Genomic DNA, 72,089 nt, shown 5'->3' on the forward strand with positions numbered 1-72,089 from the left:
TCGGTGATTTTCTCTCATACTCCCTGTCTAGTATTCAGCAGATAGATGACCCTTAAGCGTGTGACCCTATAGGTTCGGTGAAGTATAGACATGACCCGGAACCCCTTCCGATCAATGATCAACATCGGAGCCGTGGACACCCATATTGACCCCTATACCCATACGAATGAATATTCGAGTGAACCTCCAGTTGTAGTGAGCTATTCCTATTGCTTCACGATATGTCACAAACACCCGAGGTGAGATTTATTGCATCCCCGTGGACGAACAATTTGTCCACCATGCAAGTTACCTCGTTACCGGTTCTGTTCTCTTTTCTCGTTTCCGTGTTCCGGCATCCCAGTGATCAAATCACAAGGTGTTTGGCCAGACGATTATGGATACCGTAACACCGAGAGGGCCCGAGAATATCTCTCCATCGTCGGAGGAGCAAATCCCAATCTTGAGCTATCTCGTTACTTGCCATACTTTTCCGTGAACCCGTAAGCCGCCGTAATAGCCACCCAGTTACGGATGACGTTTAACAAACCCCAAAGTTCACAAAGCAAGTACGAAGGAACTCGATACTCTCATGGTCTAAGGAATTATGCAAACATTAACTATCTCTATGTTATTAACCATAAACTTGTGACGAAAAGAATCTCATAGCATAACATCAATTTGGGTCGATTCAACACAAGTGTTCTACCAACATCGCGCCCTCAGAATTGCCAGCATAGACATGCCCATGATCAGGAAAACAGGATCATCATGCAATACATGAGCCAGTCTTAGAGGCAAGACTAGGAATACATTTTACCGTTTAGTATACCACACGTGCACATGAGTTTCCCTCCGAGCCTCGTGGATATTGCAGACTCGGGAATCATTGCAGTTATAGCATGGAAACTAAACATTCATTACAAACTTTGGAGATACAAAATAACTGTTATTACTGCCTCTAGGGCATATCTCCTACAGTTGGTATCAGGTCCAGTGTTTAATCATTGAAAGGTTAAAATATTTAAACTTAGAAGTTAGCACAGGTAAAGTAATTAATACTAAGGAAAATCTAAATATAAGGTGTAGAGTAAATCCCTCTGAAGAGCATATCTGGCATACATCTCATAGCCAGTTAAATACAGTCGTTGATTTGATATATAATTTTTACATATCTTGGGGAAAAAGACAAGATAATTTAGACCAAAAATTTGAAAGTTTATTCAAAGAATACCAAAAGCTTGATGATAAGTATTTCAGGGTTGAATAATAAAATTGATCTAGCTTTACATCAGCTAGAGGAAGCAAAAGCAAGACAGAATACAGTTTGCAAGAATAACGATTATATTAAAGAGGAAGTGCTATCAATAGGCCGCTACCTAAGTAAAGGCAAAGAGTCACTCCCACGCACTGAATCAAGACAAGATATACTTGAAATAAAAAAGTTGGTGCAAGAGGTTAAAACTTTGATTATCTCATAATTATATGACTGGATATACTCAAGCATTAAACGAAGTAGCAAAATACCTGTCACCTCCTGTCGGGTTCTCCGATCACGACTCCCCAAAAGAAGATTCCAAAGTAATAATAAGACAAAATAACACAATCATCCAACTATTAATTCAAGTATTAGATAAGCTAAAAAGTGTACAAAGCAACAAAGAAATTGTGCTATCATCATCTGGAATAGTTTCCTCTACTAGAAATATTAATTCAGAAAAATGGATGTATCTAAAGGCTTCCTTAGAAGAAACACAACTCACCAATTAGTAAGGCAAGATTCAAGACCTCTAGCCATGAAGCATAGATTATCATGCAAAGCTGATGATATTGATAGTATTGAAGAAGTTATAGATATACAAAGAGATCTAGAAAGATATCAAAAAGATACCCTAAGAAAAATAAAGCCGCAACAAGTATATCATATGGGTAAGTTTGAAAGTAAGAGTGGTCTATACAGAATATCTCGAGAAGTAGAATTAAGTGTGTTAACACATCCAGTAGATTTAAGAATTGTAAGCAAAAATATTGAAAATGAATTAAAATATTGTGGTTACAAATATATTCATCAAGGCATGTATATCATAGGAGTCAAAGGTATGACAAGGAAGAAATTAGGTGCGAAGGTTTTGATAACTTTATTAGACAGAAGATGGGAATCTGTAGACAAACAGCATTAGGATTTTTGGAAGGAGACATGAATGAAAATAGATTAATAACCTATATAGCTCCAGACCTAATGATGCCTGTAAAAGAATTTATTGAAAAAATGAGTTTTGGTTTCCAAACTAAAGGTTATGAAGATTTTAAAGAAACAAATTTGTTAGTAAGTATAGAATTTATAGGAAGGCTCACTAATAGAAGTAGCTCCAGATATAGAGTAAATGTGAATGACGTAATTGATACTATGCAGTCAAAAGGTATAAAGTTTATGAATCCTCTTAAAATTGGTTCTGAAGAAAGAGCTGGAGAAGAATGGAAGATAGGTGAATTAATGGAGAAAAAAGAATTAAAGCAACCTGAAAACTACATAAGCTATCAAAATTGTGAAGGAAATAGTAGTATTCGATTTATGAACTATAAAGCTGCATCAATAGAAGACTCTGAATCTTTTATGTCAGAATCAGAAATTAATGATGATAAAAATAAAGGTATATCTGAATGCATGGAAAAGGCTGATTTAGAAGATGAAATAATTCGTTGGGAAAAGAAGCTAAAACATATTGAATGGGAATATATTCATTCTATGACAAAGGATTGGCCTAAAATTAGAGAAAGAGAACTATTTATCCTTAGAGAAATTGCAAGGTTAAAGAAACTAAAAATTGATAAAAAAGTTTTTCACTAGTAGTTCAACCATGGAAGATAAAATTATAGAATCTGCAGAAAGAAAAGCAAATGCTATCATTAATAATAATAATAATAATAAAGATAAGAATATTGTTCAAAAAGAAGAAGTTGTTAGTGAAGAAGAGCAATGGGATATCAGTAATAAGTTATTATTAGAAAGTTATGAGGAGGAGGAAGAATTAATAAAAGAAATGTGGTTAGAAGATGAAAGATACGATGATTCAGAACAAAATAGTGATTTCTATAACTCACTAGATGATGTGGGACTGCATAATTTAGACAATGCAATGGAAGCCATGGAAGTAGAAAATAGTGGAAAAAGAAGAAGGGGATATGGAGAATCATCTGTAAAAAGAGAAGGAGAAAGAGAGAGACCTACCAGATCAGCTGGACAATGGCCTCCAGAAAAAGATGATTATCAACCTACATATATCCCAGGACAATATAGATATATGGGTACTAAAAGAAGAGATTTTGAAAAACCAGTGCAATTTCAGAATTATAAGAATGATGGCGCTATATTAAACCTAGCAGCTCATGATCCAATAGATTGGCCGAATATAATCAGCATATGGAAAGGTTTAATAGTACAAAAATATACAAAATCAGTATAATATAGGCACTAAGGTAGAAGATATGTTAACATATCTTGAAACATTTTTAGGAGAATCTGTAAAAGTTCTATGGGAACAATGGGTAGAGTCATACCCTAGTCAATATGAAGAATTAAAAAGGCAGGAAGTAACCCTAATAACTTTGCGAATGTTATCTCAAATATGATGATAGCAGAAGATCCAGAATTAGGACATACCTCATTACAAAATGAAAGGTTAAGAGAAATAGAAAAATTAACATTAACTAGCTGGAAAGGTATAAAAGAATTTTCCCAGCATTATTTGTATAATGCTACTACTGTTAAACAAGGTTTTAATGTAGGTGTAGTAGAAAGATATTTTAATAAGTTGCCTGATCTTCTAGGTTCCATAATATTTGAGGAGTATAAAAAAGAAATAGGAGGAAATGTGGTATATATATCCCAAGCCATAACTATGTTTTCAAGCAATTAAGAAAGGTGTGTACTAGCATTCAAGCCCAAAGATCTATGAAGAAATCAGATTACAATTTTTGCAATAACATTGTCCAAATACCACTAACATATGGAAAAGAAAGGCATAGGAAAAACAAATATTATAAGCCACAAAGGAGAGATAATAGAAATTTTAGCACAAAGAAAATATATTTCTGAAGAAGGTCAGACAATAGAGCCCCATTCTTGCATAAAAGAAATGTAAGAAGGTATAATCCTAAGAAAAATATGATAAAACATGCTGGTGTTTCATATGTAACTCTCCTGATCACTTAAGTAGAACTTGTCCTAATAAAGACCAGAAAAGATACTCTAGCAAATATGAAGAACAAGAGAGAGTATTAATTATAGATAGCGTTAATGAGAATATATTAGTATGTGATGATGAAATAAAAGACGATGAGTCAATATATTCAACTATAGAGACAGATGAAGTGGAAAATGAGGCTCCAGAATATGAATCAAGTGAAGATGAAATAGACCTAATAGATGAATTAGCCGGTTTAAAAATTGAAATGATGAACCAAGTAGATTGTGAACATGATTGGATTAGAGGAAAAGGTGATTATAACATAAAATGTGCTTTCTGTATATATTACCCAAGCCAAGATAATAGGTTCACATGTAGCTTGTGTTTAAAACAAGCATGTGCCTCATGTCTAAGAGCCAATAATCAAAAGTGGAGACAAGAAATAGAATTAGAACCAGAAGAACGGATATTATCCAGTAGGGTTAGAAAGTTAGAAAATAGAATAAATAAGCTAGAAGCAGAGTTAGAAAAACTTAAAGATGAGTTAGAAAATGGTAAGAAGGAAGACAGTAATGTTGCTAAAATCACGAAAATGATAGAGCAAATGGTAACAGTAAGGGATAAAAAAGGAGACAAACTAATACAATTGAAAGATGCAATTACTAGTTTTGGGAATAAATATATTGTTCGATTACCATTCAAAGAAGTGTTAGGAATAAGGATTCCAGTTAGGATTGTTCTTAAGCCAAATATTTCATATAAAATATTGTCACTATTAGATACTGGTTGCACTAAGAATATCATCCATGATAAATATTTTATGAGATGTCCCGAAATAGTTGAAACTATAGATGATAATAAAGCTGAAGTATCTACCGATATGTCAGGAATAAAGAAGATACATAATCAGCTAGTATATAATATTGAAGCTTACATAAATGGCACAAAATATATAATAGATGAAATTACAATAAGAGATTTGTCAGTAATAAATGATGACATGATAATAGGGTTAAGATTTTTACAATAATCTTTACAAACCACAATCATACATGAAGAAGGGGTAACATTTATCCCTTATCAAGATAATGTTCCATACATATCTGAAGTAAGAAAACAAAGAAAGTCCTTACAAAATGTAGAAATATCTAATTTAGATGATGAATATGGCACAAGTCCAGATCCCCTTGAATTTTGTAAAGACGAAGAACTTAGTGAGACCATAGAAGAATATCATATAGAAAATACATGTACAGAATGCATTGGGTTACAATCACTCTCTCCAAATTGGTATAGAGATATAAAATCTAAAAAGGATATAGATAAGATTGTGCAAAGACTAGAAAGCATACAAATTATTGGAGAAATACCAATGAAACATTGGCATAAGAACTCTATAGTTTGCAAAATAAATATCATAAATCCAGATTATATAATTAATTCAGGACCAATAGAAGCTACTCCAAAAGATATTGAAGAGTTCAAAATGCATATTGAAGAGTTATTAAAGTTAAAAGCTATAAGAGAAAGTAGAAGTCCTCATCGATCTGCTGCTTTTATAGTAAGAAATCATGCTGAAGAAGTTAGAGGTAAATCTAGAATGGTAATTAATTTTAAAAGGCTTAATGATAATACAGTTGATGATGCATATAATATACCTAATAAGAAGGAATGGATTAACAGAATACAAGGAAGTAAATATTTCTCTAAATTCGACTTAAAGGCAGGATTTTGGCAAGTAAAAATGGCTGAAGAATCCATTCCCTGGACAACATTTACTTGTCCACAGGCCATTATGAATGGCTAGTAATGCCATTAGGTCTAAAGAATGCACCTGCACTATTTCAAAGAAAAATGCAAAATATATTTAATGAGAATCAAGCATTTATATTGGTATATGTAGATGATTTGTTAGTGTTCTCAAAATCATACAAAGAGCATATAGCCCATCTTGAAGTGTTCTTTCGAAAGGTAGAACAAAATGGACTCATACTATCCAAAAAGAAGATGGAAATTTGCAAAGAAAAAATAAATTTCCTTGGTCATGAAATAGGAGAAGGAAAGATATATCTACAAGAACATATTGCAAAGAAAATATTAGAGTTTCCTGATAATATGAGTGATAAAAAGGTTTTACAGCAGTTCTTAGGAATTGTAAACTATGCGCGAAACTATATAGACAACTTAGCAAAGTTAGCAGGACCTTTATATGCTAAATTAAGGAAAAATGGTCAAAAATACTTCAATTCTGAAGATATAAAATTAGTAAAGGCCATCAAGGAAAAGGTCAAGAATTTAAAACCCCTAGAATTGCCTCTAGAAGACAATTATTTTATAATTGAGACAGATGCATCTAAGGTAGGATGGGGTGCGATACTAAAACAAAAAACCCAATAAATACTCCCCAAAAGCAGATAAAAATGATGCAGATATGCTTCGGGAAGTTACAAATTAAAGATGGTAAATAATATTGATAGGGAAATCCTTGCAGTTGTAAATGCAATAAATGCATTTAGGCTATATATAGGATTTAAAGAATTTACAGTGCGAACAGACTATGAAGCTATATGTCGATATTACAATAAAATTAATTGTAAGAAAAGCTCAACCAGAAGATGGGTCTTATTTGAAGACACCATAGCTGGGAATGGTTATAAAGTTATTTTTGAGCATATTAAGGGGAAGGATAATACCTTACCTGACATATTTTCTCGTGCATCAAATTTGCAGAAATGAGGAAAGGATTATTCGCCAACAAGGATGAATATCTCTTCTTTGGAGAAGAAAATAGGCTGAAAATGTTTCAGCCAAATACATTCAATTTCAAGCCAAAATCCCATATTAAGCTTGATGAAGCTCAAAGATGCATATTGGATAACTTTTGGTTCCAATATACTGTCAAGAGAGAGGAAAAAGGATATTTTTTATCAATTCTCAATAGTTTGGCAGAATATTTTAATGAATTAAACAAAAAATTGCCAAAGCCAGAAAAGATTGAAATACCAAAAGGAGAAACACTATATCTTATATTTGATGGAAATAAACCTGGCATAAATTTGGAATGGGAAAAATATAATGATTGAAAAATTAGATGCAAAAAGAAAAGGACAAGATTTAACATTCAAAAGATATTATAATATAGATGATGCCTTACTTTGGGCAAGAAAGGTATTAGGACCAGATTATTATATTGACCCAAAGGCTAAAGACTATATCCAAATGAAAAGAGGCATACCTGCTTCACCAACTCCCGAGGAGGCATCAAGCTCAAAAAATATAATGAAAGAAGAGTCTCCAAAATATAAGACATATTAAGAATGCCTTCTAAAGGGGCTTGACCCTTTAGACAGTGAATACATAGATCAAGAAATGGATAAAAGATTTGACCAATTTTCAAAAATAATAAAGAAAGAATTGAAAGAAGAAATATTAAAAGAATTAAGGCATGAAATGGACAATTTTTTTGAAGAAATAAAGAAAGAATGCGATAAAAAAATATGATTTCAATCTGTTAAACGATCATGATAATCATATGGACATAGCAGGGCATGGGCAGCGACCTGAATAAAGCCCAAATTGCCTATATTGATATTACTATCAATTATTTGGGCGCGGAGGACTATACCCAACCCGAATATTCATTGAAATCCCAAGAATAGATATTCTATTGATAAGGTATTATCAATCATATGGGCAGGGAAGACCCCCTGTAAAAAAATGAATAAGCAATGTTGAATATTTAAGCAAGTTAAATTAAAAATAAATGAAGCAATGCTGAAGCAGCCTTGGCATGTATGTACGCATACACTGGCACAAGGATTCTTGAAGGCCGAAGAATCTCTGAAGGCTAATCGCATGAAGATCTGTATGGACGAAGAGCGAACACTGGTACACAGAGGCCAGTCAATTATTCACCGAGAGACAATGCCACGTGAAGAAAGCAAAGATTCCTGAAGATTGAAGCTTGTCGGCACTCTCTCTCGCACTTTTCTATATTATTAGAAGGACACGCTTGTACCCTAGTAGGATTTTTCTATATTATTAGAAGGACACGCATGTACCCTAGTAGGACACGCGTGCATACTACCGTGTGTAAAATAAGTGAAGGAAGACTCCTGAAGGCCTCCCTGGCAGCCACCCCTCGCGGCCATAAAAGGAGACGCTGGGCTCAAGAACACAACACAAGAGGGGAGAGCACGAAGCACTCAGAGCATCAAGACTCTCCACCAGAGCACCGTTTCCTTCGTAGTTTAGCCACCACCACTGCTAGTACAATAGCCAAGAAGGCGCTTCGATCGCCAAGAGTTTGAAGGTAATTTCCTAGTTGTGTGTAATCCCTTCGGGGCCTCCCGAAAGGGAAAACCATATGTAAATTATGTTGTGGGAATGATGTAGTTTCTTGGTCTCACTTAGTATTTTTATTTATGAATTTATGGGACGAGTTCTTATGCTAGGGATCCTATAGGAGAAACCTCTGCGTGTGTAGTTCTCTGTGTAGCCCAGAGTGGCGTTTGAATGAGAACCTTGTGGCAATAGAGAAGTGTTCCCTTCGGGTGGAACTGCCTGGGAAGACGATAGGAATTTACCCCATAAATTTGCAATTAAAACTGCTAAGTGAACGTAACTAGCTACATCTGATACAACATAATGATAAATATGGTGAGTACTGAGTAGGATTTTACACCTCTGCGCACACCGTCGGACGAATTGTTGGCCTCGCCAGCCAGAATAGATTCTGTATCAAATAAATAATGAAGTTAGAACGTGAAGGTAATCATATTGAATTAAATATTACTGTGAATAGTGAAGCACTATTCCAAATAGTGTACTAAATAGTAAATAGTATTGTGAATAGTGCCCTACCTAGTGAACAGTAAATACTATTCAAGATAAAAAGCATACCTGTCTATCACTTTCACCTAATCCCATATTTACCTAATCAAAATCTAATCACATATCAATCTAATTAACATAAAATTTTATTTTCCTATATTGTTATATATATATATATATATACCAACAATATAGGGAATAATAAATTAAATAACTTTATTTAGCTTAATATGAGATTAGATTTTGATTAGGCTAATATGGGATTAGGTGAAAGTGGTAGACATATATGCTTTTTATCTTGAATAGTATTTACTGTTCACTAGGTAGGGCACTATTCATAATAGTATTTACTATTTAGTACACTATTTGGAATAGTGCTTCACTATTCAGAGTAATATTTAATTCAATATGATTACCTTCACGTTCTAACTTGATTATTTATTTGATACAGGATCTATTCTGGGCTGGCGAGGCCAACAATTCGTCCGACGGTGTGCGCAGAGGTGTAAAATCCTACTCAGTACTCACCATATTTATCATTATGTTGTATCAGATGTAGCTAGTTACGTCCCCTTAGCAGTTTTAATTGCAAATTAATGGGGTAAATTCCTATCATCTTCCCAGGCAGTTCCACCCGAAGAGAACACTTCTCTACGGCCACAAGGTTCTTATTCAAACGCCACTCTGGGCTACACAGAGAACTACGCACACAGAGGTTTTTCCTATAGGATCCCTAGCATAAGAACTCGTCCCATAAATTCATAAATAAAAATACCAAGTGAACCAAGAAACTACATCATTTCCACAACATAATTTACATATGGTTTTCCCTTTCGGGAGGCCCCGAAGGGATTACACACAACTAGGAAATTACCTTCAAACTCTTGGCGATCGAAGTGCCTTCTTGGCTATTCTACTAGCAGTGGTGGTGGCTAAACTATGAAGGAAACGGTGCTCTGGTGGAGAGTCTTGATGCTCTGAGTGCTTCGTGCTCTCCCGTCTTGTGTTGTGTTCTTGAGCCCAGCGTCTCCTTTTATAGCCGCGAGGGGTGGCTGCCAGGGAGGCCTTCAGGAGTCTTCCTTCACTTATTTTACACACGGTAGTATGCACGTGTGTCCTACTAGGGTACATGCGTGTCCTTCTAATAATATAGAAAAATCCTACTAGGGTACAAGCGTGTCCTTCTAATAATATAGAAAAGTGCGAGAGAGAGTGCCGACAAGCTTCAATCTTCAGGAATCTTTGCTTTCTTCACGTGGCATTGTCTCTCGGTGAATAATTGACTGGCCTCTGTGTACCAGTCTTCGCTCTTCGGCCATACAGATCTTCATGCGATTAGCCTTCAGAGCTTCTTCTACCTTCAAGAATCCTTGTGCCAGTGTATGCGTACATACATGCCAAGGCTGCTTCATCATTGCTTCATTTATTTTTAATTTAAGTTGCTTATTTAATTTATTATTATTATTATTATTTTACAGGGGGTCTTCCCTGCCCATATGATTGATAATACCTTATCAATAGAATATCAATTCTTGGGATTTCTATCAATATTATATATAGATATATATATATATTGATATTGCTATCAATTATTCGGGCGCGGAGGACCTATACCCGACCCGAATTCTGATAGAAATCCCAAAAATAGCTATTCTAAATATTGATAAGGTATTATCAATCATATGGGCAGGGAAGACCCCCTGTAAAAAAATAAAAAAAATGAATAAGCAATGTTGAATATTTAAGCAAGTTAAATTAAAAATAAATGAAACAATGTTGAATATTTAAGCAGCCTTGGCATGTATGTACGCATACACTGGCACAAGGATTTTTGAAGGCAGAAGAAGCTTTGAAGGCTAATCGCATGAAGATCTGTATGGCCGAAGAGCAAAGACTGGTACACAGAGGTCAGCCAATTATTCACGGAGAGACAATGCCCACGTGAACAAAGCAAAGATTTTATAGATTCCTGAAGATTGAAGTTTGTCGGGGCACTATCTCTCGCTCTTATCCATCGCCTAGAGGGACACACATTCTTCCCTACTACATATAAAATAAAGAGGTGCATTCTCCCGGAAGCCATCCAGAGAGCTGCTCTCTCACCTATAAAAGGAGACATTTGCTGCGAAGAGAGACACAACACCTGACGGAGAAGAACCACTAGCCACTGATAGAGCAAAGAGCTGCAACCCAGCTAGCAAGCTCGTTGCTCAGTAGTACTACTAGTAGTAGTTTCTCATCGTGCAATAAGAGCCACAATATCCAGAGCATTGTAAGGCTCAAGAAGGTAGTTAGAAGGTAATTTTCTTTAGCTTGTGTAATCCCTTCGGGCCTCTCGAAAGGGAAAGCCATATGCAAATTATGTTGTGGAAATGATGTAGTTTCTTTGTTTCACTTTGTATTTTTATTTATGAATTTATGGGACGAGTTCTTATACTACAGATCATATAGGAGAACCTCTGCGTGTGTGGTTCTCTTTGTAGCCCAGAGTGGCATTTGCATGAGAATCTTGTGGCCGTAGAGAAGTATTCCCTTCGGGTGGAACTGCCTGGGAAGACGATAGGAATTTACACTGTAAATTTGCAATTAAAAATGCTAAGTGAACGTAACTAGCTACATCTGATACAACATAATGAAAAATATGGTGAGTACCGAGTAGAGTTTTACACCACTGCGCACACCGTCGGTCGAATTGTTGGCCTCGCCAGCCCAGAATAGATCCTGTATCGAATAAATAATAAAGTTAGAACGTGAAGGTAATCATATTGAATTAAATATTATTGTGAATAGTGAAGTGCTATTCCAAATAGTGTACTGAATAGTAACACTATTGTGAATAGTGCCCTACCTAGTGAATAGTACATACTATTCAAGATAAAAAGCATACATGTCTACCACTTTCACCTAATCCCATATTAACCTAATCAAAATCTGATCGAATATTTATGAAGAAAATTTCATTTCGTATATTGTTAGTGTCAGGTCCAGGGGTTTAATCATTGAAAGGTTAAAATATTTGAACTTGGAAGTTAGCGGAGGTAAAGTAATAAATAATAAGGAAAATTTAAATATAAGGTGTAGCGTAAATCCTTCTGAAGAGCATATCTGGCATTCATCTCATCGCCAGTTAAATATAGTCGTTGATTTGATATATAACTTTTACATATCTTTGGGAAAAAGACAAGATAATTTAGACCAAAAATTTGAAAGTTTATTTAAATAATACCAAAAACTTGCTGATAAGTATTGAGGGTTGAATAATAAAATTGATCTAGCTTTACATAAGCTAGAGGAAGCAAAAACTAGACAGAATATAGTTTGCAAGAATAACGATTATATTAAATAGGAAGTGTTATCAATAGGCCGTTACCTAAGTAAAGGCAAAGAGTCACTCCCACGCACTGAATCAAGACAAGATATACTTGAAATAAAAAAGTTGGTGCAAGAGGTTAAAACTTTGATTATCTCATAATTATATGACTGAATATACTCAAGCATCAAACAAAGTAGCTAAATACCTGTCACCTCTTGTCGGATTCGCCGATCACGACTCCCAAAAGAAGATTCCAAAGTAATAATAAAACAAAATAACACCATCCTCCATCTATTAATCCAGATTTTAGATAAACTAAATAGTGTTCAAAGCAACAAAGAAATTGTGCTTTCATCATCTGAAATAGTTGTCTTTGCTACAAATATTAATTCAAAAAATGGAAATATCTAAAGGCTTCCTTAGAAGAGACAAAACCCTCCAATTAGTAAGGCAAGATTCAAGACCTCTAGCCATGAAACATAGATTATCATGCAAAGCTGATGATATTGACAGCACTGAAGAAGTTATAGATATACAAAGAGATCTATAAAGATTTCAGAAAGATGCCCTAAGAAAAATAAAGCCGCAACAAGTATATCATATGTGTATGTTTGAGAGTAAAAGTGGTCTATACATAATATCAAGAGAAGTAGAATTAAGTGTGTTAACACACCCAGTAGATTTAAGAATTGTAAACAAAAATATTGAAAATGAGCTAAAATATTATGCTTATAAATATATTCATCAAGGTATGTATATCATAGGAGTCAAAGGTATGACAAGGAAGAAATTAGGTGCAAAGGTTCTAATAACGCTATTAGATAGAAGATGGGAATCAGTAGACAAAGCAGCATTAGGATTTTTGAAGGAGACATGAATGAAAATAGATTAATAACCTATATAGCTCCAGACCTAATGATGCCTGTAAAAGAATTTATTGAAAAAATGAGTTTTGGTTTCCAAACTAAAGGGTACGAAGATTTTAAAGGAACAAATTTGTTAGTAAGCATAGAATTTATAGGAAGGCTCACTAATAGAAGTAGCTCCAGATATAGAGTGAATGTGAATGTCGTAATTGATAGTAGGCAATCAAAAGGTATTAAATTTATGAATCCTCTCAAAATTGGCTCTGAAGAAAGAGCGGGAGAAGAATGGAAGATAGGAGAACTAATAGAGAAAAAAGAATTAAGGCAACCTGAAAACTACATAAGCTATCAAAAGTGTGAAGGAAGTAGTAATATTCGATTTATGAACTATAAATCTGCATCAATAGAAGACTCTGAATCTTTTATGTCAGAATCAGAAATTAATGATGATAAGAATAAAGGTGTATCTGACTGCATTGAAAAGGCTAATTTAGATGATGAAATAAATCATTGGGAAAAGAAGCTAAAAGATATTGAATGGGAATATAGTTAGTCTATGACAAATGATTGGCCTAACATAAGAGAAAGAGAACTATTTATTATTCGAGAAATTGCAAGGTTAAAGAAACTAAAAAATGATAAAAAGTTTGCCACTAGAAGTTCAACCATGGAAGATAAAATTATAGCATCCGTAGAAAGAAAAGCAAATGCTATTATTAATAAAAATGCTATCATTAATAATAATAATAATAATAATATTAAAGATAAGAATATTGTTCAAAACGAAGAAGTTGTTAGTGAATAAGAGCAATGGGATATCAATAATAAGTTATTACTAGAAAGTTATGAGGAGGAACAAGAATTAATAAAAGAAATGTGGTTAGAAGATGAAAGATATGATGATTCAGAACAAAATAGTGATTTCTATAACTCACTAGATGATGTGGGACTACATAATTTAGAGAATGCAATGGAAGCCATGGAAGTAGGAAATAGTGATAAAAGAAGAAGGGGATATGGGGAATCATCTGTAAAAAGAGAAGGAGAGAGAGAGAGACCTACTAGGTCAGCTGGACAATGGCCTCCCTAAAAATATGACTACCAACCTACGTATATCCCAGGACAATATTGATATAAGGGTACTAAAAGAAGAGATTTTGAAAAACCAGTGCAATTTCAAATTTATAAGAATGATGGTGCTATATTAAACCTATCAGCTCATGATCCAATAGATTGGCCGAATATAATCAACATATGGAAAGGTTTAATAGTACAAAAATATATAAAAAATCAGTATAATATAGGCACTAAGGTAGAAGATATGTTAACATATCTTGAAACATTTTTAGGAGAATCTGTAAAAGTTCCGTGGGTACAATGGGTAGAGTCATACCCTAGTCAATATGAAGAATTAAAAAGGGCAGGAAGTAACCCTAATAACTTTGCGAATGTTATCTCAAATATGATCATAGCAGAAGATCCAGAATTAGGACATACCTCATTAGAAAATGAAAGGTTAAGAGAAATAGAAAAATTAACATTAACTAGCTGGAATGGTATTAAAGAATTTTCCTAGTATTATTTGTATAATGCTACCACTGCTAAACAAGGTTTTAATGTAGGTGTAGTAGAAAGATATTTTAATAAGTTACATGATCCTCTAGGTTCCATAATATTTGAGGAGTATCAAAAAGAAACAGGAGGAAATGTGGTAAATATATCCCAAGCCATAACATTTGTTTTCAAACAATTAAGAAAGGTGTGTACTAGCATTCAAGCCCAAAGATCTATGAAGAAATCAGATTACAATTTTTGCAATAACATTGTCCAAATACCACTAACATATGGAGAAGAAAGGCATAGGAAAAACAAATATTATAAAACACAAAGGAGAGATACTAGAAATTTTAGAACAAATAAAAGATATTTCTTAAGAAGGTCAGACAATAGAGCGCCATTGTTGCATAAAAGAAATGTAAGAAGATATAATCCTAAGAAAACCTATGATAAAACATGCAGGTGTTTCATATGTAACTCTCCTGATCATCTAAGCACTACAAGAAAACTGTTAATTCATGACAGATTTTTGATGACATTCTAAGAAACCGTCATGATCGATGATGGATTTCTCCGCTTCCTCACGGAAGCCGTCACGATTCAATGAGATCGGAAGAAGCCCAACAATAATGGCGCCCATATGATAGACCGTCACAGATACCGTCATGATTCGAGCAGCTGTACGCCATGAAGACCGTCACGGATGGATCGTGCTGACATGCCATGTCTGACCCACCCAGACATATTAGGTTTAGTTTTTTTAATGTTGTTTGAACCACCATGACCTTCTTCTGCTTAGTTTTTCGTATATTTTCTAGGGAAATGTGTTGCTGCTGTGTTGTTGGACGTTGAACCAGCACAAGTTTTTTTACAGAAACTGTATGTTTTTGTAATAAAAAAGCTTAGTGGTAGAGGGGGATCAAACTATGGACATGCCGCTCATATGCCTAGGAGGCCGCCACTGCGCCATTCCCATATCTTTGTGTCACCTGGCCATCGCTTCATTTTCTCAGATACATGCATCGCAGATTTTAGCGAAAAAAATATCCAAAGAAGAATCGCACACAGATCATGCGTGAGTGTAACTGTTTTAGTAAAAAAATTACGGGGTAGTTGTTTTAGTAATTTGCACGCGTAGACAACTATATTCCTTTTTTTGCGAAAGGACAACAATAGTTTTTTTAGCTTAGGAAAACAATAGTTAAGTATACTACTTAATGTCAATGTATATCAAACATTTGTGAAATATCCTAAAAGATTTTGGCCAATCTTATGAATCAATAATATTGTTCCACGCCCAATTATAAGAATCTTTCCATACTCTTATATTATTAAAATATCAAAAATAATAATGTTCAATGCATATAAAAAAATGTTATGTCTCTATGAAAATTTAGAACATCTACTGGATATAGTTGACATGTATTTGAAAAGAAACAAACTGAAAATGAAGAATGTCTTTTGGATAAAATTGAACATGGAAAAGCCAAAAAAAAGGTTTGTGACATTTAAAAAAGAGTCAAATACACCGGTGGTGCTAAAACTTGAAGCAAACTATCACTTTAGTGCCAGAACTTGCAGCATACATTAAAGTGATACAAAAACTTGGTTTGGACGTGCAAATCTCGTTTGTATACGACTGCGACGGTGACAAGGCATGACAGCGTGGCATAGGGCTCGCTGTGAGTGACTGCAAAAAAACCTCGGTTTTTAATTATTATTTTCTCACGAAAAGGCCCCCTGTGAGGTGTGGCATCCGGTGGTTCCACTTGTCAGTGAAACGTCACAAATTATATTAGAATGAAAAAAATATGCCGCCGAGGGATTCATAACGGTGACCTCGGTCTAAACAGCGTGTGCAACTAGCCATCAGCCAAGAGCTCACGTCACCATGTAGAAGCATACACATGTTTTATATCTTTGAATTAATTAACATGACTAAAGAGTTTTAATCATAAAAAGGTCACACCCATGGGGTTTCAAGCCAGCTACCCAAGTAAAACAATTTTTTTAGTAACAAGTAAAACAATTAGGAGGGCGTGCCACTCCAACTATGTACTCTCATGTGTAAATATAATTGTTACAGTTTATGTCTATAACAGAACGTGCTCCTGGGCTACAATTTATGTTTTTTTTCACTTTTTGAAAGTTGTAAAGAAATGTAAATTTTAATTATAAATAATATACATATAAATAAAATATATTCAACTAAAACAATGCTCATATATGTAATCCCTTCGGGGCCTCCCGAAAGGGAAAGCCATATGTAAATCATGTTGTGGAAATGATGTAGTTTCTTGGTTTCACTTGGTATTTTTATTTATGAATTTATGGGATGAGTTCTTATGCTAGGGATCCTATAGGAGAAACCTCTGCATGTGTAGTTCTCTGTGTAGCCTAGAGTGGCATTTGAATGAGAACCTTGTGGCCGTAGAGAAGTGTTCCCTTCGGGTGGGTACTGAGTAGGTATTTACCCCGTAAATTCTCAATTAAAACTGCTAAGTGAACATAACTAGCTACATCTGATACAACATAATGAAAAATATGGTGAGTACTGAGTAGGATTTTACACCACTGCGCACACCGTCGGTCGAATTGTTGGCCTCGCCAGCCCAGAATAGATCATGTTTCAAATAAATAATCAAGTTAGAACGTGAAGGTAATCATATTAAATTAAATATTACTATGAATAGTGAACTACTATTCCAAATAGTGTACTAAATAGTAAACACTATTGTGAATCGTGCCCTACCTAGTGAATAGTGCCCTACCTAGTGAATAGTGCCCTACCTAGTGAATAGTAAATACTATTCAAGATAAAAAGCATACCTGTCTACCACTTTCACCTAACCCCATATTAACCTAATCAAAATCTGATCTAATATTTATTAAGAAATTTTTCCCAAAAATGCTCTTTGGAGGCCGAGCACCATGGCGCTCTTTATCCTCCACGTCAATCTTTCTGGTGATCAGACGCAGCCCTGTATTACTGTCGTGTATTTCATCCTCCAGCTATTTACAAGCCACCGTATTCTCCCTTCCGCAAAAGAGCTATCCCATGTCACACGTCCTACGACCTGTGGTAAAGGCTGTCCCCTCTTCCACTTAGCCCACACCCAATTAAAGTCCACGGGCAGGTAAGTAATTTAATTAGGAGATCAATCCAGCCAATACAACTGCCACCCCACTCACAACAGCTCAACGCAACCTTTGCAAACACATATAATGATTAATTACACATCCATTATTTTTCGAGTTCAATTTTATCTGTGCAAACTGGAGTTTCTCTCCACCGTTTACCCTTGGTGGCTTTTCCCATTTTACTTAATGGATAAGACCCCATGCTGATGTTTTGCCTGCATAACGATCATGTAAAAATCGTTTGGAAAATGACATGGATCAAATGTGCGCCAGACTAGCAAAATTTTATGTGGACAATATAAGCACTGTTCTGAATTCGACACACAATCCGCTTATCCGAAAATGTCCCACAAAACACCTACAAACCTCTCTCCTGACCACCACTCTCCCACCGGCATCTACTCCAACACTCAATGGATGCAACAATAAAAAGAACAAACCTCAAACCACATACATATCACATTTTCAAAGCATCTCCTTTATTTATATTTAAGCAGTTTAAAAGAAAAACACTTGCTTAATATCATGAGAACCGTATTAAAACATTGGCACCATCAAATTCAGTATTCTAAAGACCGCTATGCACGGCTTTGTAGATGGTACGACATGACAAGGATGCCGCTCCGTGCTTTGCAACATACCTATATAAAGACAAACATCAAATCACCGACAAATCTTATTTTCAATTTTTTTGTTTTATCTTCGATATTTTTCTTTAAGAAAAACAAACCTAAAATTAATCCATTGCACCATATTAAAATTCTGGCTCACCGTAATTGAGTATTCTAAGGCATGATTCGCACAACTCCTAATGTAGACGCCATTCATGCCATTACAAAGCATACCGACTGTCGCTTGTAAATTTTCAAACACCAAGCAAAATCTCAACACCAAAGGCCTTTTTGTATAAAAAGTCATAGTAACCATATAATGGTGACGTGCACGCAGTGCCATACATACAACATTATTTGATCTCAGCAGCACCTTGACCAAAATTTTCATCGATCAACTAACCATGCACCAAAAATATCGTATGAATTGACTTATTTTAATTTTCTCAACACTCACACCCCTAGCAAGCTAGGAGACATTGCAAACCTTTTGGCAATTTCCTCGTTTCGATCGTCCAATGGTTAGGGAATTAATCCATTTTCTCACTATAGCATGACGACACATCATATCGAGTAGCGACTACATTTTCAAACCCGTTGGCCATTTCCTCCTTCCGATCGTTCCATAGTTGGAGAATTTAATCCACTTTCTCACAATAGCATGACAGTAAATCATCGAGTATGTGACTACATTTTTAGATATTAAAAAATAATAACTCGCCATGTGTCTCAGCCTTTTTTATGTCTTACTGTTTGTGGCTTTAGTTCATCTTTTTGTTCTATGATTTTCTCTAAAATTAAAAATGACATCTTTTGTTCTCAGAATATATTGTTGGTATCCCCGAATATTGATAGAAATCCCAAAAATAGCTATTCTAAATATTGATAAGGTATTATCAATCATATGGGCTGGGAAGACCCCCTGTAAAAAAACATTAAAAAATTAAAAAAATGAATAAGCAATGTTGAATATTTAAGCAAGTTAAATTAAAAATAAACGAAGCAATGTTGAATATTTAAGCAGCCATGGCATGTATGTATGCATACACTGGCAAAAGGATTCTTGAAGGCAGGAGAAGCTCTGAAGGCTAATCGCATGAAGATCCGTATGGCTGAAGAGCAAAGACTGGTACACAAAGGCCAGCCAATTATTCACGGAGAGACAATGCCCACGTGAACAAAGCAAAGATTTGATAGATTGCAGAAGATTGAATTTTGTTGGGGCACTATCTCTCGCTCTTATCCATCGCCTAGAGGGACACGCATGCATCCCTACTACATATAAGATAAAGAGCTGCATTCTCCCGGAAGCCATCCAGAGAGCTGCTCTCTTGCCTATAAAAGGAGACATTTGCTGCGAAAAGAGACACAACACCAGACGGAGAAGAACCACCAGCCACTAATAGAGCAAAGAGCTGCAATCCAGCTAGCAAGCTCGTTGCTCAATAGTAGTAGTAGTAGTTTCTCATTGTGCAATAAGAGCCACATATCCAGAGCATTGTAAGGCTCAAGAAGGTAGTTAGAAGGTAATTTTATTTAGCTTGTGTAATCCCTTCGGGGCCTCCCGAAATGGAAAGCCATATGTAAATTATGCTGTGGAAATGATGTAGTTTCTTGGTTTCACTTGGTATATTTATTTATGAATTTATGAGACGAGTTCTTTTGCTAGGGATCCTATAGGAGAAACCTCTACGTGTGTAGTTCTCTGTGTAGCCCAGAGTGGCATTTGAATGAGAACCTTGTGGCCGTAGAGAAGTGTTCCCCTCGGTTGGAACTGCCTGAGAAAACGATAGGAATTTACCCCATAAATTTGCAATTAAAACTGCTAAGTGAACGTAACTTGCTACATCTGATACAACATAATGAAAAATATGGTAAGTACTGAGTAGGATTTTATACCACTGCGCACACCATCGGTCGAATTGTTGGCCTCGCCAGCCCATAATAGATCCTGTATCAAATAAGTAATCAAGTTAGAACGTGAAGGTAATCATATTGAGTTAAATATTACTGTGAATAGTGAAGTACTATTCCAAATAATGTACTGAATAGTAAACACTATTGTAAATAGTGTCCTACCTAGTGAATAGTAAATACTGTTCAAGATAAAAAGCATACCTGTCTACCACTTTCACCTAATCCCATATTAACCTAATCAAAATCTGATTTAATATTTATTAAGAAAATTTTATAACCGACCCGAATATTGACAGAAATCCCAAAAATAGCTATTCTAAATATTGATAAGGTATTATCAATCATATGGCAGGGAAGACCCCTGTAAAAAAATATTAAAAAATTAAAAAAAATGAATAAGCAATGTTGAATATTTAAGCAAGTTAAATTAAAAATAAATAAAGAAATGTTGAATATTTAAGCATCCTTGGCATGTATGTACGCATACACTGCCAAAAGGATTTTTGAAGGTAGAAGAAGCTTTGAAGGCTAATCGCATGAAGATCTGTATGGCCGAAGAGCAAAGACTGGTACACTGAGGCCAGCCAATTATTCACGGAGAGACAATGCCCTTGTGAACAAACAAAGATTTGATTGATTCCAGAATATTGAAGTTTGTTGGGTCACTATCTCTCGCTCTTATCCATCGCCTAGAGGGACACGCATGTATCCCTACTACATATAAAAGAAAGAGGTGCATTCTCCCGAAAGCCATCCAGAGAGCTGCTCTCTCGCCTATAAAAGGAGACATTTAATGTGAAGAGAGACACACCACCAGACGGAGAAGAACCACCAGCCCCTGATAGAACGAAGAGCCGCAACCCAACTAGCAAGCTCGTTGCTCAGTAGTAGTAGTAGTAGTTTCTCATCATGCAATAAGAGCCATAATATCCAGAACATTGACAAGCTCAAGAAGATAGTTAGAAGGTAATTTTCTTTAGCTTGTGTAATCCCTTTGGGGCCTCCCGAAATGGAAAGCCATATGTAAATTATGTTGTGGAAATGATGTAGTTTCTTCGTTTCACTTGGTATTTTTATTTATGAATTTATGAGACGAGTTCTTATGCTAGGGATCCTATAGGAGAAACCTCTGCGTGTGTAGTTCACTGTGTAGCCTAGTGTCATTTGAATGATAACGTTGGGGTCGTAGAGAAGTGTTCTCTTCGGGTGGGACTGCCTGGGAAGACGATAGGAATTTCCCCATAAATTTGCAATTAAAACTGCTAAGTGAACGTAACTAGCGACATCTGAAACAACATAATGAAAAATATGGTGAGTACTGAGTAGGATTTTACACCACTGCGCACACCGTCGGTCGAATTGTTGGCCTCGCCAGCCCAGAATAGATCCTGTATCAAATAAATAATCAAGTTAGAACGTGAAGATAATCATATTGAATTAAATATTACTGTGAATAGTGAAGTACTATTCCAAATAGTGTACTAAATATTAACACTATTGTGAATAGTGCCCTACCTAGTGAATAGTAAATACTATCACTACAGGAAACAGCTACTTTGCCGTCTGCCATGGCGGACGGCAAAGGCTCGAAAGGCGGACGGCAAAGACCTTTGCCGTCAGCCGCGGACGGCAAAAGGCTCCGGCAAAGAAGGCTACGGTAAACAGCTTCTTTGCCGTCTGCTTCCTGGCGGCGGACGGCAAAGGCTCTTTGCCGTCCGCGGCGGACGGCAAAGAGGGCGGACGGCAATATTTGCGCTGTCAGTCCGTTAAGTGGCTAACGGCAGACCTTTGCCGTCCGCCGCAGACGGCAAAGAGCCTTTGGTCTCTGCCGTCCGCCTTATGATGTCATCTACACGTCACTAGATGCCAAGTTCTTTGCCGTCTGCCACTGATGGCAAAGTGCAGGTTCTTTGCCGTCTGCCACTGACGGCAAAGTCTTTGCCGTCTGCCACTGTAGGCAAACTGACCAAATGGGTCAGCTCCCAGGAAGCACAGTTGGCTGCCACGTGGCTTCTTTGCCGTCCGCGGCAGACGGCAAAGAGCTCTTTGCCGTCGGTGGCAGACGGCAAAGAGCCTGCATATTGTCTGTTTTTTCTGTTTTTTATTAAATCCCACAATTTGCAGCACATATCACATATATAAGTTTCATATCCAGCACATATCCAACACATATCTAGCACATAAGTTTCATATCACATATCACATCAGTTTCATCCATACACATTGTTCATACATAAGGAAGTTCCATCCATACACATTGTTCCATCCATATATATATTACAATGCAAAGTGTCATGAAGATAGCAAGCTAGATACAATGCAAAGTTTCATCAAAGGAAAAGCAAGCAGTCCATCATAGCAAGCTAGCTTCCATCAAGTGAATGAAATCTGCAAAATGGTAAATAAGAAAGTTAGAAATAGGTGACTAGAACAAGAAGAAGACTAGAACAAGAAGAAGACTAGAACAAGAAGTATATGTCATTTATGAGCTAACTTAGGTGAAATGGATCATATATGAGCTAACTAAGTTGAAATGGGTTGTTTATGAGCTAACTTAGTTGAAATGGATCATTTATGAGCTAACTTAGTTGAAATGGGTCGTTTATGAGCTAACTAAGGTGAAGGGCATCGTTTTTGAGCTAAGTAAGGTGAAATGGGTCATTTTGGAGCTAACCTAGTTGAAATGGATCGTTTTTGAGCTAACTTAGTTGAAAAGGATCGTTTTTGAGGTAACTAAGGTGAAATGGGTCGTTTTTTAGCTCACTTAGGTCAAAAGGATCGTTTTTGAGCTAACTTAGTTGAAATGGATCGTTTATGAGCTAACTTTGTTGAAATGGATCATTTTTTAGCTAATTTAGTTGAAATGGATCGTTTTTTAGCTAACTTAGGTGAAATGGATCATTTAAGAGCTAATTTAGGTGAAATGGATCGTTTTTTTTTGCTCACTTAGGTCAAATGGATCGTTTATGAGCTAAATTAGTTGAAATGGATCGTTTATGAGATAACCTAGGTAAGATGGGTCATTTTGGAGTTAACGTAGGTGAAATGGGCCATTTTAAAGCTAACGTAGGTAAAATGGATCATTTAGGAGCTAATCTAGGTGAAATGGGTCATTTTTGAGCTAACTTGGATGAACTGCATCATTTATAAGCTAACCTAGGTAAAATGGGTCATTTTGGAGGAAAATAAGCTAACTCTAGGTCATTATGGTAAGCATATTGGAGGAAATAAAGCTAAGTCTAGGTCTTTATGCATTTGTTAAGCAAAACACTAGAGAAACTTACCGTGATCAGGGAGGTGTAGGACCGGGGTGGCTAGTGCCGCTACCTGGAGAAGGATCGTGCGATGCGTTTCTGGAGTTAAGCTGCACCAAAGTTCATTTCCAATGTCTCGTTAGCATTACGACACTCAAATGTTAAGACTACCAAGTAATGTCCATTCAAACTAAACTCACCGTGCTCCCAGGAGCAATCACTGGCATCGGCGGAGCGGGCTGACCGAACTTCTCGCACACAGACTGCACATTTGGTTTTCAGAACAGAGTCATACTAGTTAGTAATGAGACTCAAATGTTAAGACTAGCAAGTAATCTGCAGAAGAAACTTACCACAAGGAGCTCGTACATGGCCCTTGCCTGCATGTCATTCCGTGCCCTCTCCTCCTCCATCATCTTTCTCGTCCTCTCCTCCATCTCCCGCTGCCTCTCCACCGCCTCCGCCAGAAGTTTCTCCGTTCTATCTCTCTCAGTCTGTATAGCAGCCTGCAACACCACTCACATGACCATTTGTAATCATTGATGGAAGCGCACACAATGTAATGGAGACAGATAACTGAGTACGTATCACTAACCTTGATGGCGAGTTGCACTGGCCGTTCACGAGGCCTTATCTCAGGAGCGGAGCTCGACTGGCGCGCCTTGATCTCCGGGAGAGTGCTAGGACAACGGATAAGTCCATCTCCAATGGCTATGGAGCCATGGGACCTCCCGCCACCAGATATCATCACCAGCTCTGGATCAATGGGACCCTGGCTCGGGTTAAAGTCCTCCCCTTTCCTCGCCTTCCCCTCATCTCTATATCTCACGAGCTTGTTGTGGGAGGAGATGTTGGTGAAGTTGTTTGCATCATCGAGGTCAGACTGAGAGAAAGCCTTGACTTTCTTGTAAGAGCCAGTGTGGGCCATGGCATACAGGTCGTACACCTCTGGCACCTTATTCGCCTTATTGTGGCGTGCCTGAAAGAGAGAAACAATAAAAATTAGTAATTAAAGGGCTCAAGCTAGCATGATGAATGAATTGCATGAATCATGAAGCAAACCACATACCCAGTTGCGCCCGAACTGATATAAGTTGGAGCTGCCTTGATGGTGTGGCACACCTTCCATTTGGGCACGTTTGTCCTTGGCCTGGTTGTGGAGGGCTAGCCATTCTTGTGAGCACCACTCATCGACCAACACCTCCCAACAATCCATCCGATCCGCACACCATCTCGGAGGCGCCTAAGTTAGCAAATAGAAACTTGAGCGCTACGGCTAAGAATTACTAAATGAAGGAACTTAAGTAGAAGGCCTTAAGAATTACCTTCATGTACTGCTCCTTACTCAGGAACTTATCGCGGCACGTCGGCTTGGTCTTCTTGATACCACACAAGGCGTAGTAGTCTCGAACAGCCTGCACCCGAGCCTCGTGCCGTAAGTTCTGGAGTAGGCGCTTGCAGACGTTCTCGATAACATTTGCGCAGTCCTCCTCGTATCCCTCCTCACACCTGTAGAATGTCTGCAATCAAATGAGACAATATTGATTAGTACAATTAATAACTAGCTAGTTGAAGATTTTGAAATGTGTAAAGGAGAAATTACCCAGAACGTCCTGATCACCATGTCTGCCCTCGTGTCGCACACGACACCGTCGATAATGACATCCGGCGGGGCCGGGGCAGCCACGTAGTGCTCCCAGCTCAACCCAAGCTCTGGAAGCAAACCCTCACCAGGCAACGTGACAAACCCCGGGAAGTTTTGCCGGCAAAGAACTCCAAGGACGGAGTTGGGCCGGCGGACACTATGATGGTGGTCCCAACCCCTGCAGCATGACAAGGCCAACGCATTAGTTATTTGAAGAAACGTGAATGCAGAAGGTACAAAAATTTTAAATGCACTTACGTACCTCTCCCCATCAGGGAAGATCAACCACCTCTGCTCGCGGGTCGCCGGCACGGACGGGAGCCGTGTAGCACCACGCTGGTAGACGGTGCCACCCTCCTCCTCAAGATCAGTCGGCTCCCCGCCATCATCAGCATGGCCACTCGGCTCCTCGGGCTGATCCGGCCAGGTACCCCATCCGGACGTGTGCTCCTCCGGGGTCTCGTGGGCCGAACTCTCGTGGGCCGAAGGCCAGTCGACCCGAGGCTCGTGGGCCCAAGACCCGTGGACCGGAGGCTCGTGGACCGGAGTCCGTGTAGCCTCCTCCTCGGACGAGTCCACCCTAGCAGTCACGTGCTCGGGTGAAACAGCTGGGGGTGGCGGCGAGGAAGGCGCCCTAGCAGTCACCCTACCTCCTCTCCCGCGACCACGTGCCCCACCTCCTCTCTTCCTACCTCGTCCCCTGCTGGGCACCGCGGTGGACGAAGAAGGGCCCGGCGGTGTGGACATACTGTCCAGCAACGCTCGGCGAAGAGGTACGTCTGGAATCGAAGACCTCAGACCACGCGCCGAGGAAGAAGGAGCCTTGGCGCGCTCCCGACCAGCGCCCACCATCTTTCAACACCTGCCATGACAAACAGTAAACGAAATTAGTACAACATAAAAAAAAGACCGACATGAATAATAATATGTGTATCACTTAAGTGTATCATCATCAAGTACAACATTAAAAAATTTAATACCTGACACCACTAATAATCTCGATCAGTATCATCAATAAATGCATAATCATCATCATCACTATAATCAATGACGGGCTCATAGGGTTCAGTGGCATCAACATGTGCAAGGCCACCTTGACGTAATCGGTCAAGCAATGACAGGTCATCCGCAGCAGTAACCTCTTCTTGTTCCGGCTCTTCTTGTTCCTCCTCTGGGGTGATGTCGGATTCACTGTCACTGTCTACTTCAATGTTTTGGGGTGAAGTATAGCGGTTCTTCAAACGCTTTTTGGAAAGACGTGTCTCTTGGAAGAATTCTCCTTCATATGTGTCTGGGTTAATGTGAGGTTCATAATCCTCTTCCTTTGGGGGAGATAGTCTAGCACGTGGCGGCACTTCATAAACGACATCCCAACCTTTCAGATTTGGATTAGTTTGGCAGGCCCACGGTAGATAGAATACTTGGGTTGCCTGTTGAGCCATAATATAGACATCAGGAACATCTAAATGGGTGCTTTGGTTGATTTCAACTAGCCCTATATGTTCATGAGTTCTTCTAGTCTCCTTCGGCTGAAACCAATAACATTTGAAGACTACGACATTCGGTGGGTTTTCACCATAGAATAGAAGTTCATAAATTGCTTCAACTCTCCCATAATACTCGGTACCTCCTTCGCCGATAGCAGATACACAACAATTTGTAGACTTTCGGTCGGCCATAGATAGCTCTTTGCCATAGGTACGAAAGCGATACCCGTTGATGTCGTATTTGTCAAATGAACGGACCTTATAGTCAAAACCATTAGCGACTTGTCTCAATTCGGCATCCATAGACTCTGAATTAGCCTACAAGTTTAATATGAAAGGATTGTTGCATTACGCACAAATTAGCGAATGAAACCGGGATAGCCGCCTACAAATTAGCCTACAAGTCTAATAGAAATTACCGTTTGTTTGAACCAAGAGATGAAACCGGGATAGCCGCCACCTTGCTTTGCGAGAAGCTCATACTCTTCGACAGAATCCTTTTGGATCACCGCTCCATACGAGAATAAGGCGACGTATCGACTGTATGAAATATCCAGGAATAAGAGCAGTTCAAAGGAAATAGAAGTTGCGAAACTATGTACCGAGAACTTACTCGATGTACGGCCGCACTTCTATCAGGTTGTTGAAGATATACAACGAAATGGTCCGCCATTGTTCGTTATCCAAAGATACTGGATTTGAAACACTGGCTGGTGCGAGATTCCCTTTGAATAGGCTGAGGTTGGATCCACCCTTTTTAGGGGCGTCAGCATTGTACCGAGGCTTCGGATTATGCAAATGACGATTTTTGGCTTCGTAGTGTGCTGTCACGAAGTTTGCCGCCTCCTCAGTGATGAATGCCTCAGCCATCGATGCTTCAATTCTACGTTTATTTTTACATTTTTGTCGAAGCGTCTTCTGCATCCTCTCAGTTGGGTAGCACTAACGATTTTGCACGGGCCCCCCCAATGTTGCCTCGGTCGGGAGATGCAAAATCAAATGTTGCATTGGATTAAAGAAGCCCGGTGGAAAGATCTTCTCTAACTTGCAGATCAACTCCGGCGCCAACTCTTCCATTTCTTCTAGCACGCTAGGCGATAGTTCTTTCGCACAAAGAACACGGAAGAAATAGCTGAGTTCTGCCAGTACTAGCCATTCATCCTCAGGGATGAAGCCACGCAACATCACCGGCATTACCCGCTCAATCCATATGTGCCAATCATGACTCTTGAGACCAAATATCTTCAATTTATCAAGACTGGCTCCCCTCTGTAGATTCGCTGCATACCCATCGGGGAACATCAACTGCATTTTCACCCACAAGATAATTTCCCTCATAGCCGGCCTTCCAAGATTGAACCATGCCTTTGGCTTCGTCCAGTTCTGCTTTCCTTTCGGTTCTTTCATGTTTTGTAACGGCCTATCACATAGCGCCTCCAGATCGACTCTAGCCTTAGTATTATCCTTTGACTTCCCATCTATGCCGAACAATGTACCAAAAAGTGCCTCGGCGATATTCTTCTCAGTGTGCATCACGTCGATGTTGTGTGGGCAAAGGAGGTCTTTGAAGTAAGGCAGATCCCATAAGCATGTTTTGTGAGTCCAGGCGTGCTTAGAATTATACCCCTTGAAGTACCCTGGACGCTCGGGATCTGGCTCGAGAGCGTTTAACTGATCCAGGGTCTGTTGGCCTGTCAATGCATGTGGTGCAGAGTTTTTGACAACTCTACCTCTGATGAAGTTCTTCTTGTCTTTCCGGAACTTATGGCGAGGATTCAGGAACTCTCTATGCATGTCGAAGCAAGAAAACTTGCGACCGGCCTGAAGCCAACGAAACTCAAGAGCTCCCTTGCATGTGGGGCACGGGAACCTTCCATGCACACACCAGCCAACGAATAGCGCATACGCCGGCAAGTCATGCGTCGAGTACATGTACCAGACACGCATTATGAAGTTCCGTTTGCTATAGGCATCGTATGTCTTGAACCCATTATCCCAGGCTTCTTGCAATTCGTCCTTAAGGGGTTGCATGTACACATTCATATTTTTCCCCGGATAGTTGGGCCCTGGAATTATCAACGTCAGGAAAATGTTCTTTCTTTTCATAATCTGTCCGGGGGGGAGATTGAGTGGAAAGACAAATACGGGCCAACAACTGTATTGGGCTGCCGTCATACCAAACACACTGAACCCATCCGTGCTGATGCCGACTCGAGGATGCCTCGGATCTGCCGCTTTGTCACCATGTAATTCATCAAACTTTTTCCACGCAACACCATCCGATGTGTGTACAATCATCAGATTCCCATCTGCATCTAGTTCGGTTCTTTTGCCCGTTTTGTGCCATGTCATCTGTCTGGCCGTCTCTTCGACCATGAAAAGACGTTGAAGTCTTGGTACGATTGGCATATACCGAAGAACACTAACGGGGATTTTGGTCTGTGTCTTCTCACCCATACCGTTGTCTACCACAACATACCTGGAAGACTTGCAAATGGGACAACAGTTCAAGTCCGCATAGTCAAGCCTAAACAAGACACATCCTTTCTCACAGGCATGTATCTTATCATAGGGCATCTTCAGTGCACGGAGGATTTTGTCCGACTGGTACAGGTTTGCAGGCATTACATGGCCTTTGGGTAGAAAGCGTCCAAATACTGTCATCATTGCATCATAGCATTCTCTGCCCAAGTTGAACTGAGCCTTCAGAGCCATTACTTGTGAGATGGCATCCAACTGACATAGCTCAGTGTGCTCATGGAGCGGACGTTTTGCAGACTCCAACATTTCATTGAAGGCCTTTGCAGATTCCTCCATCTCCTCGTCCGAATCCCGAGCATCATCAAAGTCTTGCACCATGTTTTCCATACCGGTACCATGCTCGTCGGTGCGACGACGATCCACCTCGGCTCGGTCACGTTGGGCAGACTCACCATGAAATGTCCACACCGTATAATCGGGCGTCAAACCACTCTTCTGCAGGTGTTTGCCCATTTCAGCCTCTGTCCTCTTTTCCCAATTGCCGCACCGTAAACAGGGGCACCAGGTTTTCCTCTGGCCATTTGCAAATGCGGCTCGCACAAACCCCTTGGTTTTTGTGAACCATTCAGTGCTCCATTTGTTCTGACCAGTGTGACCGGTGTACATCCACGCACGATCACTCATCTTGACTTTCAGAGCTACTAGACACACAACAAATATATATATATATATAATTCACCATGTATGTATTCATCAGTTGATCTACTTTGTCAATTTTATTACGTCCATGCAACCTACACTCTAATAGGTAATGATAGGTCCTAATCCCACCCGAGTATGTTTAGATTGGGTTCATTTTCCCATGCTATGCCCCGGATCCTACGCAAAATTTCGGCAGCACCTCCCCGCTGTTCTCCTGATACACGTCTCTGCAATAAACAGAGAGGATGTGTACCCGGAGAACAACAGGGGAGGCACTGACGAAATTTATGCGTCGGATCCGGAGCAAAGCATATGGGAAAACGAACCCAATCTAAACATACTCGGGCTGTCCATGGATAGCGTTGGACAATTCGAAAGAATCAAGGTTATAAATATGCAAATGCATGCATATTTATAACTATGACGCTTTCAAACGGGAGACACATATTGGTTACGCATACTGATAATTCAAGACACATATATATCTAGCTATCAAGTTTCATCGGAATAGATCAAATAATTAATGGGGGAGGAGGACATGTCATTTGTGCTCACCCACGAACGAAGGGGCAGAGCTCGTCAAACGCACGGCCAGGTCGTCGAACACCAAACCTCGCAGCGATGAAACAACTGCACATTTAAAACTACCCGATCAACACAATTATATATGATGTTTTTCATAACAAAATCAAAAGATATATGACCTAACTAATAATTCACAAATATATGACCCCGTCGGCTTCTGGAAGGCCAAAGAACACCTTTTCGGGACGTGTCGGGGGTCGGGGTGTCGTGTCGGTCTCGGGGTGCCGTGTCGGGGTCGGGGTTGGGGTCTCGGGGTCGGGGTGTCGGGTCGGGGTCGGTATGCCGTGTCGGTGTCGGGGTCGGGGTGTCGGGTCAGGCTCGGGGTCGGGGTGTCGGGGTCGGGGTCCGGGTCGGGGTGTCGTGCTCGGGGTCTCGGGGTCGGGGTGTCGGGTCGGGGTCGGGGTCGGGGTGTCGGGTCGGGGTCGGGGTGTCGGGTCGGGGTGCCGGGTCGGGGTCGGGGTGCCGTGTCGGTGTCGGGGTCGGGGTGTCAGGTCAGGCTCGGGGTCGGGGTGTCTTGTCGGGGTGCCGGGTCGGGGTCGGGGTGCCGTGTCGGTGTCGGGGTCGGGGTGTCGGGTCAGGCTCGGGGTCGGGGTCTCGGGGTCGGGGTGTCGGGTCGGGGTGTCGGGTCGGGGTGTCGGGTCGGGGTGCCGTCTCGGGGTCGGGGTGCCGGGTCGGGGTCGGGGTGTCGGGGTGTCGGGTCAGGCTCGGGGTCGGGGTTTCGGGGTCGGGGTCAGGATGTCGGGGTCGGGGTCGGGGTCGGGGTGCCGTGTCAGTGTCGGGGTCGGGGTGTCGGGTCAGGCTCGGGGTCGGGGTCGGGGTCTAGGGGTCGGGGTGTCGTGTCGGGGTGCCGCGTCGGGGTCGGGGTGCCGTGTCGGGTCGGGGTTTTTTCCTCTTTTTTCCTTTTCTTCTTCTTCCTATTCTTCCTTTTCTTCCTCTTCTTCTTTTTTCTTCTCCTCCTCCTCTTCTTCTTCTTCCTTTCCTTTTTCCTCTTCTTCTTCTCCTCCTCTCCTCTTTTTTCTTCTTCTTCTTCTTCCTCTTCTTCTTGGGGAAGGTGGAGGAGGCCGGTGGAGGAGGGGGCGGGGCGGTGGAGGAGGCGGCCTGGGGGCGGCGGCGAGCCTGGGCGGCGGCGAGCCGGGGCGGCGGGGGGCGGGGGGCGCGGGGGGCGCGGGGCGGCGGGGGGCCGGGGGCGGCGGGGGGCCGGGGCGGTGAGGGCGACGGGGCCCCGGGGCGGCGACGAGCCGGGGCGGCGGGGGCGACGGGGGTGGCGGGGGCGACGGGGCGGCGGGGGGCGCGGGGGCGGGGGGCGCGGGGCGGCGGGGGGCCGGGGGCGGCGGGGGGCCGGGGCGGTGAGGGCGACGGGGCCCCGGGGCGGCGGCGAGCCGGGGCGGCGGGGGCGACGGGGCCCCGGGGCGGCGGCGAGCCGGGGCGGCGGGGGCGACGGGGCGGCGGCGGCGCGCGGCGGGCGGCGGCGTGGGAGGAGAGAAACGGCGGCGTGGGAGGGAGAGGGAAGAAGCGAGTAACGGGCGGGGGTACGGGCCGTTAGGTAGTAGGCTCTTTGCCGTCCGCCCCCCTTTGCCGTCCGCTTTTTTGCCTCTTTGCCGTCCGCTAGCGGACGGCAAAGAGGTGGCCCGTTAAGTTTTTCAAATACGGGCGGGGGGTGGGGGCCACCTCACTCTTTGCCGTCCGCCAGCGGACGGCAAAGATTCTTTGCCGTCAGCTGGCCGACGGCAAAGAGCTGGCGGACGGCAAAGAGCTTCTTTGCTGTCTGCTTTTGGGTAGCTGATGGCAAAGAGCTGGCGGACGGCAAAGAGCTTCTTTGCCGTCAGCTAGCAGACGGCAAAGAGCTGGCAGATGGCAAATTAGCTGATTCCAGTAGTGTATTCAAGATAAAAAGCATACCTGTCTACCACTTTCACCTAATCCCATATTAACCTAATCAAAATCTGATCTAATATTTATTAAGAAAATTTTATTCCCTATATTGTTGGTATGAGGTCGAGCGTTTAAACATTGAAAGGTTAAAATATTTAAACTTAGAAGTTAGCGCGGGTAAAGTAATAAATACTAAGGAAAATTTAAATATAAGGTGTAGAGTGAATCCTTTGGAAGAGCATATCTGGCATTCATCTCATAGCCAGTTAAATATAGTCGTTGATTTGATATATAACTTTTACAAATCTTCGGGAAAAAGACAAGATAATTTAGAACAAAAATTTGAAAGTTTATTTCAAGAATATCAAAAACTTGCTGATAAGTATTCAGGGTTGAATAATAAAATTGATCTAGCTTTACATAAGCTAGAGGAAGCAAAAGCTAGACAGAATACAATTTGCAAGAATAACGATTATATTAAAGAGGAAGTGTTATCAATAGGCCGTTACCTAAGTAATGGCAAAGAGTCACTCCCACGCACTGAATCAAGACAAAATATACTTGAAGTAAAAAAAGTTGGTGCAAGAGGTTAAAACTTTGATTATCTCATAATTATATGACTGAATATACTCAAGCATTAACCGAAGTAGCTAAATACCTGTCACCTCCTATCGGATTCTCCGATAACGACTCCCCAAAAGAAGATTCCAAAGTAATAATAGGACAAAATAACACCATCCTCCATCTATTAATCCAGATTTTAGATAAACTAAATAGTGTTCAAACCAACAAAGAAATTGTGCTTTCATCATCTAGAATAGCTGCCTCTGCTAGAAATATTAATTCGGAAAAATGGACGTATCTAAAGGCTTCCTTAGAAGAGACAAAACCCTCCAATTAGTAAGGCAAGATTGAAGACCTCCAGCCATGAAACATAGATTATCATGCAAAGCTGATGATATTGACAGCATTGAAGAAGTTATAGATATAATAAGATATCTAGAAAGATATCAGAAAGATACCCTAAGAAAAATATACCGCAACAAGTATATCATATGGGTACGTTTGAGAGTAAAAGTGGTCTATACAGAATATCCAGAGAAGTAGAATTAAGTGTGTTAACACACCCAGTATATTTAAGAATTGTAAGCAAAAATATGGAAAATGAGCTAAAATATTGTGGTTATAAATATATTCATCAAGGTATGTATATCATAGGAGTCAAAGGTATGACAAGGAAGAAATTAGGTGGAAAGGTTCTAATAACGCTATTAGACAGAAGATGGGAATGAGTAGACAAAGCAGCATTAGGATTTTTAGAAGGAGACATGAATGAAAATAGATTAATAACCTATATAGCTCTAGACCGAACGATGCATGTAAAATAATTTATTGAAAAAAATTGTTTTGGTTTCCAAACTAAAGGGTACGGAGATTTTAAAGGAACAAATTTGTTAGTAAGCATAGAATTTATAGGAAGGCTCACTAATAGAAGTAGCTCCAGATATAGAGTGAATGTGAGTGAAGTAATTGATAGTATGCAATCAAAAGGTATTAAATATATGAATCCTCTAAAAATTGGCTCTGAAGAAAGAGCGGGAGAAGAATGGAAGATGGGAGAACTAATAGAGAAAAAAGAATTAAGGCAACCTGAAAACTACATAAGCTATCAAAATTGTGAAGGAAGTACTAGTATTCGATATATGAACTATAAATCTGCATCAATAGAAGACTCTGAAATATTGTGCTTATAAATATATTCATCAAGGTATGTATATCATAGGAGTCAAAGGTATGACAAGGAAGAAATTAGGTGCAAAGGTTCTAATAACGCTATTAGATAGAAGATGGGAATCAATAGACAAAGCAACATTAGGATTTTTAGAAGGAGACATGAATGAAAATAGATTAATAACCTATATAGCTTTAGACCTAATGAAGCCTATAAAAGAATTTATTGAAAAAAAAAGAGTTTTGCTTTCCAAACTAAAGGGTACGAAGATTTTAAAGGAACAAATTTGTTAGTAAGCATAGAATTTATAGGAAGTCTCACTAATAGAATTAGCTCCAGATATAGAGTGAATGTGAATGACGTAATTGATAGTATGCAATCAAAAGGTATTAAATTTATGAATCCTCTCAAAATTGGCTCTGAATAAAGAGAGGGAGAAGAATGGAATATAGGAGAACTAATAGAGAAAAAATAATTAAGGCAACCTGAAAACTACATAAGCTATCAAAATTGTGAAGGAAGTAGTAGTATTCCATTTATGAACTATAAATCTGCATCAATAGAAGACTCTGAATCTTTTATGTCAGAATCAAAAATTAATGATGATAAGAATAAAGGTGTATCTGAATGCATGGAAAAGGCTAATTTAGATGATGAAATAAATCATTGGGAAAAGAAGCTAAAACATATTGAATGGGAATATAGTCATTCTATGACAAATGATTGGCCTAAAATAAGGGAAAGAGAACTATTTATTATTAGAGAAATTGCAAGGTTAAAGAAACTAAAAAATGATAAAAAGTTTGCCACTAGTGATTAAACCATGGAAGATAAAATTATAGCTTCCGCGGAAAGAAAAGCAAATGCTATTATTAATAAAAATCCTATCATTAATAATAATAATAATAATAATAATAATAATAATAATAAAGATAAGAATATTGTTCAAAAAGAAGAAGTTGTTAGTGAAGAAGAGCAATGGGATATCAATAATAAGTTATTATTAGAAAGTTATGAGGAGGAAGAAGAATTAATAAAATAAATGTGGTTAGAAGATGAAAGATACGATGATTCAGAACAAAATAGTGATTTCTATAACTCACTAGATGATGTGGGACTGCATAATTTAGAGAATGCAATGGAAGCCATGGAAGTAGAAAATAGTGGTAAAAGAAGAAGGGGATATGGGGAATCATCTGTAAAAAGAGAAGGAGAGAGAGAGAGACCTACTAGGTCAGCTGGACAATGGCCTCCAGAAAAAGATGACTATCAACCTACGTATATCCTAGGACAATATAGATACATGGGTACTAAAAGAAGAGATTTTGAAAAAATAGTGCAATTTCAAAATTATAAGAATGATGGTGCTATATTAAACCTAGCAGCTCATGATCCAATAGATTGGCCGAATATAATCAGCATATGGAAAGGTTTAATAGTACAAAAAGATATACAAAATCAGTATAGTATAGGCACTAAGGTAGAAGATATGTTAACATATGTTGAAACATTTTTAGGAGAATCTGTAAAAGTTCTATGGGAACAATGGGTAGACTCATACCCTAGTCAATATGAAGAATTAAAAAGGGCAGGAAGTAACCCTAATAACTTTGCGAATGTTATCTCAAATATGATCATAGCAGAAGATCCAGAATTAGGACATACCTCATTGCAAAATGAAAGGTTAAGAGAAATAGAAAAATTAACATTAACTAGCTGGAAAGGTGTTAAAGAATTTTCCCAGCATTATTTGTATAATGCTACCACTTCTAAACAAGGTTTTAATGTAGGTGTAGTAGAAAGATATTTTAATAAGTTACCTGATCCTCTAGGTTCCATAATATTTTAGGAGTATAAAAAAGAAACAGGAGGAAATGTGGTAAATATATCCCAAGCCATAACATTTGTTTTCAAACAATTAAGAAAGGTGTGTACTAGCATTCAAGCCCAAAGATCTATGAAGAAATCAGATTAAAATTTTGCAATAACATTGTCCAAATACCACTAACATATGGAGAAGAAAGGCATAGGAAAAACAAATATTATTAACCACAAAGGAGAGATAGTAGAAATTTTAGAACAAAGAAAAGATATTTCTTAAGAAGGTCAGACAATAGAGCCCCATTCTTGCATAAAAGAAATGTAAGAAGATATAATCTTAAGAAAACCTGTGATAAAACATGCATGTGTTTCATATGTAACTCTCCTGATCATCTAAGTAGAACTTGCCCTAATAAAGATCAGAAAAGGTACTCTAGTAAATATGAAGAACAAGAGAGAGTGTTAATTATAGATAGCGTTAATGCGAATATATTAGTATGTGATGATGAAATAAAAGACGACGAGTCAATATATTCAATTATAGACACAAATGAAGTAGAAAATGAGGCTCTAGAATATGAATCAAGTGAAGATGAAATAGACTTAATAGATGAATTAGCCGGTTTGAAAATTGAAATGATGAACCAAGTAGAATGTGAACATGATTGGATTAGAGGAAAAGGTGATTATAACATAAAATGTGCCTTTTGTATATATTATCCAAGCCAAGATAATAGGTTCACATGTACCTTGTGCTTAAAACAAGCCTGTACCTCATGTCTAAGAACCAATAATCAAAAGTGGAGACAGGAGATAGAATTGGAACCAGAAGAGCGAATATTATCCAGTAGGGTTAGAAATTTAGAAAATAGAATAAATAAGCTAGAAGCAGAGCTAGAAAAACTTAAAGATGAGTTAGAAAATAGTAAAGAGCAAAATAATAATGTTGCAAAAAACACGGAAATGAAAGAGCAAATGGTAACGGTAACAGATAAAAAAAGGAGACAAGCTAATACAATTAAAAGATGCAATTACTAGTTTGGGAATAAATATATTGTTCGATTACAAGAAGTGTTAGGGATAAGGATCCAAGTTAGGATTGTTCTGAAGCCAAATATTTCATATTAAATACTGGCACTATTAGATACTGGTTGCACTAAGAACATCATCCATGATAAATATTTTATGAGATGTCCCGAAATAGTCCAAACTATAGATGATAATAAAGCTGAAGTATCTACTGATATGTCAGGAATAAAGAAGATCCATAATCAGCTAGGATATAATATTAAAGCTTACATAAATGGCACAAAATATATAATAGATGAAATTACAATAAGAGATTTGTCAGCAATAAATGATGGCATGATAATAGGGTTAAGATTTCTACAACAATCTTTACAAACTACAATCATACGTGAAGAAGGGGTAACATTTATCCCTTATCAAGATAATGTTCCATACATATCTGAAGTGCGAAAACAAAGAAAGTCCTTACAAAATGTAGAAATATCTAATTTAGATGATGAATATAGCACAAGTCCAGATCTCCTAGAATTCTGTAAAGACGAAGAACTTAGTGAGACCATAGAAGAATATCATATAGAAAATACATGTACAAAATGCATTAGGTTACAATCATTTTCGCCAAATTGGTATAGAGATATAAAATCTAAAGAACATATAGATAAGATTGTGCAAAGACTAGAAAGCATACAAATTATTGGAGAAATACCAATGAAACATTGGGATAAGAACTCTATAGTTTGCAAAATAAATATCATAAATCCAAATTATATAATTAAGCCAGGACCAATAGAAGCTACTCCAAAACATATTGAAGAGTTCAAAATGCATATTGAAGAGTTATTAAAGTTAGAAGCTATAAGAGAAAGCAGAAGTCCTCATCGGTCTGCTGCTTTTATAGTTAGAAATCATGCTGAAGAAGTTAGAGGTAAATTTAGAACGGTAGTTAATTTTAAACGGCTAAATGATAATACAGTTGAGATGCATACAATATACCTAATAAGCAGGAATGGATTAACAGAATACAGGGAAGTAAATATTTCTCTAAATTTGACTTAAAGGCAGTATTTTGGCAAGTAAAAATGGTTGGAGAATCTATTCCTTGGACAACATTTACTTGTCCATAGGGCCATTATGAATGGCTAGTAATGCCATTAGGTCTAAAGAATGCACCTGCACTATTTCAAAGAAAAATGCAAAATATATTTAATGAGAATCAAGCATTTATATTGGTATACATAGATGATTTGTAATTATTCTCAAAATCATACAAAGAGCACATAGCCCACCTTGAAGTGTTCTTTCAAAAGGTAGAACAAAATGGGCTCATACTATCCAAAAGAAGATGAAAATTTGCAAAGAAAAAAAATTCCTTGGTCATGAAATAGGAGAAGGAAAGATATATCTACAAGAACATATTGCAAAGAAAATATTAGAGTTTCCTGATAATATGAGTGATAAAAAGGTTTTACATCAGTTCTTAGGAATTGTAAACTATGCGCGAAACTATATGGATAACTTAGCAAAGCTACCAGGACCTTTATATGCTAAATTAAGGAAAAATGGTCAAAGATAGTTCAATTCTGAAGATATAAAATTAGTAAAGGCCATCAAAGAAAAAGTCAAGAATTTTAAACCCCTAGAATTGCCTTTAGAAGACAATTATTTTATAATTGAGACAGATGCATCTAAGGTAGGATGGGGTGCGATACTAAAACAAAAGCCCAATAAATACTCTCCAAAAGCATATGAAAAAATATGCAGATATGCTTCAGGAAGTTACAAATTAAAGATGGTAAATAATATTGATAGGGAAATCCTTGCAGTTATAAATGCAATAAATGCATTTAGGATATATCTAGGATTTAAAGAATTTACAGTGGGAACAGACTGTGAAGCTATATCTCGATATAACAATAAAATTAATAGTAAGAAAAGCTCAACCAGAAGATGGGTCTTATTTGAAGACACCATAGCTGGGAATGGTTATAAAGTTATTTTTGAGCAGGTTAATACCTTACCTGACATATTATCTCGTGCATCAAATTTGCAGAAATGAAGAAAGGATTATTCACCACCAAGGATGAATACCTCTTCTTTGGAGAAGAAAATAGGCTGAAAGTATTTCAGCCAAATACATTCAATTTCAAGCCAAAAACCCATATCAAGCTTGATGAAGTTCAAAGATGCATATTGGATAAGTTTTGGTTTCTGGGAGTATATTGGAACCAAAAGTTATCCAATATGCATCTTTGATCTTCATCAAGCTTGATATGGGTTTTTGGCTTGAAATTGAATGTATTTGGCTGAAATACTTTCATCCTATTTTCTTCTCCAAAGAATAGGTATTCATCCTTGGTGGCGAATAATCCTTTATTCATTTCTGCAAATTTGATGCATGAGAAAATATGTCAGGTAAGGTATTATCCTTCCCCTTAATATGCTCAAAAATAACTATATTACCATTCCCAGCTATGGTGTCTTCAAATAAGACCCATCTTCTGGTTTAGCTTTTCTTACTATTAATTTTGTTATAATATCGACATATAGCTTCACAGTCTGTTCGCACTGTAAATTCTTTAAATCCTAGATATAGCCTAAATGCATTTATTGCATTCACAACTGCAAGGATTTCCCTATCAATATTATTTACCGTCTTTAATTTGTAACTTCCTGAAGCATATCTGCATTTTTTCATGTGCTTTTGGAGAGTATTTATTGGGCTTTTGTTTTAGTATCCCACCCCATCCTACCTTAGATGCATCTGTCCCAGTTATAAAATAATTGTCTTCTAAACACAATTCTAGGGGTTTTTAATTCTTGACTTTTTCTTTGATGGCCTTTACTAATTTTATATCTTCAGAATTGAAGTATCTTTGACCATTTTTCCTTAATTTAGCATATAAAGGTCCTGCTAGCTTTGCTAAGTTATCTATATAGTTTCGCGCATAGTTTACAATTCCTAAGAACTGGTGTAAAACCTTTTTATCACTCGTATTATCAGGAAACTCTAATATTTTCTTTGCAATATGTTTGTGTAGATATATCTTTCCTTCTCCTATTTCATGACCAAGGAAATTTATTTTTTCTTTGCAAATTTCCATCTTCTTTTAGGATAGTCTGAGCCCATTTTGTTCTACCTTGCGAAAGAACACTTCAAGGTGGGCTATGTGCTCTTTGTATGATTTTGAGAATACTTACAAATCATCTACGTATACCAATATAAATGCTTGATTCTCATTAAATATATCTTGCATTTTTCTTTGAAATAGTGCAGGTGCATTCTTTAGACCTAATGGCATTACTAGCCATTCCTAATGGCCTTGTGGACAAGTAAATGTTGTCCAAGGAATAGATTCTTCAGCCATTTTTACTTGCCAAAACCCCGCCTTTAAGTCGAATTTAGAGAAATATTTACTTCCTTGTATTCTATTAATCCATTCCTGCTTATTAGGTATATTGTATGCATCGTCAACTGTATTATCATTAAGCCTTTTAAAATTAATTACCGTTCTAGATTTACCTCTAACTTCTTCAGCATGATTTCTAACTATAAAAGCAGCAGACCGATGAGGACTTCTGCTTTCTCTTATAGCTTTTAACTTTAATAACTCTTCAATATGCATTTTTGAACTCTTCAATATCTTTTGGAGTAGCTTCTATTGCTCCTGACTTAATTATATAATCTGGATTTATGATATTTATTTTGCAAACTATAGAGTTCTTATCCCAGTGTTTCATTGGTATTTCTCCAATAATTTGTATGCTTTCTAGTCTTTGCACAATCTTATCTATATATTTTTTAGATTTTATATCTCTATACCAATTTGGCGAAAATGATTGTAACCCAATGCATTATGTAAATGTATTTTATATATGATATTCTTCTATGATCTCACTAAGTTCTTCGTCTTTACAGAATTCCAGGAGATCTGGACTTGTGCTATATTCATCATCTAAATTAGATATTTCTACATTTTGTAAGGACTTTCTTTGTTTTTGCACTTCATATATGTATGGAACATTATCTTGATAAGGGATAAATGTTACCCCTTCTTCATGTATGATTGTGGTTTGTAAAGATTGTTGTAAAAATCTTAACCCAATTATAATGCCATCATTTATTGCTGACAAATCTCTTATTGTAATTTCATCTATTATATATTTTGTGCCATTTATGTAAGCTTCAATATTATATGCTAGCTGATTATGGATCTTCTTTATTCCTGGCATATTAGTAGATACTTCAGCTTTATTATCATCTATAGTTTCAACTATTTTGGGACATCTCATAAAATATTTATCGTGGATGATGTTCTTAGTGCAACCAGTATCTAATAGTGCTAGTATTTTATATGAAATATTTGGCTTCAGAACAATCCTAACCGGGATCCTTATCCCTAACACTTCTTTGAATGGTAATCGAACAATATATTTATTCCCAAAACTAGTAATTGCATCTTTTAATTGTATTAGCTTGTCTCCTTTTTTATCTCTTACCGTTACCATTTGCTCTTTCATTTCCGTGTTTTTTGCAACATTATTATTTTGCTCTTTACTATTTTCTAACTCATCTTTAAGTTTTCCTAGCTCTGCTTCTAGCTTATTTATTCTATTTTCTAAATTTCTAACCCTACTCGATAATATTGCCTCTTCTGGTTCCAATTCTATCTCCTGTCTCCGCTTTTGATTATTGGCTCTTAGACATGAGGTACATGCTTGTTTTAAGCTCAAGCTACATGTGAACCTATTATCTTGGCTTGGATAATATATACAAAAGGCACACTTTATGTTATAATCACCTTTTCCTCTAATCCAATCATGTTCACATTCTACTTGGTTCATCATTTCAATTTTCAAACTGGCTAATTCATCTATTAAGTCTATTTCATCTTCACTTGATTCATATTCTGGAGCCTCATTTTCTACTTCATCTGTTTCTATAATTGAATATATTGACTCATCGTATTTTATTTCATCATCACATACTAATATATTCTCATTAACGCTATCTATAATTAACACTCTCTCTTGTTCTTCATATTTACTAGAGTACCTTTTCTGATCTTTATTAGGGCAAGTTCTACTTAGATGATCAGGAGAGTTACATATGAAACACATGCATGTTTTATCATAGGTTTTCTTAGGATTATATCTTCTTACATTTCTTTTATGCAAGAATGGCGCTCTATTGTCTGACCTTCTTAAGAAATATCTTTTCTTTGTTCTAAAATTTCTACTATCTCTCCTTTGTGGTTTATAATATTTGTTTTTCCTATGCCATTCTTCTCCATATGTTGGTGGTATTTGGACAATGTTATTGCAAAAATCGCAATCTGATTTCTTCATAGATCATTGGGCTTGAATGCTAGTAGACACCTTTCTTAATTGTTTGAAAACAAATGTTATGGCTTGGGATATATTTACCACATTTCCTCCTGTTTCTTTTTTATAATCCTCAAATATTATGGAACCTAGAGGATCAGGTAACTTATTAAAATATCTTTCTACTACACCTACATTAAAACCTTGTTTAGTAGTGGTAGCATTATACAAATAATGCTGGGAAAATTCTTTAATACCTTTCCAGCTAGTTAATGTTAATTTTTCTATTTCTCTTAACCTTTCATTTTGCAATGAGGTATGTCCTAATTCTGGATCTTCTGCTATGATCATATTTGAGATAACATTCGCAAAGTTATTAGTGTTACTTCCTGCCCTTTTTAATTCTTCATATTGACTAGGGTATGACTCTACCCATTGTTCTCATAGAACTTTTACAGATTCTCCTAAAAATGCTTCAAGATATGTTAACATATCTTCTACCTTAGTGCCTATATTATACTGATTATGTATATATTTTTGTACTATTAAACCTTTCCATATGCTGATTATATTCGGCCAATCTATTGGATCATGAGCTGCTAGGTTTAATATAGCGCCATCATTCTTATAATTTTGAAATTGCACTGTTTTTTCAAAATCTCTTCTTTTAGTACCCATATATCTATATTGTCCTGGGATATATGTAGGTTGATAGTCATCTTTTTCTGGAGGCCATTGTCCAGCTGACCTAGTAGGTCTCTCTCTCTCATTCTCTTTTTACAGATGATTCCCCATACCCCCTTCTTATTTTACCACTATTTTCTACTTCCATGGCTTCCATTGCATTCTCTAAATTATGCAGTCCCACATCATCTAGTGAGTTATAGAAATCACTATTTTGTTCTGAATCATCATATCTTTCATCTTCTAACCACATTTCTTTTATTAATTCTTCTTCCTCCTCATAACTTTCTAATAATAACTTATTATTGATATCCCATTGCTCTTCTTCACTAACAACTTCTTCTTTTTGAACTATATTCTTATCTTTATTATTATTAATGATAATATTTTTATTAATAATAGCATTTGCTTTTCTTTCTGCGGATGCTATGATTTTATCTTCCATGGTTGAATTACTAGTGGCAAACTTTTTACCATTTTTAGTTTCTTTAACCTTGCAATTTCTCTAATAATAAATAGTTCTCCTTCTCTTATTTTAGGCCAATCATTTGTCATAGAATGACTATATTGCCATTCAATATGTTTTAGCTTCTTTTCCCAATGATTTATTTCATCATCTAAATTAGCCTTTTCCATGCATTCAGATACACCTTTATTCTTATCATCATTAATTCTAATTCTGACATAAAAGATTCAGAGTCTTCTATTGATGCAGATTTATAGTTCATATATCGAATACTAGTACTTCCTTCACAATTTTGATAGCTTATGTAGTTTTCAGGTTGCCTTAATTCTTTTTTCTCTATTAGTTCTCCCATCTTCCATTCTTCTCCCGCTCTTTCTTCAGAGCCAATTTTTAGAGGATTCATATATTTAATACCTTTTGATTGCATACTATCAATTACTTCACTCACATTCACTCTATATCTGGAGCTACTTCTATTAGTGAGCCTTCCTATAAATTCTATGCTTACTAACAAATTTGTTCCTTTAAAATCTCCTTACCCTTTAGTTTGGAAACCAAAACAATTTTTTTCAATAAATTATTTTACATGCATCGTTCGGTCTAGAGCTATATAGGTTATTAATCTATTTTCATTCATGTCTCCTTCTAAAAATCCTAATGCTGCTTTGTCTACTCATTCCCATCTTCTGTCTAATAGCGTTATTAGAACCTTTCCACCTAATTTCTTCCTTGTCATACCTTTGACTCCTATGATATACATACCTTGATGAATATATTTATAACCACAATATTTTAGCTCATTTTCCATATTTTTGCTTACAATTCTTAAATCTACTGGGTGTGTTAACACACTTAATTCTACTTCTCTGGATATTCTGTATAGACCACTTTTACTCTCAAACATACCCATATGATATACTTGTTGCGGCTTTATTTTTCTTAGGGTATCTTTCTGATATCTTTCTAGATCTCTTTGTATATCTATAACTTCTTCAATGCTGTCAATATCATCAGCTTTGCATGATAATCTATGTTTCATGGCTAGAGGTCTTGAATCTTGCCTTACTAATTGGAGGGTTTTGTCTCTTCTAAGGAAGCCTTTAGATACGTCCATTTTTCCGAATTAATATTTCTAGCAGAGGCAACTATTCCAGATGATGAAAGCACAATTTCTTTGTTGCTTTGAACACTATTTAGTTTATCTAAAATCTAGATTAATAGATGGAGGATGGTGTTATTTTGTCTTATTATTACTTTGGAATCTTCTTTTGGGGAGTCGTGATCGGAGAATCCGACATGAGGTGATAGGTATTTAGCTACTTCGTTTAATGCTTGAGTATATTCAGTCATATAATTATGAGATAATCAAAGTTTTAACCTCTGGCACCAACTTTTTTATTTCAAGTATATCTTGTCTTGATTCAGTGCGGGGAGTGACTCTTTGCCTTTACTTAGGTAACGGCCTATTGATAACACTTCCTCTTTAATATAATCGTTATTCTTGCAAACTGTATTCTGTCTAGCTTTTGCTTCCTCTAGCTTATGTAAAGCTAGATCAATTTTATTATTCAACCCTGAATACTTATCAGCAAATTTTTGGTATTCTTTAAATAAACTTTCAAATTTTTGGTCTAAATTATCTTGTCTTTTTCCCCAAGATATGTAAAAGTTATGTATGAAATCGACGACTGTATTTAACTGGCTATGAGATGAATGCAAGATATGCTCTTCAGAAGGATTTACTCTACACCTTATATTTAAATTTTCTTAGTATTTATTACTTTACCTGCGCTAACTTCTAAGTTTAAATATTTTAACCTTTGAATGATTAAACGCTGGACCTCATACCAATAATATAGGGAATAAAATTTGAGAGGGGCCTTTTGGAGGCCGAGCTACATGGCTCCTGTTATCTCGTCCAACCATTGTCACGTTGGGATTCGCCTGGCCTACTTTTCACACTACTATACGCTGGCTGTTTAGTGGAAATACATCAGTGCCATGGGTTGGTGTGCTTGTTGTGTACATGGGTATCCATTTTGTCTGATTGCACGAATAAGTGGGCGAGTTGTGCTGACGGCTGCAGTGTGTGTTAAAGCAGATGGTTGAGTTTAATGCGGAGCCTGACAGGAAGGAAAAGATTCCCAACAGTGAGACTATGCATGCAGCTGAGACGGCTAGTGTTATCCTACAGATCAAGTAAATTATTTTTTTATTCTGAGAAAAAAATATGTCATTGTTAATTTTAGAGAAAATCATAGAACAAAAAAATGAACTAAGGCCACAAACTGTAAGACATAAAAAAGGCTGAGACACATGGCGAGTTATTATTTTTTAAATATCTAAAAATGTAGTCACATACTCGATGATGTACTATCATGCTATTGTGAGAAAGTGGATTAAATTCTCCAACTATGGAACGATCGGAAGGAGGAAATGGCCAACGGGTTTGAAAATGTAGTCACATACTCGATATGATGTGTAGTCATGCTATAGTGAGAAAATGGCTTAATTCCCTAACCATTGGATGATCGGAACGAGGAAATTGCCAAAAGGTTTGCAATGTCTCCTAGCTTGCTAGCGGTGTGGGTGTTGAGAAAATTAAAATAAGTCAATTCATACGATATTTTTGGTGCATGGTTAGTTGATCGATGAAATTTTTGGTCAAGGTGCAGCTGAGATCAAATAATGTTGTATGTATAGCACTGCGTGCACGTTACCATTATATGGTTACTATGAATTTTTATACAAAAAGGCATTTGGTGTTGAGATTTTGATTGGTGTTTGAAAATTTACAAGCGACAGTCGGTATGCTTTGTAATGGCTTGAATGGCGTCTACATTAGGATTTGTGCGAATCGTGCCGTAGAATACTCAATTACGGTGAGCCAGAATTTTAATATGGTGCAATGGATTAATTTTAGGTTTGTTTTTCTTAAAGAAAAATATAGAAGATAAAACAAAAAAATGAAAATAAGATTTGTCAGTGATTTGGTGTTTGTCTTTATATAGGTATGTTGCAAAGCACGGAGCGGCATCCTTGTCATGTCGTACCATCTACAAAGCCGTGCATAGCGGTCTTTAGAATACTGAATTTGATGGTGCCAATGTTTTAATACGGTTCTCATGATATTAAGCAAGTGTTTTTCTTTTAAACTGCTAAATATAAATAAAGAAGATTCTTTTTTGAAAATGTGATATGTATGTGGTTTGAGGTTTGTTCTTTTTATTGTTGCATCCATTGAGTGCTGGAGTGGATGCGTGTGGGAGAGTGGTGGTCAGGAGAGAGGTTTGTAGGTGTTTTGCGGGACATTCCGGATAAGCGGATTGTGTGTCGAATTCAGAACAGTGTTTATATCGTCCACATAAAATTTTGGTAGTCTGACGCACATTTGATCCATGTCATTTTCCAAACGATTTTTACATGATCGTTATGCAGGCAAAACATCAGCATGGGGTCTTATCCATTAAGTAAAATGCGAAAAGCCACCAAGGGTAAACGGTGGAGAGAAACTCCAATTTGCACAGATAAAATTGAACTCGAAAAATGATGGATGTGTAATTAATCATTATATGTGTTTGCAAAGGTTGCGTCGAGCTGTTGTGAGTGGGGTGGCAGTTGTCTTGCCTGGATTGATCTCCTAATTAAATTACTTACCTGCCTGTGGACTTTAATTGGGTGTGTGCTCAGTGGAAGAGGGGACAACCTTTACCACGGGTCATAGGACGTCTGACATGGGATAGCACTTTTGCGGAAGGGAGAATACGGTGGCTTGTAAATAGCTGGAGGATGAAATACACGACAGTAATACAGGGCTGCGTCTGATCACCAGAAAGATTGACGTGGAGGATAAAGAGCGCCATGGTGCTCGGCCTCCAAAGAGAATTTTTGAGAAAATTTTCTTAATAAATATTAGATCAGATTTTGATTAGGTTAATACGGGATTAGTGAAAGTGGTAGAGAGGTATGCTTTTTATCTTGAATAGTATTTACTATTCACTTGGTAGGGCACTATTCACAATAGTGTTTACTATTCAGTACACAATTTGAAATAGTACTTCACTATTCACAGTAATATTTAATTTAATATGATTACCTTCACGTTCTAACTTGATTATTTATTTAATACAGGATCTATCCTGGGCTGGCGAGGCCAACAATTCGACCGGCGGTGTGCGCAGTGGTGTAAAATCCTACTCAGTACTCACCATATTTTTCATTATGTTGTATCAGATATAGCTAGTTATGTTCACTTAGCAGTTTTAATTGCAAATTTACGGGGTGAATTTATATCGTCTTCCCAGGCAGTTCCACCCGAAGGGAACACTTCTCTACGGCCACAAGGTTCTCATTCAAATGCCACTCTGGGCTACACAAAGAACTACACACGCAGAGGTTTCTCCTATAGGATCCCTAGCACAAGAACTCGTCCCATAAATTCATAAATAAAAATACCAAGTAAAACCAAGAAACTACATCATTTCCACAACATAATTTACATATGGCTTTGCCTTTCGGGAGGCTCCGAAGGGATTACACAAGCTAAAGAAAATTACCTTCTAAGTACCTTCTTGAGCCTTACAATGCTCTGGATATTTTGGCTCTTATTGCACGATGAGAAACTACTACTACTACTACTGAGCAACGAGCTTGCTAGCTGGGTTGCAGCTCTTTCCTCTATCAGTGGCTGGTGGTTCTTCTCCGTCTGTTGTTGTTTCTCTCTTCGCAGCAAATGTCTCCTTTTATAGGCGAGAGAGCAGCTCTCTGGATGGCTTCCAGGAGAATGCACCTCTTTATTTTATATATAGTAGGGATGCACGCGTGTCCCTCTAGGCGATGGATAAGAGCGAGAGATAGTGCTTCGACAGACTTCAATCTTCAGGAATCTATCAAATCTTTGCTTCGTTCACGTGGGCATTGTCTCTTCGTGAATAATTGGCTGGCCTTTGTGTATCAGTCTTTGCTCTTCGGCCATACAGATCTTCATGCGATTAGCCTTCAGAGCTTCGTCTGCCTTCAAGAATCCTTGTGCCAGTGTATGCGTACATACATGCCAAGGCTTCTTAACTATTCAACATTGCTTCATTTATTTTTAATTTAACTTGCTTAACTATTCAACATTGCTTATTCATTTTTTTAATTTTTTAATATATATATATATATATATATATATATATATATATATTTACAGGGGGTCTTCCCTGCCCATATGATTGATAATACCTTATCAATATTTAGAATAGCTATTTTTGGGATTTCTATCAATATTCGGGCGCGGGATACCAACAATATATAGGTGCCGCGGCTCTACAGTCACTGTACAAAAATTATTCAAGGGCAGAATAGCCATTGATTTTTTATGTTTTTTTTTGGTGGGGAGATTTTTTATGTTTTCAAGTACAAGTACAGTAGTTGGCGTACCATGCTCTCATCATGCAAGGGTAAAACATACCCATCGGCAATTACCACTGTGTCTGGCACACAAAAACTTCATGGGAAGATCTTCCTTTTCATTCACGCACCGGAAACGCTAACATGTCTTCAGATACATCTATCTAGCTTGTGCGGCGCACAATTATGGTTCGATCTCTTTGTCCGACGAACACGGGGCATGTACCAGGCACCAATATATTCGTTGGCCAAGAAAGAGAAACCTCGGACTTGAAGGGCCCACACAAAAGAACAAAGGAAACGACAAGATACAATGGTGGCGAGGATGGCAAGAAAAGGCCCCAAATGATAAGAAAACAATTAAAGAACAATTAGTGCATCGCTTGGAGACCTAGGAGCCCTCATTTACAACCAGGTAACAGGAGCCGAGAATGGAGCCAAATTGAGAGGGAGACTAGCCTTCGGAGGAGGCTATGCCATCACCAACGCCCAGAAGTCAAACAACACTGCGCCAACCAGCTCCATAGATTGTCGAATGGACATCCTGCCCTCTCGGCCTGCATCGAAGGGTGCCACGTCGTTGGACGAGGATGAAGACACTCACCCCAGAGCTGACTAGGAACAGGTGATGGGATCCCAAGCTGAGGCCTCCAAACATAACTCCTCGTAGAACTAGCTCATGATGGAAGCATAGCCGTCGCGGCAACGAAACCCTCAACACAAGGGGAAGTTGCTATAATCCGCAACCACACCCAATCTCAGGCAAGTAGGAACCTTACTCACACAACGGAGCTTCCAAGGACGGAATGATGCAGTAGCGCCGCCACCATCACTATGAAACTATATTTACTATCCTTTGAAATAAAAATCTTATACATGAGTATGATTCTATTCCTATGAATCAAAAATCCTATTCTTTAGAATTTTTACAAAATGTCTCTAAATCAAAGGACGCCTAAAATATGGTTCTTGATCCAAGTTAAGCCATGAACTATACAAAATTATCGGTATTAGAAAGACACCTGAAATGATAAGCTTGTTTGAGGTTTTGCTTAATTTAGTATCTCCAGGTTCCAAATTAATAAAGTGCAAAAATTCATGAAATCTCAGAAACATTAATTATGTCCGTGGTCAAGAACACAATATATAGTGTAGCAAATTCAACTATTTCATTCAACTTGAGCCATGAACTATGAAGAAGAAATCGTTCATGCTAGCAGGACACATGAAACCAGCGCGTGAAATGGAAGAGCGAATCATGCTCTTGGATATCCCATCCTTCCCTTTTCTCACTAGCTTGCAGATCGCAGCGCCTTTGGCCTTATCGTGATTCGACCTTTATTCTGGCGGTTGTCCGAGTGGAATAAATATAGAGGATATTTGCATTTACTCTGTCAAGTTTCTCCACTATATGGACTACTACTAGTGTACTACTGTGTTGCTTGTAGGTTGCATCGATCGAGCTGAAGCAAACTGCAAACGCAGATGTAATAGCTAATGGTTTTGCAGCAAGCGCCTGATGCTGCTTCACATGCACGTATGAACCATCCTAGTAGCAAAAATCACAGCCACCAAATCAAATCGAATAGCGCATATATACGAGCCTCCGTGCGCGAAACTTGGATTCGAAGAGAGGAACATGCTCCGGAATATCCACACCCTTCGTTTTTCTCGGTACCTCGCAAATTGCAATGGACGCCTTTGGCCTTTCCGTGGTTCCATCTTTATTCCTGTGGTCTCAGGGGAATAAGGATGGAAGAGATTTGCGTCTGCTCCACCCAGTTTCTGTAGCATGCATCCATCCTCGATTAGCCTGGGATGTCATGCATGCAATGCACTGCTGTGACCTCCCAGGCTCTCACATTTTGCCTTTGTTCTTCGCTCTCATTCCGGGTATTGTTCTGCGGCATATCCATCCATCCTCATTCAGATTTTCTGCCCTTGCCGTTGGGTCGAGCAGATTACATGGGCTGAGCGTAGCTGCTGCCTTTCATATCATGCAAGATGAGCAGAGCTAGCGGGTATAAATACCCCTTTTGTCACGCGGTGATCACTAACCTTGTGTGATCCATGCATGAAACAAGGTGGCACGCAAGGGGGGAGAGTTGGCTGTGATCATGAACAGGTAGAAGATGTGCAGCTGAATATTTGGGCAGGGTCTCCTTTGGCAGATGTCGCCGCCATCCAACACCGGTGTGTGTTGGAGGTTGCCGGCTGTCTGCTGCCAAAGGAAATTTGCCTCGGAATAAAGGAAATTTGCTACGCGTCGGTCGGCTGATCTTTTTCGGATCGTAAGCCGTAAGATTTGCCGCATTGAGCAAGCCGAGCGCGTCTCCACCACTGCAACACAGGTCTTGTTGCAAAATTATTTCTGCAATATAGGTCTTGTTGCAGAATATTTTTGCAACGGCTGTTTTGTTGATATTTTTTTACAACTCAGGATTTGTTGCATTTTTTTGCAACTAAGGTCTACTTGCAGAAAAATTCCGCAACAGAGATTTTGTTGCAAAACATAGACTAGTCGTAGACCATTGCAACACCGCCCATGTTTCAGAAGCATATCGTCCGTTGCAGAAGCATGTTCGACGAAGGACGGTATGCGAGCCCTCACTTGGACGCGTGTCATGCAGGGGAGGTGACAGATGCAACCTCTGCGATCCGCCGGGTGATGTTAAGTTTTTCCAAAAAGGAAAACAATTTTCTTTTGAGGAAATATTGTTCAATCAGGGAAGTGATGCAGTATCATTGTGGTATCAAGGTATTGCCAAAAAATTCTTTTTAAGGAAATGGAAGCATTTTAATGATTATATGTTATTTGCAGCAACATTACCGTTGTTTTAGTGCAACGTTGGGGATCCCCTGATATCACTCCAAGAGCTTGTCGTGTTTGAATTTTGGTTCATCACTCATGTCCTGATTTTTTCCTATATAAACAAAGATATTTAAAGATAAATACATGTTTCAGTTTCTCAAGGGCATATCCACATATGGCATTATAAAGATGAAAAAAAAGGGCATGAATTATACAAGACTTTTGCTTGTCTCTTTTCCCAATTTTCACTTGCATGCCAGATAAAAAGCATCTTAATAACATAAGTCGTCTTACATTTACCCTCTCTATTCTTCACATTTCATTCTTGAAGAGTGAAAGTTGTGCAGCATAAGTCCACTGAATACTGTCAACTGGGCTGTAAATGGAAATATAAGAAAGTTCACTGCAACAACCTGAACATGTGCACTACATCATGAATATCTCCGCTGAATCATTTTTCCCAATGCCTCTCATACCTAAGGCATGGTCCTGTCAAAATAGTAATTGTGATAGGGTTTTTTCTCACTTCAACTTATGAAGCTTGGGAGAACAGATGGATAGATATTCTACATATTTATTTATGTGGGTAATGTTACCACTCACATCTCTAGCATGTAAACAAGATGAGGTATATATGATGGTAGGAGTATTAGGTGCGGGCTTAGCAAATGCACCAAAATTTTGAAGGATAAAATAGCAATTGTATTAGTTTTTCAAGTACATTGGTTGGCATGTACCATGCTCATACCACGAGGGTAAAACACACCCACCATCCATTCCTACTATATATCATACCTGCAGAATAGTTTCCCACACCTACAGACTAAATCAAACATAATTAAACCTATTGAGTGAGATAGAAACATCTTACTGGAAATAGGGGGAGGTGGATCCACACAATAAAAATGAAGGTGGAAGCATTAATCACTAGTGCAGAATAGGCCTTTATCACCGGTTCGTAAGGGCCTTTAGTGCCGGTTCTGCAACCGGCACTATGGAGTGGAGACTAAAGCCCCCCCCCCCACTTTAGTACCGGTTTGGCACGAACCGGCGCTAACGTGCCACCACGTGGCACGAGCCAGGCCCGGGTGCGTGTAGGACATTAGTACCGGTTGGTAACACCAACCGGTACTAAATGTTTGGGTGTGTTTTGGTTTTAATTTTTATTTTTCCTTTAGTTTTGTGTTTTCAATTTAATTTAGTGATTGTTTTACATTATAATGAGTTGTTAAATCATTAGGTGAAAGTACCGCAGATTAGTTTCGACTGGATGCATGTGGATCCTAGCTAAGTGATCAAGTATATGACATATCCATATTACTTGATCACTTAGTGATCTAAGTAATATGGATATGGCATATACTTGATCACTTAGCTAGGATCCATCCAGTTGAAACTAATATGCGGTTTCTTTCATAAATGATATAATAACTCATCATCATCATCATCATCATCATATTAATATAAAAACTCTTGCATCATATCATCACCAACAACAGTATATCCTAGCTAGCAAAGATATCATCGAGTTCAACATGGTCATGATATTATAAGCGTTCATAACACCATAAAAGCAAATCACTCTTTGAGATTAAGTTCAGGACGAAGAACACGGACACGCATGAGAGGACAACAAGTACTAAGAGCATGATAACTAGCGAAATCACTCCTGCTGCTCTCTCTCAGGTAAAATAGCATAGAACATGTATAGCTCTCCTGATTCATCATATTGGAGCATGCAGATGAACCTGTCTCCTAATCGTGGGTTGCGCTTCTGATTGCTGCCCCCTAGTACTTCTCTGCGATCGTTAACAATTTTGCTCCAATCTTTCACTATTAAGCATTCATCGCTTTCAGAAATCCTGAATGCACTCATGTGCACTATAGGATATCTTGGCCGTAAGCTAACAATTTACATGCGACCTTTAGTCTCGATCCACTGAGGCACAACTGTCATCGCGAGTCCATGTTGAAGAACATCGTATAGTAATTAATATACTTAGCAATGAAAGTTTAGCTTGAAAAATAATGTATGCAAAAGATGCACTGAGGACTAATAGTAAAAATCTTACCATCTTTCCTAAATACATGTGACCGTAGTTCAATACGATCACTATTGGTCGCACGTTTTGAGTACTAAGATTTTTTCAAATTCAGGAAAATGATTTCTATTAACAGCATCAAGATCCTCAAGCCATGAAACATAATGACTTATCTCCTCGCAGTTTAGTACAGCTCCGGGACAGTAGTAGGTCCTGTCTACCAAGCGCCGGACATGTTTGCTTGAATGGAAATAAGCTGTCAATAGAAATTAGTTGTTAACTATTTTTGAATAAACAATATCAAAGACATAAATATGGTTGAGAAACTCACATAATGGTAGAACTGGAGGCGTCTGCACATCGACCCAGATGTCCCTATTACCTTCAATATCATCTTCCGGACGAATATCAAAGGTGATAACCATATCAGGCTCAAATGCAAAAGCCTTGCATAGTGCTTGCCAAGTTTTGCATTCAAAATAGGTGTACGTGTCTGCATTGTATAATTTGACGTTGAAAGTATAACAAGCATGCTCGGTCTTCAGGTAAACTCTCTTTACCTCCATAGTTTCCATAGCACTGAAACCTATCTTATCCAAGACAAAAATTCTTGCATGGCAGGGGATGCGCTAGTAGAATAGTGAAAATTTAAAATTATAAGTTGAAGGAAATGAAGCATATATAAGTCATGCTTAATTACGAAAAAAGACTTGTCGTTGTAACCTACTGTATCCACTTCGAAAGTCTCATCCAGCTTGATGCTAAAGCGCCTATCATCAATAAGGAAATTTCTGTCGCACAGGCCGCGCTGGTCTTCACAGAATTCGCACTTAATGAAATCTTTTTCGTCGTCACACGACATTTCCTATGTTCATATAGGTGAAACATTAAACACTTACTAGTTCTATTAATTCAACTAATTCAACTAATTCAACTACTTCTATTAGTTCAACTAGTTCTATTAATTCAACTAATTCAACTAAGCATTTAATAAAAATAAACGTGCTCTATTAATTTTCTTACTAAAATAAAGTAGCTAGTTCCATATAGTAATATTTTAATTAGATTATCAAATCTCAGATATCTAAATTTTCTTACTAAAAATAAACTAGTTCTATTAATTCAACTAATTCAACTAAGAATTTACTAAAAATAAACTAGTTCTATTAATTTTCTTACTAAAATATATAAAGTAGCTATATATATAGTAATATTTTAATTAGATCATCAAATCTCATATACCTAAATTTTCTTACTAAAAATAAACTAGTTCTACTAATTCAACTAGATCAACTAAGCATTTACTAAAAATAAACTAGTTATATTAATTCAACTAGTTTAAATAATCTTATATACCTAAATTTTCTTACTAAAAATAAACTTGTTCTATTAATTTTCATACTAAAAATAAACTAGTTATATTAATTCAACTAGTTCAAATCTCATATATATACCTAATTAATATCTAGCTAATTCATCTAAAATTGACATTAATATTTAACATCTTTTCCATATAATTCATCTAACATTAACATTCTAACATTCTTATCTACGTAATTTATCTAACATTAATCTAAACAACAGAAAACAGAAAATAAGTAAAAACAATATATGTGTGTGTGTGTCTGTGTGTGTACGAGCGGGGGGCGGCGGCAAACGGGCGGCGGCGCGAGACGGCGATGCGACCGGGACGACACAACGACGAGCGGCAGGCCGTGGGGCGACGGCGCGATCGAGACGGCGACGTGGTACGGGGCGGCGACGGCGGGGGCGACGGCGGTGACGGCGACGACGGGCGGTGACGGCGATGACGGGTGGTGAGGGCGACGGCGGTGACGGCGACGACGGGCGGCGGGGGCGACGGCGCGCGGCGGGGGCGGTGGCGATGTCGCGCGAAGTAGTTGGAGAAGAAGTGGTGGTCGATGAAACTGAATTTTTCGTAAGTGCCATATATATAGGAGGGGCCTTTAGTTCCGGTTGGAGCCACCAACCGGTACTAAAGGCCAATTTTCGCCAGGCCAAGGGGCGGGAAACTGCCCCTTTAGTACCGGTTCGTGGCTTCAACCGGTACTAAAGGCCCCCTTTAGTACCGGTTGGAGCCACGACCCGGTACTAAAGGTGTGCCCTGGCGAAGGAGCGGTGCGGGCAAGTTTAGTCCCACCTCGCTAGCCGAGGGGCGCCCGCACCAGTTTAAAAGCCCCGGCGCGGTTGCTGTCTCGAACTCCTCTCTACAGCAGGCTTCTGGTCCTAACTTTGGCGCACTTCCCGTTGAGCCTTCTAGCCCTTCTGGTCCTGTATTTGCAAACCCTACGGTTGGCAGGCCCAGCGAGCAGCGCCCCAACAATTTTTTTAATATAATTTTCTTCTATTTATTTCTGAGTAATTTTTTTTGCTGTATTTAGTTTCTTTATGAATATAAAAAAAATTATATAGTTTTTTTCTTTTCTGCATTATTTATTTTCTGCTATTCATTTTGTAGTGATTTTCAATTTCACCATCATTTAGCTCTCTAAACAAATCGGTAAATGACTGAAAAATAGCAAATGATGTGAGAACATGTTGGAAATTGATGACGTCACTTTGAATGATGCATACTGAACGCAAAAATAGGCTGGAGTTCAAATAAGTTTAAAAAACATTGAAGTGCCCGTGTAACAGATGAGTTCTCTACCGAAACCCTGATACTCCGAAAAAGATTGTCCAGTTTGTACACGAGGTGCGTCCAGTTTTCGCCGTGACCCTCTCTACTCTTTTGCACATGCTAAGCGGCCGAAATGATGATACCATGCCAAGTTCCAACATTTTCAGAGTTCATTTTGTAGTGATTTTCAATTTCACCGTCATTTAGCTCTCTAAACAAATCGGTAAATGACTGAAAAACAGCAACTGATGTCAGAACGTGTTGGAAATTGATGACGTCGCTTTGAATGATGCATACTGAATGCAAAAATAGGCTGGAGTTCAAATAAGTTTAAAAAACATTGAAGTGCCCGTGTAACAGATGAGTTCTCGTCCGAAACCCTGATACTCCGAAAGAGATTGTCCAGTTTGTACATGAGGTGCGTCCAGTTTTCGCCGTGACCCTCTCTACTCTTTTGCACATGCTATGCGGGCGAAATGATGATACCATGCCAAGTTCCAACATTTTCAGAGTTCATTTTGTAGTGATTTTCAATTTCACCGTCATTTAGCTCCCTAAACAAATCGGTAAATGACTGAAAAATAGCAAATGATGTCAGAACGTGTTGGAAATTGATGACGTCGCTTTGAATGATGCATACTGAACGCAAAAATAGGCTGGAGTTCAAATAAGTTTAAAAAACATTGAAGTGCCCGTGTAACAGATGAGTTCTCGTCCGAAACCCTGATACTCCGAAAGAGATTGTCCAGTTTGTACACGAGGTGCGTCCAGTTTTTGCCGTGACCCTCTCTACTCTTTTGCACATGCTATGCGGGCGAAATGATGATACCATGCCAAGTTCCAACATTTTCAGAGTTCATTTTGTAGTGATTTTCAATTTCACCGTCATTTAGCTCTCTAAACAAATCGGTAAATGACTGAAAAACAGCAAATGATGTCAGAACGTGTTGGAAATTGATGACATCGCTTTGAATGATGCATACCGAACGCAAAAATAGGCTGGAGTTCAAATAAGTTTAAAAAACATTGAAGTGCCCGTGTAACAGATGAGTTCTCGTCCGAAACCCTGATACTCCGAAAGAGATTATCCAGTTTGTACACGAGGTGCGTCCAGTTTTCGCCGTGACCCTCTCTACTCTTTTGCACATGCTATGCGGGCGAAATGATGATACCATGCCAAGTTCCAACATTTTCAGAGTTCATTTTGTAGTGATTTTCAATTTCACCGTCATTTAGCTCCCTAAACAAATCGGTAAATGACTGAAAAACAGCAAATGATGTCAGAACGTGTTGGAAATTGATGACGTCGCTTTGAATGATGCATACTGAACGCAAAAATAGGCTGGAGTTCAAATAAGTTTAAAAAACATTGAAGTGCTCGTGTAACAGATGAGTTCTCGTCTGAAACCCTGATACTCCGAAAGAGATTGTCCAGTTTGTACACGAGGTGCATCCAGTTTTTGCCGTGACCCTCTCTACTCTTTTGCACATGCTATGCGGGCGAAATGATGATACCATGCCAAGTTCCAACATTTTCACAGTTCATTTTGTAGTGATTTTCAATTTCACCGTCATTTAGCTCCCTAAACAAATCGGTAAATGACTGAAAAACAACAAATGATGTCAAAACGTGTTGGAAATTGATGACGTCGCTTTGAATGATGCATACTGAATGCAAAAATAGGCTGGAGTTCAAATGACTGAAAAACAGCAAATGATGTCAGAACGTGTTGGAAATTGATGATGTCGCTTTGAATGGTGTGTACGGAACGCAAAAAAGTCTGGAGTTGTAATAAGTTTAAAAAAATGAAGTGCCCATGTAACAGATGAGTTCTCGTCAGAAACCCTGATACTTCGAAAGAGATTGTCCAGTTTGTACACGAAGTGTGTCCAGTTTTTGCCGTAACACAAGAAGTCCAGAGTTGTAATAAGTTATTAAAGATAAAAAAGAGGCACAATGCTCGTTAATTAGCTTCAAGCCTTTCGGAATAGTGCAAACTGCACTGCACATAGCTCCGTGCAGTCTACACTATTCCTCAAGGCTTAAAGCTAAGTAACGTGCAGATGAGCACTGCGCCTCTCCTTCATCGTCTCTGCACTCAGGGCTTATAAACCGCTCCTAGTGCCTCTCTCTTCGCGAGGTGGGACTAAAAAACAGCTTACTAAGAAACTATAGTACCGGTTCATGGCATGAACCGGTACTAAAGGTGCCCGTGGGGCCACAGCCTGACCACAGCTTGACGCAGCATCATTAGTACTGGTTCGTGACACGAACCGGTACAAAAGGTTGCTCACGAACCGGTACTAATGATCTCCGCCCACCTAGCCGTTGGAACCGGCAGTAATGGACACATTAGTGCCGGCTCAAAATCAAACCGGCACTAATGTGCTTCACATTTGACCCTTTTTCTACTAGTGAATGCGGGTGATAACATATACATATGTATCCTGCATCAAGATGGAAGCATTAGGGGAAACTCCAACACGGTTCACCAAAACGGAAACCACCGAATGTCCGTGGACACGTCTAGATGTGTCTGCAGACAGGAATAGGGACGGAGGCCATGCAATCGCAGGCATCAAATCTGAACCGTGTGACATGCATGGCTAATAGTGGGTCAAACAGACCAGGAGAAAAAAGAGACGGAGTAGGATAGCAGTTGAACATGGGCTGTGGGGGGGGGGGGGGGGGGGGGGGGACGTGGTCCACCTGATAGTGGGCTCTGCGAGCTGTCGGACTCCCCAAAACCACTTTAGGGCGGCGGCCGCGAGGGGGGGGGGGGGTAAAAGAAAATTTCTATGTTTGATACGCTTTGAGGGATTTCAGACATCTAGATTCCGTACTGGTCCACAGACATTTTTTGACTCTCGTTGGTTGATCACAAGTGTTTAGTTTGTCCGTTCCAGAGATTTAGGGACAATCTGAGTTAATGAAGTACCAAAAACGTCAATATATCTTCACAGACATCTTGGCCCGACGAACGTGGCAGTTTGTCGCTAAAGGAGGAGCAAGCTTTGACCTGTAGAATAGATGGTGTGAGCTTAGCGCACAGTCTAACGACCAATGTACTCATTTGGCAATGGCTAGATCAAACAACAGCCACTGCCAAAGGAGATTTGCATATCTGAACAACCAAGGACCTGATCAAGGTGCGAGAAGAATTGGTATGCCCTACACGTATGTATATCGGCCATCGGTCGGCGCACACGCTATTGATATCAGCAGCTTGGACAATTGACACATTGTTGCATTCATGTCCCAATGTGCATGCTGTCAGTATTCTCCACTAGTGTGGAAGTTATAAATGTTTTGAGATGTTTTTTCTCACACATTTCTTATGCCGCAAAATTAACCATGCTAAGAGTATGATTAACAAACACAATGGCGGTACAAGGTTGACATAGGTCCGGCTTAGATCCTGACATCTCCTCGGGATGGTGAGGTTAGGGTCTCTCATTGTGATACAAGATGGCAAGATTTGCTGTCATATGCTTCAGTCCATTTCAATGGTTCAATAGTGACAACTTCAGCTCCGGTGTGTTGGTCCTTAGGAGCACGTGCACAAAGACTTCAGGACTGCCATGGACAATGTCAGGCTGACTCTGGTAAGGGAGCGCCGACGGTGGCACCTAGACGGCTCGTCCTTACGGCGCTAGTTTTCTAGGGACCATAATGTAATAACAATTATGTTTGGGTGCTTTGTACCAACCTTATAATAGATCCGAGTGTTCGTTGCAAAAAGCAAAACAAATACAATGATAGTACAGAAGCCCAAAAAATTTAGATTAATAAAAATTTACACATATATATGTAGAACACATCTGTATACACTTGTGGAGCGGGGTTTTCCAGTCTGTGCACTTCTAAATATGAATGTCAATTTTTTTATAAAAAATGGCTCCCTGAAGCTAGGGCTTCAAAAAATTTGCACCTATAATTTTTTTTAAATATTACTTGTTGTGGTCTACATGAAAAAACAAGCTTTAACTTAATAAATAACACAATTTAGAGTGTTATAATTGTTTTCATTTCCTATGATCTTAAATTTGGTTCAAAGTTTAAAAACTCATGTGTACACCACGGAGCAAAATCACACAAGTAAATCATGATTTTTGAAAACTTCGAAGTGCCTCCACTGATATTCGGTGTATACAAGTTCAAAAATCTGCACACTCTGAAAGTTAGTCAACTTCAGTGACGACTGACAAGTCTGCACGCCACCGATCGACGCGGGGGAGCAAATCACGACGGCCACATCGGAAAGACCGCAGACGAGTCTCCGCGAAACTGAGGAACCAACAAGCACCGGGGACATGCTCTTGGACTACGTCATCCGCCTTTCTTGCTCGTGCTATATTGCGTCTTTATTTGTTCCAGTGTGGTCTCACTCTGGAGGAATAAATCTGCAGAGTCTCTAATTCTCTATCCCAGAAAGTAGCTACCGTGGCTCACAGGGATCAGTTTTCTGCTAGATTCCGTTTACTTTGGCCCAAATCTAGACTATTGCATTATTACAGAGTAAAGGCCAGTACGGCCTTACCGAGTCAAACAGATGAGATAAAATGGTAACATGATCTCTTTTTAGTTAGCACTTAGCAGTATATCACTAACCTGTCTGAGAATGTGCACGTCGATGTGTCATGCGTATACACTGGCGTGCAGACACGTCTAAACGTCTGAGCAAAAGTTGCAACGACTGAACCAAAGAGCGGGGACGATTAGATAGAGCCTGGTACGTGCTCTTGGATATCCAGCCGAGATAGAGCCTGTCGCCATCCCGCGATTCTGTTCCATCTTTACGCCGGTGAGGTGATCTAAGGGGAATAACGAATCTGCAGGGCCTGTCCTTCTGAAGTCACTAGCCCGGAGAAGCGTTTGCGACAAACCAGTGACATGTCCAACGCTGGGTCAACGGCTGGTGGGTGGGTTTCACAGACTAGCCTCCGTAAGATCGGCTCTCTTCTCATTAGTGTTGTTGTTTACTCCGTTTTTCATAAAGGGATGGAGAGGACCTTGTACTGCGAGAGATGTTCTCCCCATGTCAAGTGCGAGCCCTTTCACATCACGCTCTGTAAAATGTTGTAAATGGAATAAAATCTGTTGCTGTTGAAAAAAACAGATCCATTGAAATTCTCCAATATAATGTATTATGTATTTTGGAGTAGACGCTCATAATTACACGTTTTTTGACTGAGCCATCTGATCTGAAACTACACCTTTGACTGAGCCATCTGAACTTGAACTACCCCCTTGATTCCCGAACACACATTTAATTCTGGATTTCCAAATGAGTTGCTAACACGCAACGTTCTTCAACTTTGACACTACTTCACTTCCTTTTCCACTATGTGCAAGCGTACAAGAGAGCACCATGGACTGAAGCACATAAGGTGATATAACTGAGTTGTGCAGCTAGAGAATCTCACTTAGTTGAATCATTTTTCCCAATGCCGCTCATCCCTAAGTCACGGTCAGGCCAAAATAGCGTTTGGAGCAGAGATTTTTGTCATATAAAGATATGAAAGTTGGACTTGCAGATAAAATGATAGTCTGCTTATTTGTTTCCTTGGGTCAGGTCACCCTTCACATCTCTAGCATGTAAAGAGGGAATGCTCAAGAGGGAAAGAATAGCCATATATAAAGGCGCGTGCACACACACACACACACACACACACACACACACACACACACACACACACACACACGTGTATATATGATGATCAAGTAGTAGGCGTGGCTTTACTCATTGCATTATCAGGGGTACAATAGCCATTAATTGATGTGTTAATTGGATAAATGCCACTCAAATTCTGGCGATTCCAAAAAATGCCACTGCAATTTTCAAACTTCGAAAAATGCCATTTCCAGTAGCATTTTTTAAAGTCTGCAGTGGCGTTTTTCAAAGTTTGTAAAAATTGCAGTGACATTTTTCAAAGTTTGAAAATTGCAGTGGTGTTTCTTGGAATCGCCAGAATTCGAATGGCATTTATCCAATTAACCCATTGATGGATTTTTACTTTCACAGGTAAAGTGGTGGCATACTCCTAATACCCGCGATGGTAAAACACAACACCCATAGGTGATTCAGACTGCCCGTCACATGCATCAACCTTACTTTGAGCTGATTTCTTCAGCATATGCTAGTGGGCTTAGAGCATATCCAAGATCTATGATCAACCACAGGTTCACAACTGATGCATGCAGATCATCCAGCCCGGTATCGACAGCTATAGCGAACCTGGTCGTTCAGCCGGTCACCCAATCCAAACGTGATGTACTAATGATGAGATGTGCACATAGGGCTATCGAACAGTAGAGATAGATGTTTAGTTCAAGCCGGTCAGCACATATACTTTGTAGGAGATCTTCCCTTTCTTTTACGGATATATCCATATCTTCGGATGTATCTAGCTACCTTGTGCTCCACATAATGCTGGTTCTGTCTCCTGGTCCGGCAAACACGGCCGTTGCGCGCCCTACACTTATAAATTCCTTGATCAACGAGGAGAAACCTCAAACAAGCTTACAACGGTGAGCTTGTAGCAACCGCGGTACGGGCCCATGCATTACTGGGCGGGTCTCCTTTGGCAGTGGCCTCATCAAACAACCAAAACCACTGCCAAAGGAGACTTGCCCGGCGATGCAGCTTTTGCGCCCCATGGAAAGGTCATGCACTGTGTATGGTTTGCATAGCCACGTAGTTGCTTGCTTTCAGTACGTTGTGATATGTGTAGTTGCAATTTCAAGTGTTACTTCCTGTCTGCAGGCCCGAACAGTCTAGGACCTGATCAAGGTGTGAGAAGAGTTGGTATGCTCTACACGTACGCAAGCCGGCTGTAGGCAGGTGTGGTCGTGGTTGTTATCAGCAACTTCGACAAGTGACACATTGTTGAACTAACATCTCCGTGTGCATAGTCAGTATTGTGTACTAGTGGAAAGTACAAATGTTTCCCAGATTTTTGTGACACAAACCATGCTAAGTTGTATGTGAATGTAGACTTCTAAATTTGTGAGTGTAAGACATAGAGAACAAGTGTTACAAGAAAGTTTGACTGAAAGTGGCTTTCGCACTGCTTTATATATAGAAAGCAACAACCAATCATTACAACACGACAGTGCACCACACAAACGACAAAGGAAACTGCAAGATATAACGGTGATGAGGCTGGCAAGAAAGCCCCAAAACAACAGGCAAACCACAAAATAAAGATTAGAGCACCGCTTGAATCCTAGGAGCCCTTATCTACGATCAGGTAACCGGAGCCGAGAATGGAGCCAATTGGAGAGGGAAACTAGCCATTGGAGGAGCCTATGCTAGAGCCAAGTGTTTAGTTGTTCTTCTACCAGTTGACCTATGTTTAGTCGGGGCTGAGCAACAATTTAGTTCTTCTGCTCATGCAGCACTACCTTTGCATGTCAGCTTAGGTTGCTAGTTGTTTCCCTTATAACCCAACTTCTTCTTTCTACCTATCAGTGAAACGATACGCACTCTGCGTATTCACGATAAAAAATCCTTTTCCCAATGCCTCTCGTCCATAAGTCATGGCCATGCCAAAATAGCGATGGAAGCAGGATTTTTTTTTCTCAACCGACGATATGAAGCTTTGAGAAAATAATAATCAAGAGATAGTATGCATATTTATTTGCTTAGCTACAGGAATGAATCACGACAGCACTCACATCTCTAGCATATGTAAAGAGACCCTGGTGGTGGGGCACTTCGAAGGTCTGGAGACCCTCCTTGAGATCCCCCCTTTACCGGAAACGTCACCCGCAGGTCCTTCCTTAGCTGTAGAAGAAAGGGAGCAAGCCCCCTCTGTTGGCCTAAACCTCAATCCATTCAAGAGTAGCCGCCGGCTGGACGGCGGCAAACGGGGGGCAAACTCCTCAAAACGAAGTTCTACTTTGTCTTTGGAAGAATTGTTATACTTTTTCTACCTATCAATGAAATGATACACACTTTGCATATTAGCGATTAAAAAATCATTTTCCCAATGCCGCTCATCCCTAAACTATGGTCATGCCAAAATAGCTATGGGAGCAGGATTTTTTTTTCTCAACTGACAATATGAAGCTTGGACAAAAATGAATAGACATAGTTTGCATATTTATTTGCTTAGCTACATGCATGGATCACGACACCACTCACTCCTCTAGCATATGTAAAGAGAGGATATATATATATATATATATATATATATATATATATATATATATATATATATATATATATATTTGTGTGTGTGTGTGTGCGTGTGTGTGTGTGTGTGTATGGTGCGGCTCTACACACATTGTACCAAACTATTCAAGGGCAAAATAGTCACTGATTTTCATGTTTTCAAGTACAAGTACAGTGGTTGGCGTACCATGCTCTCATCATGCAAGGGTTAATCATACCCATCGGCATTTCCCACTATCTCCTCACATGCAGCATCCTTAATTTGAGTTGCTTTCTTCGGCATATGCTAGTGGACATCGAGCATATCCAAGATCAGTGATCGATCACAAGTCCACCAACACTGTATGCATGCAGAACGATCGAGCCCAGCATCGATAACTAGCGAGCATGGTCAGCCGATCGAGTCCAAACAAAATGTTTAGCAATGCAACGCGGAGTCGTCAAACAGAAGAGACAGACGTTTTGTCCAAGCTAGCATGTAGAAACTTCATGGGAAGATCTTCCTTTTCTTACACGCACATAAACGCCATCATATCTTCTGATACATCTATCTAGCTTGTGCGGCCCATAATGCTGGTTCGATCTTCTGGTCCGACAAACATGGTCCCCCGCACCATGCACCCATATATTTGTTGGCTGAGAAGGAGAAACGTCGGACTCGAACAGTAGGTGGCTTGAGCCTAACATGTGCAAGCCGCGACTAAAGGCCCACCGACCCATGTATGAGTCCATGCATTACAAGGTGGGTCTCCTTTGGGAGTAGCCTGATCAAACAACCAGCTAGTTCCAAAGGAGACTTGCCTAGTGATGCAGCTTTTGTGCCCCCATGGAAAGGTCATGCACGGTGTATAGTTTGCATAGCCATGTAGTTGCTTCCATTCAGTATGTTGTGATATGTGCAGTTGCAATTTAAAGTGCTACTTCGTGTCCACATGCCTGAATAGTCAAGGACCTATTCAAGGTGTGAGAAGAATTGGCATGTGCCCTCCATATATACGTAAGCCGGCTGTCGGCAGGTGCGCTCTCAGTTGATATCAGCAACTTGGAAAAAGTGATTTATTTTTGAACTCACGTCTCAGTTTGCATGTAATCGATATTCTGTACTAGTGCAAATTCCAAATGTTTCACAGATTTTTGGTAACACGTTTATTATGAAACAAAACAATGCTAGGTTGTATGATTAACACATACAATGATAATGTAGACCTCCAAATTTCGGAGTGTATAAGACATAGATAATAAGTGTTACAAAAAAGTATGACCTAAAATCGCTTTCGCCCACTTTATAGATAAACAAACAACTGAGCATTAAAACATGACACCGCACCACATACACGACAAAGGAAACATCAAGATACAATGATGGCGAGGATGGCAAGAAAGTCCCAAAACGACAAGCGAACAACAAAAGAAAATTAGAGCACCGCTTGGAGTTCTAGGAGCCCTCATTCACGATCAGATAATCGGATCCAAGAATTGAGCCAATTTGAGAGGAAGACTAGCGGTCGGAACAGGCTATGTCATCGCCATCGCTAACACCCGGAAGTCAAACACCACCATGCCAACCAGCTCCACCACTAAAAGGATCACACTGCCCCCTCGCCCTGGATCGAAGGGTGCCACATCGTTGGAGGATGAAGACACTCACCCCAGAGCCGACTGGGAACCATGATGGGATGCCGAGTTGAGGCCTCCGAGCATGACGCATCGCTGAACTAGCTCATCATGGGAGCATAGCAGGCGCGGCCACGGAACTCTCTACGCGAATAGAAGTTGCCACAATCCACAACCGCACCCCAACCACATGTGGATAGGAACCTTGCTCACACAATGGAGCCTCCAAGGACGGAATGACGCCGTAGCACCACCATCGTCACTACAAAACTATAATAGCTTTCCTTTGAAATACAAATCTTATACATTAATATGATTCTATTCCTACAAACCAAAGGGTTCCAAAAACCTAGAAATCATATTCTTTAGAATTCTTCAATAATAACTAAATCAAAGGATGCCTAAAATTTGGTTCTTGATCCAAGTTAAGCCATGAACTATATAAAATCATCGGTATTAGTAAGACACCCGAAATGATAAGCTTGTTTGGGTTTTTTTTTAATTTAGTATCTCGAGGTTCCAAACTAATACAGTGCAAAAATTCATGAAATCTCAAATGCTAATTATGTCCGGGGTCAAGAACACAATAGTGTGGCAAATTCAATTATTTCATTCAACTTGAGCCATGAACTATGAAGAATAAATCGTCCGTGCTAGCAAGACACATGAAACTGACAGCTTTTTTGTGTTTTGGTTAGTTTTGCGCCTCTCGTGGTTCCAAGATACTACTTCCATTTCATAATATGGTGCGTCCATGCTTTTTGAGATTTAAATTTGACAAATTTTCAATGGTATAATTTTTGCTCCCGCCGCAGTCGCCCATATTGATTAAATTTGTGATCAAATTTAAATCTTAAAAAGCATGGGCACACTACAATATGGAATGAAGGGAGTAAAAATATTACACATGAACATAATATTGTAGGAAATTCAATTATCTCATGCATATGAGAAGTTGAGAACCGGCTAATCGCGTACCAAGTGTATGAATTAATGAACATACGTAAAGCCTGCGACTGCAATGACACTGTGGTGTGTGGACACATATAGACCGTCGTAGCTAGCAAAAGTTACAGCCAACGCGAAGAGCGCAGCGCCTTTGGCCTTAGACTAACCATAGTGGGAGTAATATCGATGATAACATCACACTTATCTAGACATAATAGCTAACATGGCAAGTAATTAATGATGAAAGAGACATGTAGTAATAAGCTAGTTACTCATCTATGCGTAACATCACACATACCACGACAAGATGAGTTTATAGCCTAATAAATGAAGAGTTGCATGACACCACACACATGTTACTTTTCACTATAGAGATAGTAAAATAGACTAGTAACATATGTATGTTACTGGTCTAAGTTACTTCCCACTGTCGACCTTTATTCTGGCCGGTGGTCTCAGTGGAATAAATATAGAAGATATTTGTATTTACTCTGTCAAGTTTCTGCAGTGCACTAGTAGAAAAAGGGGCTTTCGTTTGGGTCTGGCAGCCCATTAGTCCCGGTTCTTATACGAACCGGGACCAATGGGTGCATTCGTCCCGGTTCGTGAGCCCAGGTGGCCGGACGGGGCCTCGCGGGCTTTGGTCCCGGTTCGTCTGGACCCATTTGTCCCGGTTCTAGGAACGAACCGGGACCAATGGGCCTTGCTCCTGGACCATAACCATTTATCCCGGTTCCAGCCACGAACCGGGACAAATGATTTGCCTATATATAGCCCATCGCCAGCGAGCAGAGCACTCCACCCTGCTCTGTTTTTGCTGGCCGGCGAGGGGAGGGCATTTGGGTGCTCTAGCTCACCTCCTATGCACATGAGGTGTTCGATAAAATGTCCGAGCCACACTAGTTAATGTTTCTTCTCTCGAAACTCGACCTCCGAGCTCCATTTTCACCGAGATTTTTCTAGGTTTAGCGGTCCATCACGTCCCGTCCCCATCTTCACCGCCGTCGATCGCCCGCGCCTATCTCGTCGCCGGCACCACCGTGGTGAGCCTCTTGTTCTTATCTTCTTTCTAAAAGAAAAAAATTCTTACTTGAAATAGATACTTGTCTAATTTTGTTACTTTTATTATTCCTTGTTATTATATAGTGCGATGGTTCTGGTATCCGCCCCCGTCGGCCCTCGTCCTGTCTATGATTCGGATGTTGTATATATTATCTTTTTATAACTATTTGGTTCATTTATTGTTTATGACAATTATGCCGACCAACGTGACATAGATTTTATTTATGTAGGAGGTGGTTGAACCGGAAATTCCAACCGACCCTATTGTCGAGAGGTTAAATTTTGTCGAAGAAGAAAACAATTACTTGAAGGAAAAAATAAAAAGAATTAAGGAGGAGAAGATGATATTGGAATTGCATGTTGCGGATGTCGTCGATGATCACAAGATCAAGATGGATGCAATGCGGTTGAAGATTAGAAAGATTAGAAAATATGCCATTCATACCGAGGCTTGGTATCATTATGCCGTTGGATCAATTGTTACCTTAGTTGTGATTATGATCGCATTTGTTGTTGTATTGAAAGGTTTTACATAGTCTCAATGTATGGTTTAACTAGATGCTCTGGAGAGCTATATGTTGTTCAATTTGAACTATGTATGTACTTTGGTTTTAATGTGATGATGAGCTACTATTAATTTGGTCACTTATCTATCCATGTTCATTTGTAGTGCTTTTCAATTTCAGGGTCTTATAGCTGGAAAAAATCAGTAAATGCATGAAAAATAACAAATGAACTCAGAAAGGGTTGAAAATTGGTGCTGTGGCTTTGAATGGTGCATTTTGAACACAGAAAATGTATGGAGTTCAAATAAGTTCAAAATAATGAAATCCCTTTGTAACAGATGAGTTTCCGTATGAAACCCTGATACTTCGAAAGAGATTGTCCGTTTTGTACACGAAGTGCATCCAGTTTTTGCCGTAAGCCTCTCAACTTTCTTGCACATACTATGTGGGTGAAATGATGATACCATGCCAACTTTCAACCTTTTCAGAGTTCATTTGTAGTGCTTTTCAATTTCAGGGTCTTATACCTGAAAAAAAATCAGTAAATGCATGAAAAATAACAAATGAAGTCAGAAAGGGTTGAAAATTGATGATGTGGCTTTGAATGGTGCATTTTGAACACAGAAAAACTATGGAGTTCAAATAAGTTCAAAAGAATGAAATCCCAAACTATGGTGAATTATCAAAGTATTTTCTATTCAAAATCATTAAAAGCAAAATGAATTTTCATAAACAACTTTTTTGTTACAAACTTTAATAGCAAAAAGAATTATCATAAAATAAAATAAATAAGTAATTAGAAGCAAAATAATATAAACTATAATAAAATATATAAGTAGAAAAAAATAAAAAAAACTTTCATAACATAAATGAAATTTATGAAACTAAAATTATCTAAGTATTTTCTGTTCAAAACATTATAAGCAACCTCTACTAAAATTATATAAAATTCATGCAACTAAAATTATCGAAGTATTTTCTATTCAAAATCATTAAAAGCAAATAGAATTTTCATAAAGAACTTTTTTTGTTATAAACTTTAATAGCAAAAACGATTATCATAAAATAAAATAAATAAGTAATTAGAAATAAAATAAAATAAAATAAATAAGTATTTTGTTGTAAGTAGAAACAAAACAAAAAAAGCAAAAAAGAAAACAAAAAAACTGGGAAAAAATAAAAAAATTGCCACCTACTGGGCCACCACGGCCTGAATACGACTAGAAACCCATCAATGGGCCAGGATTCAGGCCCGCAGAAGGCCTAGCAGGCCCATATGGCATAGCAGTGACAATTAGGCCCATAAGCCTGCAATAGAGAGGAGCTCGAGAGGGGTGCGGCAGTGGGGCTTATAAACCACTGCGCGCCCCTCTCAACTAGCGAGGTGGGACTAAACTCCCACCACCACGCCGCTGTGCGCGACCTTTGGTCCCGGTTGGTGGCACAAACCGGGACTAAAGGTGGGCATTGGTACCGGTTCGTGGCACCAACCGGTACCAATTCCCCCCCTTTAGTACCGGTTGGTGCCACCAACCGGAACCAAAGGCCGCCGCTTCCCACCCTTTGGGCTGCTGAAAAGAGGCCTTTGGTCCCGATTGGTGGTACCAACCGGGACTAAAGGGGGCATTAGTCCCGGTTGGTGGCACCAACCGAGTCTAATGCTTGGACTATATAACAAACACTTGTGAAAATTTCAGTTTTCATCGCCAGTTGCCTCCCCCCCCCCCCGCCGTCAGGTTGCTCCACCTCGCCGTCTACGCCGCCGCCGCCAACGCCGTCGCCTCCCCGAGCCCGCGCCGTCCTCGTCGCCGGCATCCCCGAGCCCGCCGTCCTCGTCCTCCCCGTCGCTGCGTGCCTCCCCGAGCCCACCCCTCCTCGTCCCTGTCGCCGCGTGTCGTCCCGAGACCGCCATCCCCGTCACCGCGTGCCGCCCCGAGCCCGCCGTCCTCGTTGCCGGACTCCTGCCATCGCCGCCCCCTCGAAGTGAGCACGCCCCTTTCCCATGGTCCCGATCGAGCGTCGCTCTTGCGCCCGAGCGCCCCTTGCTCTCTACCCCTGCTCCATGGTCGCCGCCGGCACCGACGCATTGAAGAGCAGAAGGAGAGGAGAAGGAGTGGAGCAGCAACAACACGCCGTCCAATTTTCTGAAATTTCTGATTTTTTTACACATGTGTACAGTGCATATAGAGGGTGTTTGATCAAATGCGAGATGGCTTTTGGCATTTTTAGAATTTATGATATTTTTTGTAGTGAGGTACTGATGCAAGACAAAGGTGATGGAAAAATTTCAGAATTTTTGGATTGGTTTAGAATAGGTTTTCAGCAAGGAATTTGAATCTGGTTCAAATTTCATTTGAATGAAATTTGAAAATTTTGAACTATGGATCAGATGGTTTTTGGTGAAATGGAGTGTGGGTACTGTCATGAAGTTGGAGTAATTTTTGTGGTTGTAAAAGAGTTAGGAAAATTTAGAATGTGCTAAATATGTCAAAAATGTTTTTTTTTCATAGAAAGTTTTTTGTTCATATACAGAAAGTTTTTATATATGACTATGGATATATGAGCAATGATGATCCATGGATGTATGCATTGATATATATGAGAAACGACGTTCATAGAATATTTACCAAGTATATATGTATTTTTGTTCATAGCATTTTTTCCATTTATATATGTATGTGGCTATAGATGGATATATATGAGAAATGATGATCCATGGAAAAGTTTTATATATGCAAAAGTTACATTTTTAGAAAAGTTTTATATATCTAGCTAGGAAAGGAAGAAGAAGAAAAAGAAGGAGAGGAAAAACGAAAATAAGAAGAGGAAGAAAGGAGAAGAAGAGGAGAGGAAGAAGAGGAGAAATAAATAAGAAGAGGAAAAAAGAAGAAAAAGAAGAGGAGAAGAAGAAAGGAATAGAGGAGAAGAAGAAAAAATAGAAATAGAAAATTTTCTATTTTTTCTTCTTCTCCTCTATTCCTTTCTTCTTCTCCTCTTTTTTTTTCTTCTTTTTTTCTTCGATCTTCTCCTCTATTCCTTTCTTCTTCAACTCTTTTTATTTCTTCTTCGTCTTCTTATTTTTTATCGGGTATGTCGTTGTTGATATACCCCCTCCCCGATAACATTATTTTCCCATGTATGTATGCCGTCGTTGTCGATATATATAACTCCCTCCCAGATAACTTCGACATGATGGACGGTCGATATTTATACCCCCTCTCGACCGTGATAACTTATACCACGGGAGCACCCCCCGGCCCTCTCGCTCGACCAAAACTCTCGAGGACACCCAAACCCTAGAAAAAAACGATGTCGGTCTCCTACCCCCTCCCGCCGCGCCCCCTACCCGATTGACATACTCTCTTGACGCCACCCAAATTTACCAAGTTAAAAGAGCGTTGTCGTCGAG

General features: G+C 39.2%; 1 long non-coding RNA gene across 1 annotated transcript; it reads left to right on the plus strand.

The window, feature by feature from the left end:
• Positions 1 to 10,719: 10,719 nt before the first annotated feature.
• On the plus strand, positions 10,720 to 20,143 carry LOC123494145 (uncharacterized). Its single transcript, XR_006664106.1, has 2 exons — positions 10,720 to 11,297; positions 19,512 to 20,143. It is a non-coding gene; the product is annotated as an uncharacterized lncRNA (long non-coding RNA).
• The last annotated feature ends 51,946 nt before the right edge of the window (positions 20,144 to 72,089 follow it).

This window comes from Aegilops tauschii, chromosome 1, assembly GCF_002575655.3.
Source record: "Aegilops tauschii subsp. strangulata cultivar AL8/78 chromosome 1, Aet v6.0, whole genome shotgun sequence".
In the NCBI taxonomy this organism is placed as follows: Eukaryota; Viridiplantae; Streptophyta; class Magnoliopsida; order Poales; family Poaceae; genus Aegilops; species Aegilops tauschii.